At 40.4% G+C, this 71,174-nt stretch overlaps 5 protein-coding genes across 7 annotated transcripts in view; 3 read left to right on the top strand and 2 right to left on the bottom strand.

Moving 5' to 3' along the window:
* The window catches only part of LOC146649847 (G1/S-specific cyclin-D2-like), a 17,881-nt gene extending 8,016 nt beyond the window's left edge, over positions 1 to 9,865 (top strand). The window contains exons 4-5 of the mRNA XM_085385999.1: positions 1,533 to 1,681; positions 7,018 to 9,865. Of these exons, the coding sequence (XP_085242125.1) occupies positions 1,533 to 1,681; positions 7,018 to 7,182 (314 nt within the window). The 3' untranslated portion in view covers positions 7,183 to 9,865. The remainder of the gene's footprint in view (positions 1 to 1,532; positions 1,682 to 7,017) is intronic.
* An 18,691-nt stretch (positions 9,866 to 28,556) lies between these two features.
* tigarb (TP53 induced glycolysis regulatory phosphatase b) lies at positions 28,557 to 34,385 on the top strand. 2 transcript variants are annotated; one of them, XM_085387277.1, is made up of 7 exons: positions 28,569 to 28,635; positions 28,725 to 28,778; positions 28,904 to 28,941; positions 29,037 to 29,158; positions 31,206 to 31,283; positions 31,378 to 31,488; positions 33,384 to 34,385. In XM_085387277.1, the coding sequence occupies exons 1-7, from the start codon at positions 28,604 to 28,606 to the stop codon at positions 33,816 to 33,818; spliced, it is 870 nt and encodes a 289-aa protein (XP_085243403.1). In that variant the 5' UTR covers positions 28,569 to 28,603; the 3' UTR covers positions 33,819 to 34,385. The 2 variants fall into 2 exon arrangements, with proteins under 2 accessions (XP_085243404.1, XP_085243403.1); XM_085387278.1 differs by lacking the exon at positions 28,725 to 28,778 and having other exon boundaries at positions 28,557 to 28,635.
* A 2,097-nt stretch (positions 34,386 to 36,482) lies between these two features.
* On the bottom strand, positions 36,483 to 38,705 carry fgf23 (fibroblast growth factor 23). The gene is made up of 3 exons (XM_085387199.1): positions 38,471 to 38,705; positions 38,285 to 38,388; positions 36,483 to 37,707 (listed from the first exon to the last, which is right to left on the bottom strand). Exons 1-3 carry the CDS (start codon positions 38,703 to 38,705, stop codon positions 37,279 to 37,281), a joined length of 768 nt encoding a protein of 255 aa, XP_085243325.1. The 3' UTR covers positions 36,483 to 37,278.
* A 1,478-nt stretch (positions 38,706 to 40,183) lies between these two features.
* Positions 40,184 to 46,692, bottom strand: LOC146649850 (fibroblast growth factor 6-like). Its single transcript, XM_085387125.1, has 3 exons — positions 45,954 to 46,692; positions 45,364 to 45,467; positions 40,184 to 43,568 (listed from the first exon to the last, which is right to left on the bottom strand). The coding sequence occupies exons 1-3, from the start codon at positions 46,294 to 46,296 to the stop codon at positions 43,392 to 43,394; spliced, it is 624 nt and encodes a 207-aa protein (XP_085243251.1). The 5' UTR covers positions 46,297 to 46,692; the 3' UTR covers positions 40,184 to 43,391.
* Positions 46,693 to 64,741: 18,049 nt separating this feature from the next.
* The window catches only part of rad51ap1 (RAD51 associated protein 1), a 7,223-nt gene continuing 790 nt past the window's right edge, over positions 64,742 to 71,174 (top strand). For both annotated transcript variants that reach the window (XM_085387300.1, XM_085387301.1), the window contains exons 1-7: positions 64,742 to 64,991; positions 65,086 to 65,132; positions 67,124 to 67,253; positions 70,390 to 70,496; positions 70,579 to 70,662; positions 70,748 to 70,882; positions 70,969 to 71,154. In XM_085387300.1, the coding sequence (XP_085243426.1) occupies positions 64,975 to 64,991; positions 65,086 to 65,132; positions 67,124 to 67,253; positions 70,390 to 70,496; positions 70,579 to 70,662; positions 70,748 to 70,882; positions 70,969 to 71,154 (706 nt within the window). In that variant the 5' untranslated portion in view covers positions 64,742 to 64,974. The remainder of the gene's footprint in view (positions 64,992 to 65,085; positions 65,133 to 67,123; positions 67,254 to 70,389; positions 70,497 to 70,578; positions 70,663 to 70,747; positions 70,883 to 70,968; positions 71,155 to 71,174) is intronic.

The raw sequence follows: 71,174 nt of genomic DNA on the forward strand, positions 1-71,174 counted from the left end.
GGGACTGGTTTACATTGGCTTTTCTCTATGGGCCTTAAAGAAAGGGGCTCCCTCCCCCCCCCCCGGAAAAAAAATGGCCACCTTAAAATAAATCAGCAATTGAAAGTCTTGTGAGCAGTTTCAGGTAGGAACTATTTTCTTACCAGCCTGTTGTGTCGCCATCTACCGGTGACTTGCTTATCAACGACTGCTTTTAGGCAGTGAATGGTAGACCTTGGAGAGAAGGTAGTTCCTACATCCAACTTAACTTGACAAACTTCATGGATTTTTTTTTTCCTTTTGAATAACTAGATCATGATTTCACTTTTTAAAAGAGCACCACATATTTTGTTCAAAATTGGTGCCAAACGCCAGTCCAGTAAGTTTCTTTTTAGCATGACATTGCCCATCTTTGCCAGAAATCAGGATGTTTCAGTCAACGACGCAAGAAGACAAAAAGCTGTCGGTTATGTAGAGTAATATCTTGGCACATTTGTGTTTTACTTGGTTGTACCAAAGAAAAGTCCCTTAAACACTTTGTTTAAAAATGGTAAAAAAAAAAAAAGGAGCTCTAAAGCAGCAGTCCCCAACCTTTTTTGTGCCACAGACCAGATAAATACAACAAAATAAAATGATACGACCAAGACAAAAACTAGAGTGTTTTGCAAATATAATAATAAACACAAATTCACTGTGTGATTGTGTAACTTTATTAGCAGCGTCCTCCTGAAATGCGCCAACAACATTGAGAGTAACATCCTCCCCTCTGCACCTTAATCCTCTCTGGTCGCTATGGTAATGCGTAAATATTTCTTTCAAAATAAGACACAACTACAACATGGGAAAAGACAGAGTTAATGATAAAACCTGAAAACCATAAATTTCACACCCAAGCCTCAACTCTCATGGCCCGATACCAAAGAACTCACGGACCGGTCTGGGGGTTGGGGACTGCTGCTCTAAAATCAAAGATAAGAGAAATCTCAGCCAATCACAGGACAAAGAGGGTGTGAAGGAGGGATTATTTGTTTTGGGAAGTTACTGCCCTACGTATAAAAGACAATGAGGTGGGATTGCTGAAGCTCCTTGCCGTTACTTAATCGAATAACCAAGCGGTGGAAAGGACTTCTCACAATCAGCACTTGCTGGTTTTCCTTGTTGTTCTCTCCATGTCCGCCTCCTTTTCTGCCTCCTCCCAGGCCTGTTGTCACTTAAGTCTCTGAGACTTGGATGCAGACCGAAGGGAGTCGTGCCTGGAACTCATTGCTCAGCGAGTAGGAGGATTCCTACTCTGTTTTTCTAATCACAGCTGAAGTTCCTGTGAAGGACGCCACACAGGTTCCACTGTGGAGCTTCGTCTGCTGAAATCCAGACTGTGGGAAAATCAGATTCAGCTGTAAAGCATGTATGATGGAGATGATTCAGACGTTTCACCTCTTTTGCATCTGTGACACTTCCTCTGGGCGGATTTAAGTAATGTTGCTCTATGTGTCACATGAGGATGTAATTTCCATGTGTCACTGTGGCTTAATGCTCTCTCTTTCCCTCACCAGATGACCGCCTTGCTATGAACCCTCCTTCTATGATAGCCTCTGGCAGCATGGGAGCCGCTATCTGTGGCCTGCAGTTGGACCACACTGACCAGAGGCTGAGTCGAGACAACCTGACAGACCTGCTGGCCAAGATCACCAACACGGAGGTGGTGAGTACCACAGCGGGGAAATTTATACTCGACAGCAGGAATTACTCAATACTTTCAGCGCTTCGAAACAATACGCTGTTAATAGCGATCATTGCAACATCTCACGACAGCAGCATAAAAGGCTCTTTAGTAAACAACAGTGATGACTTCAGTGGTGGCAGGCTGAAGCTATTTACTTTTCATGGAGAGAGGGAGAGCAAGCATTTGGCTGCTGGCTGGGGAGCCAGACTGCTGCTATAAAGAGCAGAGGGAATGTCTTCTTAAAACTCAGAGCCCACATTCTTGTGGTACGACACATGCAATTTCTTTGCAGGACTCCTACTTTAGCTGTGTGCCCCTCCTGGTGGAGGAATACGTATGCACTGAAGGCAAGAAGCATCTTTTCCAGTGAAGGATGATGCAGACACAGAGTTACTTGCAACAGACTAACTTCAGTGTTTAGTGTAACTTGCTGAGCTTTAAAATATCAGACAATACTGCACAAATCTCAAAGTGTGTGACATGCATCTGCAACTAGTTTTTATTGTTTTGAGGTTTTACAGACACCTGACCACTAACCACGTGATGCTAACTTGGTGTTCTGGATATGTGACAGTGTAGGGTCAAAGAAGGCCCAGAGACCAGTCGCCAAAAATGTGCGCACTCTGAGTTTTAGTGAAAACTTCCTAACAGCTGCTGGATCTTTGCATGGAAGACTACTCTCTGAGCAGGAGTGAAACTGAAAAGTGAAACTGCGAACGCGGAACGTTTACCTTCAAAGTAAAAGTTCCACTTTAAAAGAAAAAAATAAATAAATAAATTTTTGGGTGTTTAAGCCTTAGACAGAAGCAAGGAATGCCTCTAAACCAGCACAACTTTTTCTCTGAAGGCGAACGTACTTTCACTTCCTCGGCTAGTACAAGTGTTTGTAGACAGGTTGAGCAAACTGCAGTTGACTGCAGAAATCTTCTAGCAACCTCAATCACTCGCCAACTACGTTTTTTTCCACACTATAAGGCGCACTTAAAATCCTTTAATTTTCACAAAAATTGACAGTGCGCCTTATAATCCGATACAACTATTGTATGAATCTGGTTGTGCTTACTGACCTCGAATCGATTTTGTGTGGTACACGGTGCTCAAAAATCTCTCAAATGTTTTAGTGCGACTTTAGTAAGCTACGAAGCCACACCACTTAATGGATTGTGGGAGCATTACAGCTACCGTAGTCAGGTAGCCGTAATGCTCCCACAGTTTTGGGTCCAAAACTCCGTCTGTTTCAGGTCCCAAAGTCAAACTAACACTGCGGCATCACTGACAGTTAAAAACTGTCTAAATTCTTTCATCTTTAATAAAATCATCAGAGTTGCTGCTTTACCAGGTTTCACAATTAAGTTTGACATTTAGGCATCAATGAAAACAGAATTGATGAAATTTAATGGAGTTAGAAATTAGCAGGAAGTTAGCTCCCTATTTTCCACCTAAGCATGACATAGCATGTTCTGACTGGGAGATTTCTGAAAAAATTAAAACGTACAGCTCTGCTATCACTTCCAACAGAAATGAAGACAGAAAATTTAACAGCAGTGGCGTTTGTAGGGTTACTGAAGTTGGACTAGCTGCTATATAATGATGTGCTACGTGATCGCTGGCATCACAGCTATGTTAGCATGACATAAACACAGTGAAGCTGGAGGATGAACACTAACTTTTGAGATAATCCATCCACAGTACGAGATTAGTCATTAATATACTGCAACAACACGGGAGTAGAGCAGCTGCGAGAGAATTCAACATTAATTAATTAATGGTACGGAAGTGGAGGAAGCAAGAAGAATGAGATGAGTAAAGTTTGATTTATCTGACTGTTTTGTTTTGCTTAATTCTGCTTATAATCCGGTGTGCGTTATGTATGAAAACCGACCTGTTCATCGACAGTGTGGCTTATGGTCCGAAAAATACGGTAGTTTGTAAAATCTGCTAATTAAAGTATCAGAAGCCCAGTGGTCTGCTCGGCCTAAGCACTGGGATTTGTTTTTTAATTTTTAAAAGGAGTAGTCTAAGCTAAGCTAACTAGTGTCTTTTATTAGCCCATCATTGGTTTTACACATGAATAAAATTTGAAAAAATAAAGAAGTCTAAAAGCAAGTAAATAAAGAGCAAAATGCTACAAATTAATATTTTTTTCAATCAGTTAGACTGACATCTGTCTAATAACTGTACATTATGGTAGGATAGATGATGGTTTCACGCCTTGGCAAACACAGCTCCATTTTTGCCACATGATTACTGTTAAATGGGATCTGTAGCACTAATAAAATTTATTTTGTGCAACATGAAAGGCCCCTGGGGAGAGAAAAAAAAACACTGCCAAGGGACTCAACTGTTCGCTGACAGCCACGCTTAATCTAAGTCGGAGAATTTCATGCATCATGCCTGTACTGAGTGCTTGGATCGTAAGATAACCAAGTTTTGGATTAGTTTGCACTTTTTTCCTTGAACGTCCAGACGGCTTCAAATAAGACGGGCAAACTTACATGACCTTATAAATGATGGCGTGCACTACCAGGGTAGATGTGCCATCATAATGCCATTTTTACAGTTCATCAGTGTGCACTAGGAGATGTTGTAAACTGTAAAGACATACAACTGTGTGTATCTGTGGGCAAGATGTACAGTGGGGCAAAAAAGTATTTAGTCAGCCACCGATTGTGCAAGTTCCCCCACTTAAAATGATGACAGAGGTCAGTAATTTGCACCAGAGGTACACTTCAACTGTGAGAGACACCTGTCCACAGCTGCAAACAGTCAGACTCCAAACTCCGCCATGGCCAAGACCAAAGAGCTTTCGAAGGACACCAGGAAAAGTATTGTAGACCTGCACCAGACTGGGAAGAGTGAATCTACAATAGGCAAGCAGCTTGGTGTGAAAAAATCAACTGTGGGAGCAATCATCAGAAAATGGAAGACATACAAGACCACTGATAATCTCCCTCGATCTGGGGCTCCACGCAAGATCTCATCCCGTGGGGTCAAAATGATCATGAGAACGGTGAGCAAAGATCCCAGAACCACACGGGGGGACCTGGTGAATGACCTGCAGAGAGCTGGGACCAAAGTAACAAAGGTCACCATCAGTAACACACTACAACGGCAGGGAATCAAATCCCGCAGTGCCAGACGTGTTCCGCTGCTGAAGCCAGTGCATGTCCAGGCCCGTCTGAAGTTTGCCAGAGAGCACATGGATGATACAGCAGAGGATTGGGAGAATGTCATGTGGTCAGATGAAACCAAAGTAGAACTTTTTGGTATAAACTCAACTCGTCGTGTTTGGAGGAAGAAGAATACTGAGTTGCATCCCAAGAACACCATACCTACTGTGAAGCATGGGGGTGGAAACATCATGCTATGGGGCTGTTTTTCTGCCAAGGGGACAGGACGACTGATCCGTGTTAAGGACAGAATGAATGGGGCCATGTATCGTGAGATTTTGAGCCAAAACCTCCTTCCATCAGTGAGAACTTTGAAGATGAAACGAGGCTGGGTCTTCCAACGTGACAATGATCCAAAACACACCGCCCGGGCAACAAAGGAGTGGCTCCGTAAGAAGCATTTGAAAGTCCTGGAGTGGCCTAGCCAGTCTCCAGACCTCAACCCCATAGAAAATCTGTGGCGGGAGTTGAAAGTCCGTGTTGCTCGGCGACAGCCCCAAAACATCACTGCTCTCGAGAAGATTTGCATGGAGGAATGGGCCAAAATACCAGCTACTGTGTGTGCAAACCTGGTAAAGACCTATAGTAAACGTTTGACCTCTGTTATTGCCAACAAAGGTTATGTTACAAAGTATTGAGTTGTATTTTTGTTATTGACCAAATACTTATTTTCCACCCTGATTTACGAATAAATTCTTTACAAATCCTACCATGTGGATTCATGGATTTTTTTTTCACATTCTGTCTCTCACAGTTGAAGTGTACCTCTGGTGCAAATTACTGACCTCTGTCATCATTTTAGGTGGGGGAACTTGCACAATCGGTGGCTGACTAAATACTTTTTTGCCCCACTGTATATAGAGATAGATATATTAGTCATAGTCACTGGTATATCTTTTCTTTAAATATTGATTACTGAGAAAAAGTACTCTCAGAGGGCATCTATACTGGGTAGGTAGTTTTTTGCTGCAGCACAACAGTCACACAGATTTCAGGATAGAAATCCATAACGGCCTTAGAAACGGCACTCTTAGCTTGTGGTTGCGCTGCCATGGTGATGTGGGCCCCGCGACCCAGCCGGCCGTCACAACAGGCACTCCGTCTGCAGCCCATCAGGTTCCAATTATTCGTGCATTTTAAAGGAATGTTGGCCCCTCCGCAAGTTCTGCTCATTCCTTAAGAGTCCTGCAGCCGGCTCAGAGAGGCAGACCTCCCACATCTTTCGCACAGACCTGCAGGGGGGACGGAGACTGAGGGAGACGAAGAGAGGATCCCTTTTAATAAGAAAAGCCGTCCAAAAACATCCGGTCCCACTGTCCTATATTCTGTTTTACACCCTAACTCAGAGGGTTAGGGTGCAGCAGGTCAAAGCCATTTCCTCTAAGACCTCCACATGGGATTGACCGTGAAGTAAACCCAAGGGGGAGGGTGGAGGAAGGGAGTCCAGAGTTCCCTGACACTCCCCAGAGCTCGTGTGGGAGTCCTTCAGCTTGTACCACAGACATGCACATGTCCGGTGCCCGCTGTGCAGCTCGCTGCTCCGTGCCACTGGTATCGGAGTGTGCTGGCACCCATTGTTCTGGTCATGATGCAGACAGGACCACCTACCGCAGCAGAACATAATTCCCCGCTGGTATGCCATGCATGTGACCAAAGCTGTTAAACAACTCGCATGTCAAATGCAGCTGAAATTCCAACATTTTGCACACTAGTGTCTGCTACAGGTGCACAGATTAAGTGAGCAGACTGCCGGGGAATGGGGGGTGTATTTACAGTAACACGGCTATAGTAGAGCAGAGAGAGCCAGTTAAAGGGCATGTGTATGCCGTCAACTTTTGCTGTGGAAGCCATAAAAATAACTTAAATGTAACATTTCTGTACTTTTATTTCTTTTTGCTTTATGTGCATGAATAGTGATACATTTTAAATCCTTGAACAGATTTTGAGTGATAACTCAAAAAAGGATTTTTCCTAAATCAAAGGCTTGACTTCAGTTGCCACACAATATAGTGCTAAACATTGCAAACCTGCAAAAATGAATCTTGGATGGAGGGGATTATGTGTCTTTAAAGCACCCAGACGCTAGCAGAGGTTTGATGGAAGGGTGTGTTTAACCGCTGCTGACCCTTTTTAAAATTGTTCCAGGATTGTTTGAAGGCCTGCCAGGAACAAATAGAGCGTGTGCTGACCACCAGCCTGCAGCAGGGGCAGCAGTACCGGCAGGAGACCAGCGTCCGGGCTGGCAGCAAGGCAAGGGAGCAGCAAGACCAGTCCAGCACCCCGACAGACGTGCGCGACATCAACTTATGAGCTCCCGACGCCACCGGACTCGCACAACACTCATGTTTGCCAGCCAATGAACTGACAGGAGTGAGGGCTTGTGAGCTGCCAGTAAATCTGCATCAAGTCACCACCTACACCCCCACCCCCTGTTGAGTGATGGTGTGACAATCGATGAACTTTTAGAAGTTTCTAGTTTTTCTTTTTCCTTTTTTTTTTCTGTTTTTTTTTTTTTCTTTTTTTTTTTGTTGCCCCATTCACACCTGGTTTGGGTGTACTTTCACCTTTTTTGTACGGGCCACATGTAATCAAACAGCTACTTTTAAAAAAAGGAAAAAAAGAAAGGATTAATTCTTGAAAACTTGATAGTGCCTTAGGTTTCGAGAAAGGAAACCTGAATATATTTTCATACTTGAAAAAAAAACAACATAATTTTATGAAATATACATATTCCTTTTGATAATACCTAGCAAAGTGAATTTAATACTGTATATTTAGTATTTAGTTATGTTACTCTTTAAATATCTCTTAGCAGTTATCAATTAATAGTTTTAATGGGATGTTTCCTTTTCTGGAAATCCATATAGTAGTGATTCAAATGCTGATAATAAATACAAGGCATTTAAACCAAGCTGATATCCAACCAGAGGAGCTCTACTGCAGCTAGCTGCTCTGCCTACCATACTGTGCACCTGTAGTACTGCTTACTATTTATGCAGAAGCGTGCTGGCTAGGAGTGGGCTGGGCCTGCTCAACATAGGGAAGGACATGAAGATGGTTTCAGGCGTGCATTAGATGTGCTGACAGGACCGTATGTTCGTGTATTTGCATTCAGCAAAGATATGCCGTCGTTTGTGTGGTGTTTTTATAGGTGAAGCTTGTACATAGTGGAGGGCGCAGATGATGAAAGAGGAGATCTGGCAAGTGTCTTACCAAGTTTGAGAGAGGACTGGAGTAAGTGAAGGGTGTGTTGGTAGGTTTTTAGAATAAAAGAGAGCATGAGGAAAGTGGGTTAAAATGCAACAAGTGTGGATTGATGATTATTTTAAGCTTTATGATGTTCATGCAGCTGCACGACACTTGAGTGACACGCAGGAGGAGGAATAATAATAATCCCTGGTGATGTCCGGTTGGGTGGGGGTCGGTTCGGTGCACTGCAGTTTCTCGTGTTCAGCAGTTATACCATTTTTATTCTTTTATCCTTATTTTTTGCAGAGAGGGCGATTTGGAACAATATCGATGCACTTTTAAAAACACTCCTTAAGATCGGTAGGGGGGATCGTGGTTGAGGAGAGTTCAGAGAGGGTTTTAGGGGTCTTTTTTTCTTTTTTGGTTTTATTAGTTTTTCTTTTAAGTTATTAGGATTTTTTTTCCTGGGCTGGATTCCCATGGGGGTAACACACGTTTATCTTGAAAGCTCGACCCCTACAGGTGAGTAGTCATAGGATAATAATCGGTGTTATAGTGTAATTGTTTATAAACCAAGAAAAGCCAAGTCATGTTTAGACTTCAGTGCATTTATTTAACTCTTGAACTTGAATTTTTTTTTTTCAAAGCAACTCCAACCCTTTTCCGCTAGTTCTTTAAAATAGTTACAGTCTGTATCCTAAATATTCTTGTTCGTGTTTTGTTTGTCTACACCGCTTTCTGAAGTTTTAAAACTGCCATGTGTGCGAGTTTTACATGTATTGAATTTCTCGTTAGACCAGAAATGTAGTTTCTAAATCGTACTCCTGCATGCTCAGTTTGTACAAAAAAAATCCACAAAAAATAAGCCAAATGCTCCCCCTCTGAAAGAATGCTTTAAGCTGAAAGATGTTTATGCTTTTAAAGGTTTTGTTCATGATTTTTAAAAGCAACAATTCCAAAGTAAGTAAAGATAGATTATACACGTCATTCTCTTGCTGCTACGAAGCTTTTCTTTTCTAGTCTTACACAAAGATGCCTTATTGTCATTCACACGTGTGCTGCTATATTATGAAATATTGTGTATGTAACAAGTCTTTTGCTTATTTTGTGTGTGTGTTTGTGTGTGTATGTATATGTGCGTGTGTGTGTGTGTGTGTCATCGTACATGTACCGGAGGGAACGTAACAGTTTGGTGCGTGACTGGAAGTAATCGTGTTTGCCAATCTCTTTTGATTAGCATGTTTTATTCCTCTATTGATTTGTAACTTTGTAATCTATCATATTCTTGCTGCTTCTGTGTAATGTTTGTGTACCTCAGGTTAATTTGGACGGACAGAGCGAGAACCCATCTCATTACCTCATCACACACACTCACTTCACATCACACACGTCTTTCACTCTTAATTCATCGGACGGGTTTTACTTTTATGGGGGGGTTTCCACCCCCTCTACCTTCCCTCCTTTCCCTCCATTCTGGGTAAGACAAATATCCACCACCAGGTGTCCCTGAGCAGTTACAAGTGCCTATAGCCTACTTTAAAACCATTTCATATATCTGGTGCTAAACTAAGAACAGCCTATACTGTATGTGATGCACGTGCCAGAAAGAGTTTTGATCAGTTCATTGGAATATTTTTGTTTTCCTGAGGTACCCATTTATTCAGAGTTTAAACCATCAGAATGTTTTATCTTTGTTTGGTGTGGTTGTTATTCCCAACTGCTCTCCCACTATCCCCCCTCCCCTCAAGTTCAGCCACACAATGTACCTCAACAATTTGTCCTCAATAAATTGGCTAAAAATCAACCAGCTTTTTTTGTCTTTATTTCCACTTCCACAATCTTAATTATGTGTGATGATACCACTCTTATTGTCAGCAGAGGGCGACAAAACCACAAGCAACATGTAAGTAGGTGAAAATTATGGACAACAGGTAGCAGAATGTTTCTGTGTGGCATTAAAGCTAAACATGGAAACGGGAGTAAAAAATACTGCATGTTATATGAATATCATCATATCCTGCTACCTAAAATAAGATTTTTTTTTTTTATCAAAGCCAAATATAAAATGTGTAATTCACATAAAGAATAAAGTACAATTTGTTTGCTCAGGCAGTATCTTGTTTATATTCCAGAGTTTTCTTCTACCTCATCAGAAAGGTAACACTAAGTCCTGTCACCAGGTAAATTTCAAAATAATATATTCTAGAGGGTTTCGTATGTTCTAACATAGAAACACCACACATGATTTTAAAAACGTACTTAAAAAAATGGTCTCGCTATTATTTTTCTTTGTTTTGTTTTAGCAACAGGGTGGATATGTGTATAGGAAAGGGTTACAAAACGACTTTATAAAATAATCTCGCACAGACACACACTCACAAGCCACTAGGTTTTGGTCAGAAAACAGAAAATATCCAGTGAGTAGCAGTTCTGGAAACTGCACAAGCACAGGAACTGCAGGACCTAGGATTGAGCAGCTCTCTCTGCAGCTGGATCCTTAACTTCCTGTCTGACATTTCACTCACGTGTGCTGGACCAGTGTACCAGCACATGTGATGTGACAATAAAAGTGAATTTATTTGATGTGATTTGACTTCTCTAGTTGAAAATACTTTATTGATGCTAGACGTCAGAGGTGATGGCTTTGAGCTGATAGGAAGGCAACCGCGAGTCTAATAACCACTTGTAGCAACCAAGGTATGCAGAAGAGCATCTCTGAGAACATTGAAACATCTTGAAGCAGATGGGCCACAGCAGTGGAAAACTACTGTGAGCTAACAGGAAATGGAGGCTACAGTTCACTTGCTGAGCCTCGTTCTGCCGGAGGTTTCTTCCTGTTAAAAAGGAGCTTTTTCCTTCCTGCTGTCACCAAGTGCTTGTTGATAGTGCTTGCTCATATATCAATATCAATGAGAAAAAAATAATTAAATATGTATGTGTGTGTACATATGTCCGCACAAATACATGTTACTTATGGAGCGATTGATGATTGTCATATTTCACGAGAGTAATTGATGGTGACTAATTATGTTGAATGTTTTAAAGCACAGGATCACAGTTAGACGGCGAAGGTCAGCTAGTGATACAAGGCTGAACCAGCTCTACCTACACAAGCATCTTCTGAGACTTCCATTCAGCAAAATATGTCCAGGTTTGGATGTTATTTAAAGAATATGCATTTGAGTGGTATAGTTATTCTAACTTGTTAAACTTTGAGATTAATTAAATATTTATACATTACACATTTGGCTTTGTCTGCAAAGGACAAGGAGGAAATTATCAACAGAGATGCTTCATTTCTTCAACTAGTTGTTTGCACTTCTTCTACAGCCTTTTTCTTTTTCCCTTTTCCTCCTCTGGACTATTTAAAAACAGAAACACAGACCTCTCTCATGGTTGTCCAAAATAGGTCAAGCACCAAAACAACACCACTTTAAACCCTCTGAGGAACTAATGGTTTTACGGACAGGTTTGGGAAGGATGACACAATGTTTCGGAGGATGCTGGCCATTAGGCGTTGTGAGACTTGCTATGAAATTTTTCATGAGGTAATAAGTGGGGTTATGTTTAGATATTTTATATTTATTTGCACAAAAGAATAGCAATGCATACAAATATAGTTTGTATGAGATGATGGCAGAATTGAATTTATTCCAGAAATGCTGTGGTTCTTGTTAATCTGATAAATGTTGGTGAATCAAACCTGGACATACTAGTATGATCCATAATTCAATTAAAACTATACAGATCCTTTTTAGATTATTGATCCATCAGGTAAGTCTGTGTACATGTCTATTTTGAATCTCCTGGCAGCTTTTGGACTCCACAAAACAGCTCTTGTAATCACACACTAAGAAAAGAGAAGAATAATCAAAAACAATTCATGGCTAAGTTCTTCCCTCAAAATTGAAGTGTTCAGTCCTAGTTCAGGCTTGCCGCTGAATTGTGGTAATCTGCACTGCAAAAACATTAATTTAAATGAATGATGAAATTCTGCCTTTGTATTATTATTATTCCTCACCTAACGATTTATAACTGGAACTGGTTGTGATAACAATTAACACTGTGTTCTTAATATCTCTGAAGATCGGTAACGATAACACATAAATTCAAGTTGAGTCAACAACTTCCCTATAGGACTTATTGTTGGTGCAACTTAGCTGAATCAACGGGTGATATTGCACTCTTACAATCTTGGAATCTAAATTATGAATGAACACGTAAGTTAAGCCAGCTATTTACTTACAACCAGATGTTTGCCTCAATCATTTTGTCAAGAGGAAAAATGAAGTAATAAAGTGGCCTTTGGTAAGTAAATACTTTAACCCTTTAAAAATAAATAAATAAATAAAAGCAGCACTTTTAGGTGAGTTTAGTCCTTTATTTTTGTAGTCTTTAGTTTTAACTTTGTAGGAAGAAGTACAGAGTCTGTTCTGACTTCTTCAAGATCAAATCCATGGTGAAGAAGAAGAACTTAAATCCTTGGTGAGACAGTTCCTCCTGGCATATTTCAGAGTGAATGGAGTTGGACTTTTGATCCTTCCAAGATGTAAGTCAGTATGTGAAGGCCACAAGTTGTACAAGTTTTAGGTTGTATGGAGAAATGATGATCTGAGAGAACACTAACAATGGGGGGTTTTGGCAGGTGGATGTCTACTCGATTTTACAGAGGTGAACCATCTTAAAACAACACGCACACTTCCTGGGAGTCTGACACTCATTGTATTTGGGAAGTATACACCAAGATACACTGTAAACACTTTTGAGCTAGCAGAACACAGTAAACCCTCTTGTACAATGTAATTAATTGATGTTTTGGTCATCTTAGAACATCGCTGATGGTATTTCCATTTACATAAAATGAGAGAAGTTCTCCAGCTTTTTATTGGAATGCATTTGAGTGCACAGATGTTGCTGGACGTTAGTGTGAATGGCTGTCTGTCTCTGTGTTTGTCCTGGAACCGACTGGCGACCTCTCCAGAGTGTACCCTGCCTCTCGCCCCATGGCAGTTAGGTTAGGCCCCAGCCCCCTGTGACCCTGCACTGGATGATCTGAGGAGGATGGATAAATAGGTATAAGTCCCTGTTCTAAAAACCTCTTCTCTTTTTTTGTTTTGTTTCTTAAATCATAAAAATTTTCCATGATAAACTTCCAAATGCACAGTGAAGTCTGCCTGGCTGCGTATTTAACCTCAAGTACCAGGATGGGACAACATGCACATTAGAGTAGGGCTGGGCGATATGAGAAAAATCTAATATTATATTTTTCTGTTATATCACGATACACAATATATCACACAATATATCATAAAATGTTTAAATAACCTCCAAAAACAAATGTTATTTTCAACCATATAGTGAGTAAAATTGCGCTGGACTCATTCAAATTGGCCATTATATTTTTTAATGTGTGTATATATATGTATGTATATATATATATATATATATATATATATATATATATATATATATATATATATATATATTACATATTACATTGAATAAAAAATCTAAATTAATTGAATATTTTATTTAAACCACCAGTGTCACACAGAACTTTTCACAAATATGAATACTGTCACAGGAAGTCTCTTTTGGTGGTCAATGAGAGATGATAGCTACAAAAAGTACATCTAAAAAGTACATCATCTCACAGGACAAAATTAAACAAGTGAAATAAAACAGCTGCTCTTGTGTGCTTATAACATATAAAAATTGTAAAATGAAAAATGTGATGACCTCAAATTACAGAAACAACAGTCTAGTGACTTTTTATTTTCTTTTAATCAAATTAATAACAAAATATATTTTTTATTTTTATATTACTGTTTAAATCCAGTTTTTAAAAGTATGTAATCCATAGTATGTTACTAAAACCGTTGTTAATACATCTACAAACTCTGTGACATCATGTTGAATTTATAACACAGTGTAACTTAAAAATATGTAGAAGTAATTTCTATTTGATGTAGAGATCTGACAGAACATGTCTGTTCACTCATGAACTTTTTTGAAAACTTGAGTGACACTGATGGAATACACTGTAATTTAGCTTCAAACAATGTTCGAGGACAGGGCTAGTGATGGCCAAATGAAGCATTCTGAAGCACTGAGGCTTGTATTGAAAAAGGGTTGGGGGGGGGGGTGAAAAAATTGTTGTTCATTTGTTTAATAAATAATTTAGATCAATAAACTTTCCTTGTTTAAACATGCACAACGGTTTGGTCTTTCTTTACTTGTGACTTTTTGATGTTGTTAAATACAATAAGTGAAAAATACACATTATATACATATAATGCTGTACAACGCATTATTGAGTATGCTTCTGCTCTGAGGTCCTGTCTCCATGTATTTATGCAATTTATCACTGGACAGCTATGTTTATAAATACCGTAATACTATATTAGGCTGTGACGGAGTTACACCGTCCCGAGCCGCAGACAGCCGATCTGGGCGCATACACGCACCACCATTAGTTTCTACAATCACCGTGGCCGCGCGTCTTTTCGTCGACCGGGCAGATAAACAAAAGGGGTGAGGGGTATATGGTGAGCAGCGCAGAGGGTGGCCAACATATTTTCCCACTTACCTTTTAATAAAGCCGGTCGCAGAGACGCGCTGTGATCGCCGATTATGCGGGGTTATGCAAGCCGATGGCATAGTGTTCCGGGGTTTAAATAATGGGTTCGCGCGCGCTTGGAGGGTCACGTGAACTGCATTATTTTTTGGTTTGTTTTGTGTTATTGTGAAACACTGTAGGCTGCCTGGAAATAAATGTCTGTATATACATATATGTATTGTATGAATACAGCAGGAAATAAGCTGAGGGGGAAAGACTGTTTGATAAAAGAAATAATAAAGAGATGACCATTACGCCTAGTGGGAGGGGCTATGGGGTATAAGAGAAGGCGGTCAGGGCCTACCTGTGTTCTTCTCTCCAGAGAGCTGTTACCGAGAGGGTAACATGCAGACTGTGTTTTATATATAGATGTTTGTTTGTGATGACTTAAGTCAGTTCTATTTTCTTTGTAAATAACTTTTTGTGCACCTGGGAGGCCGGCAGAATAAATTATCCTCACTGAATGCTTTCTGACTACGCCTGGATTTGTTCGGGAGAAGCTTAGGAGAGGACCCCGCGACATAGGCAAATTTTCTTACAGCCACCCGTGACTCTGGCCAAACGGATCAAGCCTCAACACAGTGCTTTTGAAGCAGTGTGGTTTTTTTTTTTTTTTTTTTTTTTTGACACACGCATCGAAACGGGCCATCACTAGACAGGACCAAAAATAATTTTAAAAGAAGTCAATGTCTAAAGTACAGCTTTGAAACACCTTCATAGAGCCCGCAGAGCACTTAAAAAAAGAAAAACCTGGCATCTGTTCTGCAAAATATGGGGAAATTATAAGACCATTACTGAAACCTTTGCACCATATAAGAGTTTAAAGAAATGCAAAGAATAAATTAAAATATTAAGTTGCAACATAAAAGAAAAAAAATGAGGGACGTCCTTATAATTCAAACAATTCTGAAGAAGTCTGAAAAGCCCAGCAAACAATAGGCTAAATGACAAATTAAGTTCTATCAGTCTCGTGGTTTGGGATCCATGAGCAAGCTCATCAGAATCGCGTTTATTGGCCATGTATATGCGCATACACATACAAGGAATTTGGTTCCAGTAGATGGTGACTCTCAAGCACAGCAATGTAAATCTCAACAATGTAAGCAACACAATACACACACACACACACACACACACACACACACACACACACACACACACACACACACACACAAAAGCAGTGTAAGGGGCATGAGCCTTCTCCTGAATTCACTAACTTCCTCTTTAGGAATGACATCATTTCCTATTATACTATACTTACTTTATGGTGGTACCAGTGAGTCGCAATTACATTTACGTCTAAGAAATTTAAGATAGCATTAAACTGACTACTGTTGATATCCGAACAGTGGTTATCTTAAATTACTCTAGTAAATGGTAAATGGCCTGTATTTATATAGCGCTTTACATATCCAGTCATCCACCCATCCACACACTGGTGATGGCCGGACAGGACAGGTTACCGATTAAGAATTGTCAAATGAAAGAGTAGGGGAAAGGAATTGGCCTGATGTCTGTGAAGGTTCTCAGTCATCCAGGTCATCGTAGTCAAAGGAGCTTGCAAAGAAAAGCGTCTGGACTTCTTTAAGTTGCTTGAAGACGTTTCACCTGTCATCCGAGAAGCTTCTTCAGTTCTAAGGTCAAATGGTGGAGAGTCCCAGATATAACCCTAGTGGGAGTAACCCCCCACAGAGGGACAAAAGGACCCCCTGATGATCCTCTAATCGCCTGAGCCAAGGTGTGAAACTGGGTGTGGGTCCCAATCAGATGGTCGCTCACAGTGGACATAGATGAGTGAGCGACCATCTTTGAACAGAGGCGGGGGTTTACGACACCAACTCTCTGCCATCTATAATCCAGTTTTGAGATCCCTTCCCAGACGCCTTAACGCCCATCCTGGGCCATCTGACCTCAGGAATTCGCATGATAAGGTAGGGCCAGGTTTCACAATGAACTCACCCGAAACTCTGGCTGATTGGGACCCACACCCAGTTTCACACCTTGGCTCAGGCGATTAGAGGATCATCAGGGGGTCCTTTTGTCCCTCTGTGGGGGGTTACTCCCACTAGGGTTATATCTGGGACTCTCCACCATTTGACCTTAGAACTGAAGAAGCTTCTCGGATGAGAGGTGAAACGTCTTCAAGCAACTTAAAGAAGTCCAGACGCTTTTCTTTGCAAGCTCAATTGGCCTGATGGTAAAGATGTCAGAGAGAGAACCCTAACAATCAGGTGACCCCCTCTGAGCAAGCACTAGGCGACAGTGGGGAGGAAAAACTCTCTTTTAACGGAGAGAAACCTCCAGCAAAACCAGGCTCAGGAGGGGCAGCCATTTGCCGCGGCTGGTTGGGTTGTCTCTTTCCACAACAGGCACTTACTTGATGGATGTAATTTTTCTAACAAAGCATGTATTTTATTATTTTTTTGTGTTGCATGTTATTCTTTTTATCTTATTTTAGTCCATTCTTTTTCTTAATTTCTGCTGCTTTTTACTTTGCACTGTCCACTTTCTCTTCCGTGACCCAACAAATGTCCTATGTGTGGGACTAATAAAGGTTTATCTTTTCTTAATTGGTGGAAGGACAGTAGTTTTTTTTTTTTTTTTTTTTTTTTTTTTTTGGCCTGTCCCGTTTGGCTCTTTTGCCATCAGAATTGTTGTCTAAAGGCAAAGAAAGATGCCCAACGGATTTACTTTACCAAACTGACCATCCCAGCCTTGCCGTAATGGTCCATTTGATTCACCTTTTATTGTTTATTTTATTTTCACTTACTGAATACGGGACAGACTTGACTGGGGGAAAGAAGGGGAGAAAGAAAGAGGGAAAGAGAAACAGCTGAGAAGAGGGACGGGGGAGAAGGGCAAAAGACAAAAACCAACAGAACGGGCAGAGAGAAAAAAAAATGCATATATCAATCACCTGGATAAGCTGCTGAGAAAGAAAAAAGAAAGCAAGCAGAAGAGAACAAGAGTAATAGAATAAACAACATCACAATGATATATGGCAATATGACAGTAAATACTAAATGTTAAACATTATTGTGCAGCACATAAGATCAACAGAACACAGTGTGCTTTGAGGTAGGAGCCAAAAAGGGTGTAGTTTGTGGGTGTGATCACCCGTGTGTACACCTGTGAGCATGGACGCGCTTGTTTTTTGTTTTTTAAAAGGTTCCTTCATGTAATAATCTGCTAGAGGGTGTGGGGGGGCCACAGCCCCGTCCTCCAGGGCGTGAAGCAGGTGTGGAGGAGATCAAAACTCCAGACATCCAGAGGCCCCCAGAACACAAGAGACCAAGGAAGACCAACAGAGGGGCAGCTGAGCCACTGTCCCGGAAAGAGCTGAGGAGAGTCCCAGATGAGGGCTCACAGCAGCCGCGGAGCAGAAGCCAGGGGGAGTTGCAGTGACGCGCCCGTGAGCTCCGCCGGCAGCCAGCTGCGCCTGAGTGACCGAGCCCCAGGCCGAGAGGCCGGGGGCACCCCACCTCCGAAGTGGCCCGAGCGAGCCCCAGGCTCCAGGCCCCGATAAGCGGCCGCCAAGGAGTGAGCCGGTGTGTACCTGGACGCCCATCCCCGGACACAAAGAACCACCAACGCACCGATGTCTGAGGGGGTCCGCCACTGGCAGGGGAAGTGGTGGTAGGGGGAGATAGGCCTCCAAACCTTGGAGGGCCTGAGATGTCCCCAGAGAGGTGGCGCCTGACACCCAACCTGACATATAGACACAGACATACAGGCACACACAGATACAAACATCCATTCCCACCCTCATGCTCTCATATGCACTTACTCCACACTCAACCAACGTGGAGACAGACATAAAGAGACGTTGTACACACGATCACACTCCCCAAGCGTACTCTACAAACCGGGTCTAGGTGCCCCCGCCCCTGGAGGGGGGAACTGCACCCAGACCCAGGTGGTGTTTCCCTTTTCCCTGCGGTGGGGGGAGGCAGACCGCCCCGACTCCGCAGCAGCAGGAAGGCTCCACACTCCAGACCGCAGTCGGACGGCCAACTCCTCCTCCTAGTCCTAGCCCCCCTGCTCCAGCAGGTCGCAGAGAACGGGGGTGAGAGAAGACTCCAAACCTCCCTCCACCCGCTCATTGTAATGTTGATGCATGTGTGTTCTAAGGTGCATTTAAAACCCAGGAGGGCTTGGAGCTACCTGCCAGAGAGCAGCAGGTAAGCGCATGGTCCCTCCTGCTAGCCCTCAATGTCTACGTGTATTTAAAATTGAGAGGTGGGCAACGATGCCAGGGGTGGGGTGTACACCCTGATGGTACTTTGGACTCCGTGTATCGTGCCCACCCCCAAGATCCTATATGTATGTGTAATGAGAGTGTGAGTAATGTGAATGTCTAAGTTGTGGGATAAAATTGAGGCAGAGGCAGCCAGAAGGGGACAGAGGGGGGCCTCCTCTGCACCCTGGTGACATACCCCTACTCCAAGGCCCTGCATGTGTGGGTGGTTGTGGTGGAGCGGGAAGAGGGAGGCAGCTGGAGATGGGGAGGGAAGGAAGGGAGGGGCAAGTGACCCCTCCCTGGGGCCAGCTCCCCCGCTGACCCCAGTAGGCACCCCCATACTCCGCGACCCGCCAGGGAAAGGGGGCCCAGGCCCATCCAGACCGGGCCCAGTGCAGCAGCGCCGCCCGGCCCCACAGAGCCCGGGACAGTCCACCCAACCCCACCACAGAGAAAACTGCACCCACCCCACCATTCACTCATCTTCCAGACTACATAAGACAATAAACACCCAGGCTGAGATCTTCCTCCACCTCTCCTGTATCTCCCCCTCCTGCAGAGGGAGCTCCTGAGGAGAGGAAAGCTCCTGCAAGATGTGACAATCTCCCCCACCAGTTGAAGAGCCCCCCAGGTGGCTCGACGCACCGGCGGCACCCTGCTCCAGGGCTGGGCCCCCATGCACCCACCCGCCCACAACCCCGGCAACACACCAACCCGGACCCAAGCCCCCGAGGCCCGGTCCGGGTCCCAGCCCAGAGACGGAGCGCCCCCAGAACCTCACGCCCATCCCGGACCCACCCAGGGGCAGCCAGGCTACCAGGTCAGTAACCCACGTCCGTCAGCACAGACCCTCCCCTAGCCCCGCTGCACGCAGCCGCGAGGAAACAGTCACCGGAGAGCCAACAGAGCCCCTAACCGGACATGACCGCTACCCCGGGTTGAGCCCCCCAAGGAAGATGCCTCCAGGGAACCCCCCGATGCCCTAAGCCTGTCCCTACCCCCACACCAATCACAACAGTGAAGGCGGGACCAAACTATGACCCCCCACCCCCACTAGGTGATGGAGCTGATCAAAGGAGCCCAGAGCAATTGATCTGATGTGGTGGCAGAGGCTGTATCAAGACTAATGTAATCTAATAGATAATTTCTATATTGGTTAGAATTAAGATTATTTTTATTTTTCCAGTTCATGAGGACTGTTTTCTTGGCTATGCATAGGGCAGTGAAAACCATATGGGCGATATTCTTTTCTGAAGTGACATTATCTAAGCTGCCCAACAAACACACTAAGGGGGAAGTTGGAATGTTACATTTCAGACACTTCGATAAGTCTTCACATATCTCGCGCCAAAACTTCTGAACTGGTGGACAGAACCAAAGAGCGTGGATATAATTGTCCGGTGAATTGGTTTGGCAGTGTGAGCAGTTGTTGGTAGACGTAAAGCCCATCTTGAACATCCGATGACCTGTATAGTGCACTCTATGTAATATTTTGTATTGAATTAATTGAAGACTGGGATTTCTAATTAGATGAAAGGTTTTTAAGCAAATCTGAGACCAGAAGTTTAGGTCTAAGTTAACTGATAAATCCGCTTCCCATTTTGCAATAGGAAGTGATATTGATTCATCTGTTTTAGAAAGCATTCTGTATATTTTGGATAGTAATTTGGGGGGTTTAAGAGTAAGAAATTGAACCACACTTGGTGGTGTTTGTAGTTCAACTTGACCCGGTTTAAATTTCTTTTTTACTATGGATTTAATTTGTTGATATTCTAAAAATCTTTTCTTGTTGATCCCATATTGTGTAACTAGTCCGTCAAATGAAATAAATTCTGTTCCTTCTAGTATATGTTCTAAATATTTGATTCCTTTATCACTCCAATCTGAAAAGTTTATCATATTATTGTTTTGTAATATGTCAGGGTTGTTCCAGATAGGTGTACGTTTGCATGGGATTAATGAAGACGCTGTCAATTTTAGAAACTCCCACCATGCTGTCAGAGAAGAGCTGATGTTGATGCTTTTAAAGCATTCATGTCGTTGGATGTTTGAGCTGATAAATGGTAGGTCTGAGATCTCTAGATTATTGCAGAGTGCTTGTTCTACATCTAGCCAAGGTTCATCTAAGAGGGTGTGTTTTAGCCATCCTGAGATAAACTGAAGCCTGTTGGCTAAGAAGTAGTGCTGAAAGTTAGGCAGTTCTAGTCCTCCTTTATCCTTGGTCTTTTGTAGTGTTTTTAAGCTTATACGTGGGGGTTTATTTTTCCAAAGGAATTTGGACATACATGAATCTAGAGATCTGAACCAATCTTGTGACGGTTTAGTTGGGATCATTGAGAATAAATAATTTATTTTTGGTAAGACCATCATTTTTATAGCGGCAACCCTTCCCATGAGTGATATGGGTAGACATTTCCATCTAGCCAGATCGCCTTCTACCTTCTTTAAAAGTGGGATATGGTTTAATTTAGTTAGATCTGCAAGCTTGGGAGAAACATTAATACCTAAATATTTTATATTTCCCGATTGCAGTGGTGTAGAAGAGGAATTATGGAAGGAGCAATTAATCGGTAGGACTGTAGATTTTGACCAGTTAATTGAGTAATCTGATATTCTTGCAAAAGAGTTTATCAATTCAATCACCCCAGAGATATTGGTTTGTGAATTTTGGAGAAAGAGTAACACATCATCCGCATAAAGGCTGATTTTATGTTCCACGTTCTTGCATTTTATGCCCTTAATTACTGAATTCTGTCTAATTGCTGCTGCTAGTGGTTCAATAAAAATTGCAAATAGTGAAGGGGAGAGTGGGCATCCCTGCCTGGTGCCCCTCAAGAGACAGAAGCTGGAGGATGTCTGGTCATTTGTTCTAACACAAGCTGTTGGGGAATTATATAATATTTTTAACCAGTTTATGAAAGAGGATCCAAAACCAAATTTGTGTAAAGTTGCAAATAGAAATTTCCAGTTAACTCTGTCAAATGCTTTTTCTGCGTCTAAAGAGAATATTGTAGTTTCTAGGTTTTTACTGTATGAGTAGTCTATCAAATTAAGTAATCTACGTGTATTTGTTGATGAGTGCCTACCTTTTATGAAACCAGTTTGGTCAGGATGAATTAAGAGGGGGGTTATTTTCTCCAGTCTCTTTGAGAGAGCTTTGCAGATTATTTTAAGGTCTACATTTATAAGGGATATTGGACGATAGCTTGAGGGATATACAGGGTCTTTGCCTGGTTTTAGCAGGAGATTAATGTTTGCAGAATTCATATTTGATGGAAGTCTGCCCTTTTCTTTAATTTCCAACAACGTTCTGTAGAAAACTGGTGCTAGAATCGACCAGAATTCTTTGTAGAATTCTGCAGGAAAGCCATCTGGACCTGGAGCCTTATTATTGTGCATACTTATCAGGGCTTCCTGGAGTTCACCTGGTGTCAGTGGTGAATCCAGTGCCATTGCTTGAGTGTCCAATAATTTTGGAAGAGTTATGTTGTCCAAAAACTGATCAATTTCTTTTTTAGATGGGTTTATTTGTGGTGAATACAACGTTTTATAGAAATCCCTGAAAATGTTTTTTATTTGTATCGGTTCATATAATGTGTTCCCAGATGAATCTTGAACAGCACATATAGTTGTTTTTTCTTTATTTATTTTTAGCTGGTTTGCTAGAAATTGACCGGATTTATTACCATGTTCATAATTTTGTAGGCGTAGTCTTTGTACTAAGAATTTTGTTTTTTTTATCAATTATCTCATTTAATTCTAGTTTTGTTTTGCGTATTTTGTTCAATGTTTCCTGATCTTGGTGGGACGCGTAGGCTTCTTCTAGTGATTTGATGTTTTTTTCTAATTCCTGACAGCTATAGGGTGAATCTCAGTGTCTGAAATGTCGTTCAGCAGTGAGCTGCTGACCAAAAAATAATCCAGACGAGAGTAGGAGTGATGGACATGTGAGAAAAAAGTATATTCCTTACTGGTGGGGTGAAGGGAGCGCCATGCATCGCAAAGACCAAAGTCGCTCATATACTGTTTGATTATATTTGTGGACTGCCAATTACGCTGAGTTCCCGCTGTATTGAGCCTATCCATGTCTTCATTTAGTCCAAGGTTGAGGTCACCTCCAAGAACAAGTGTGCCATCTAAGTGTTCAGAGAGTGCACTGAAAAAACCGTGAAAGAATGAGGGATCATCAACATTTGGACCATATACACTTGCAATACATAGCTTTTTATCACGTATAGATAGTTTAATGATTAAGAATCTGCCCTCTGGATCTATAACTGTATCGAGTACTGTGAAATTAATATTTTTATGTATTAAAATTGCTGCTCCCCTTTGTCTAGAATTATAACAAGCTGAGAACACATTAGGAAACTCAGGTGTTTTAAGTTCATTCGAACCTCTAAGAGGTCTGTGGGTCTCTTGTAATAGGACAACATCTGCCTGTAGTTTTTTGAGTTGGTTAAATATTTTTAACCTCTTTTCTCTGGAGCCAGCTCCATTTATATTCCATGTAATGAAGGACAGTAGTTTTAAGCTGGTTAATATTTTTATAAAGAGGTTGTTGATTTTTCAATAGGTGGAAGTGGAGTGATATTGGGAAGTGGTATTTGGTGTCTGTTGGGAGGTACAGGCTTGAATTGAGTGACTATTTAACCAACAAACTCCTTTTGTCTTGTAGTCGGCCCTTGGAGTTTTGTAAGGTAAATATTTTCCATTCCTGCCGGTTTGCTGTCCAGACTGTCAAGCTCTTGCTTTAATTTGATCTGACGAGTCTGTGCAGTCGAGTAGCTGAGGAGCGGTTTTTCCATTTTGTATGGATATTGGGTGTATTCTTCTCCATCTAGGAAGAAGCCACGCCCTCCCAGACTTGTCATTAAAATAGCTGTAGCTGGATGATGTTTTTTATCAATTTTTGGCAGCTCTGCCATAATATACCGCTGAAGCCTTTCCTTTTTCAGCCTCTCGTTTTTTAAAACTTTAAACGCCTCCTCGGTCTCTGCCTGTTTCTTTTGTTCAGCAATTTTTTGGTTTTCCTGAACTAAAGAAAAGTTTTCATTTATGTTTTTAATTGCATCCTCCCTTCTCTTTCGCTGTGCAATTAAAATTTTATTTTCATTCATTTTCCACATCCTTGTCATCAAAATCTTTTTGTCTTTTTTCTTCTAAAAGACTTTGTTTGGCAGACTTTTCTTTGTTAATATCTGCCAGTTTTTTTAATAGCAATTTCTGATAACACCTGCTGTCTGATAACACCACCATTCTGTCTGTGTTTTTCCTCAGCTTGAAGTTTTTCTTCATGCATTTTTCTTTCTTTCTTTTGCGCTTCAAGCTGTTCATTCAGTTCTTTCAAGACTTTACTTTTTGCTTGTGACATTTTTACTGCCTGCTATTGTAAGTCTTGTTTATATTTTTCCTCCTGCTGCTGCCTTAATTCTTGCTCCTGACTTTTGAGTTGTTTTTCTAACTGCCTTCTCTGTTCATTATCTTTTATTTGGTCTCTTTGAGCTTTATTGAAAGCCCTCTTTATTAGAATTTTCTTTTGGGCTTTCTCTTGCTCCCTTTTCTGTGCTTCCTCAAGTCTATCTTCCACCTCGTTATTAATTTTTTTCTCTTGCTCTTTTCTCGCTTGCGCCATTTCTTTTTTTAACTCGATAAGCTTATCGTTTTCATTTGAAACCATACCGCCATAGATAACTTTGTGAAAGTTTTTAACACAGGCATTCCTGTTAAACTGCAACTTATCAGCCTTCTCCAGAATCTGGGCTTGAAGTTCCTTTCTTTTTTGCAGTTTAGCTGCCTTTTCTAATTTCGTTTCCTCTTTCATGTACTTTGTCGTCTTATTTTGCTCCCTTGCCTCCGCTTGAGGATAATTTATCTCGTAAGTTTCCTTAAATCTAACTTTTTTTCTGGGAGCAAATGAGGCTTGATTTTATCCCAATGGTAGTTAACGCTATGTGTTGGGGTCTCTGTATTCTAGACATCATTTTCTTTCTAAAGATATAGCAATGCTAAGACGTTGTGCGTTTGTGAAATTGTTTGTGTCAGTGAAACTGAGTTTATGTCTGTTACAAGCCCTATTTAAGGGTTTTTGTAGCCTTTGATCTGAATTTTTTTTTTAAACTTTATTTAACAAACAATGAGTATACAACATACGAACAGATGCAGTATAGAAAACAACAGAACATGAACACAAAAAGCCAAGGGTAAAAGAAAAAGGTAACAATTATAAGAATACACGCAAAAATTCACATACATATACAACACATATTGTTTTGAGAGCCTTTGTGTTGGTGGAGTCTGATATTGATTGTATGTACATTTCCACATCCTTAAAATAATGACAGAAATATGGTGTTTTGTTAGTAAACTTACATTTATGGTTAAAAAATTTAGCTAAAAGTATTAACAAATTTATCATAAAAAAACATTTATCATACTTCTTGGGGAACTTAAAGAAACAGAATAAAACATTTTCCCATCGTAAAGAAAACTCCCTTAAAATGTGGACAATAACAAACCTGCTAAATTCCTTCCAGAATCTCTGTGTAAAAGAACAGTACCAAAAAAGATGTGTCACAGTTTCTGGATGATCCCCACAGAAAGTACAATTAGTATTTATGTCCCTTTAAAATTTTACCATGTAGTGACTGGCTGGATAACATTTATGTAGAATTTTAAATGAGACTTCTTTCACCTTATTTACAATCAAATATTTATGGGGGACCATCCAGACTGTCTTCCACTTGATATCTGGAACATATCGGTTCCAATAAGATATTATATATGGGAGAGAGACGATATCTTCTTGGAATAAACTACGTATTCTCTTATTGCTGTTACCAAGTTCCTGTGAAAAACAGATTTTCCCTATTGGTGACTCAGCTGGATCAGGGAGAGTGACTGAGGTAGATATTGAGCTGTCAGTGTTTTTATATAACATTAAAGTCCCTGAGGGTATGGCACCAAGCACCATTAAGAATTCCTGAAGACTGATTGGAAATGTTATATTGCTGCCTCTGTTCGGTGGTGTCGAGCCAAACGGACTTTAGCGTTTCTTTGAACAAGCTGACGGTTCACTCGTTAAGCTGAAAGAAAGATGCTTTAATCACTGGAGTCACGTGTCCATTGTACCATCTGGGAACTCTTCTTGTTTAGCACTCTTAATAACACAAACACTATATCCTCTGTCTCTTGTGCTGTTTTGTAGCAGTGTATACTTATTTATCATGTAGCTTGCCATCACCAGTGTGTGAATGTGTGCATGAATGGGTGGATGACTGGATATGTAAAGCGCTTTGGGGTCCTTAGGGACTAGTAAAGCGCTATATAAATACAGGCCAGGCCATTTATACACCTGAGACTGTCACCTGACTGTCTGTCCTGCACTCTCTCTCTCTTTTTCTTTCTCTGATTGTGTAATAAAATATGAGCATGTATTTATAAGTTACACTTGTGTTTGAATCCTGCAGCTTATCACACATGTGATTTCCATATGTGACAACTGCAAGTGTCCAGAGTGAGGACAGACTGAGAGACCCACTGCTGCACATCATCTGTGAGGCTTTGCACCCCTGATGATCCACCAGGACAAACTCAAATAATTTTACCATTCCAGTGTTTTCAGTGTGGGAGAAAGTACTCAGTTCAAGTTAAACACTATGAAAGGCAGTACCAAGTTTAATATTCAGAAACATAAACTATGTATCAGCAGCAGAATGGAGCTAAAATAAATGTCCATGTTTTTTTCAGTTCTATGAAGCTTTGAGTATTTTGGATTAGTAGCACTCCTGTGTTTGTTGCATCATATTGCTGTAATTGTTTATATGCTTTATATATCCTGAGGTAAGTTGATCTATAATGTTACATCATATTCTATAAGGATGTTATGTGTTTGTATATTTTCTGCCCAGTTTGACCCATTTAGCAGAAGTCAGCCTGTTTAAGGCTCTGATATCTATTCTGTATGACTTAAAGCAGTTATGACATGGTCTGATTTTGTCACCCAATAAAGGAATATTTAATATATCGGTCTACTCTTCGTTTTATCAGAAACAGTTATCACAGCTCGTAAATTTTCATTTTACACATATGTAAGCATTGAGCCAAATTTTGTAATGCCAACATAATGAAAGAACAATATTTGTCTCTTATATATGATACATCTATATACATACACTGTCAAAGATACCTGTCTTTGAGTGACGATTTAAGGTGATAGGACATAAATAACTGCAAAAGTTCAAGGGGGCTGAATACTTTTGCAAGCCACTGTATCTCTATCTGACTGACTTGGTTGAGTTGGTTCTTAATGCCATGCAGACACTCTGTGTTGAACCTACTCCTGACATTTGTGAAACCTTTCTTCACCTTTGTATTGATAAGGTCACTTCTAACAGGGCTCAGATCTCAGCTTTAATGACATGTTTGAGCCTTGGACTTTAAAGTAAATTGTTAGTCATTTGAAACCCTCATTATTTCATAAAATAATGATGCTGTCCCTCCTTCTCTACTTAGAGGTTCTTCCCACTGTAGGACCTTCTAATTTAGGAATTGTAGTAGTCTGTCTTCAGTCTCATAGGTTTTAAACATGGAGTAGATGAACCTTGACCACTTGAAATCTGCTTTGGTTCAGTCAGGGGAGGCATTTAGGTGAGGAAGAAGAGTGTTGATCCATAAAGGTCAGTGAGGTCATGTAAATGCTACTTCAGCTGTCAGATACAGAGATTAAAAAAATGTGCATGAATCATGCATGATTTTCATTTACACCCATCATCTTCAACACTGGGTACAACGGGGTTGACTTGGTTTCTTCACGTATCGCCTTCAGTGCAATTAAAGGCCTGTTAGAGGTAGTGTTGGATGCTGCATGACAATTCTGTACGCAAGACCTTCCAGCTCCCTTGGCTCATGTTCACACATCATAAACTAGTTTGAAGCATTTGTGATTAAAGTGGTTAAATTCTAGAAATCATCTTTAGTCAAAACACGGCTAATGCTTTACTGATGTAAAGAAAGGCACTGACAAAATGATTAGCTTAAAGTAAAATCACAGGCCAAAATAAACTGAATAAGTATATCATGAAATAATTAATTAAATATGTGGAAAATTATTAAACTAGGGAACAATTAGTTTGTTTAATATGCAAATAATTATTGCATATCAATTAATTTCATTTAAAACATTTAAGAGATTGTTTATTTTTATTTCAAATTTTATTTAATTAATGACGCATTAACTATTTAATAATATATTTAATCCATTTTGTCACTCGTGGCCCTCCATAGAGCTCATCCTTAATGTCTTGCTAAATTATGTGCTGTGGGGGAAAATTCCGACTGGATAGGGGGTTTATTTTATTTTATTTTATTTTATTTTATTTTATTTTATTTTATTTTATTTGTGTCGCGCTTTTTAGAGGGGAAATACGGTGGCCCTGAAGTGCAAATCACACCAACAAATTGCTAAACACAACAACAAAATTGAGAGGCCCTGAAGTGTTTAGCAATTTGTTGGTGTGATTTGCACTTCAGGGCCACCGTAGAAACGGGGACACCCATGCCCTCGCTGAGATTTTAAAAAAATTATTTACAGTTACGCAGCACTGCAATGCGTCATGACGTCAAACGTTACGCACAACTGCAGCCGAACCAAACAGGAAGTAGTGCGAGAGCGGCTGCTGAAAATGTTTACGTTCAGTTTAACGTTCGTACGACAGTAAGTAGTAATTTAGCGGCTTAATTGTTGTTTCATACTTTCACCTGACTTGAAGATGAGTGATTTGCTGATGTTGGTGTCTCCTATAGAGCCTGCGTGTCCTGTCAGGTGTTGCAGCATGCTGTGTGGCTACATGTGTGCCTGTGCGGCTGACTTTGAGCAATAGGAGACTTAGGCACCTTTAACGTTTGTGCTCTGTTTTAGTTTTTTTTGAGGAGATGTTTATATGAGTCGTCTAACTCGGATTTGTTGTTTTGTATCTACACAGTGGGGAAACGCAGTACAACAGGGAAAAGCTGCTGCAAGGTGATTCACGTTATAACAACAGATGTAATCACGTGTTTACCTTTCACATCTAACTGCACCTGTGTGTTTGGACGGTCTGTAATTTGTGATCTCAGGTCAAGGTGTGGACACGCTGCTGTCAGAGACAGGTGTGCAGCAGGCTGAGGCAGCAGGACAATACCTAAAAGACATCGCGTTTACCAAAGTGTTTGTCAGTAACCTGCAACGAGCTGTACAGGTGAGGCACTCAGGTGCACTTTTTGGGGCACCATGGGAGGAAAATGACTGTGACAGAGGTGGCACATATCTTGCTGTAGAGATGACATCAATGAAAAATAGTCCAACACTTTAGCTCCTTTTACTGATCTATTTACCATTAACTTTTAATCCACTTTGATCATTTTAACATGGCTCACAGTATTTATTTATAGCACTTTTTAAAATATAAGCCTATATTCTTTATGCAAAGAATCAAATGGATAAGAAGCAGATTTTATTACAGCAGCATAATGTTTATAGTTTAATCCATCAGCAGGTTATGGTATGAAATAGAAACTGTTCATTGACATCAATCTGTGACAGGTATGTTGAATTTTTTTTTAAGATGTTTGGATGGTGTGAAATTTTCGATGGAGTTATCATCTTTCCTTTTGTAACGGCTAAAGGAAGCACTGAAGCACCTTTGCTTAGCTTTTATTAAGGTTGCCAAACAGATATATCCAGGTCAGTTCACACACTTACAAACCTTATTAGGCAAATTTTACTATTCCACTACAGCACCTGCTTTCCTGCCACTTGCACTGTACTTTAAAATATTGCTGCTAGAATTATTGCAAAGCAAACAGTCCCACAGCATAGTGATATGCTGTGTTTGTTGTGCTGTTGCATTATGGCCAAAAATCTCCACATTGGTGTCATCTTTGGTTTGTTCCGATGTAACTTTTTATAGAGAGGCGCCTTTTCCCCTCACTTGTTCAGTCTTTTTTCAATTTACCGCCATGAACTTTAACCTTTAACATGCTAAGTGAGGCCCGTAGAGTCTGAGATGTAGCTCCTGGTTTTTTTGGGGGGGGGGGGGGGGGGGGGGGGGTTGCGGTTTCTCTGAGCATTGCATGGTCTGATTTTGGGGTGACTTTGCTGGGACGTCCACTCCTGGGAAGATTAACGCTGAACCAGCAACCTGCCAAAACTTGTGCTTTTGTACAGGAGAAGCATAGAAGCACCTGGCTTCTACTTACCATGTTAATTCATTTGGGACCAGTAAGGTTGTTTTTAGGGTGTATTGTCTTTCTTAAGACTGTAACTGGCACTGCTCAAGATTCAGGGGACACCAATGGATTGATTTCTTGACACAGGCAGCTATTCACGTTCCAAATAACTGGGATCTTTTGCAGATTCTAAGTCCTGCTGTGAAAATGAACCATTGTCTCCATAATGCTTATCAGCAGACACAAGCACGGAGTGCTCTGAAATCTCCTGGTAGACGCTGCATTGACTTTGGATTTGATAAAACGCAGCGGACCAACCACCACAAAGAAAAGCAGACGCCATATAAACCCAAATCATCACAAAGTTCAGAAACTTCACACTGGACTTCAAAAACCTTTGATTCTGAGCCTCTGCTCTGCTTCCTCTAGACTCCAGGATCCTGATTTCCAAATGAAATTTATACATTTACTTAACGTTCATAAAGGTTCCAGTTATCTTTCTCCTTAGCTCAAGTAAGACTCCACTGATGTCATATCTGGTTCAGGAGTGCTTGATACTAGGACTGCGACAGTTGCAGCTCCTATCCTGAAAACATCTGTGCGTGCTCGCTCTCAATGCTCTGACACTAGCCTCAGTCCACTTCTCGTGAAGTCCATAAATGGATGTTTTCTTGACAATCCACTCATGAATGTAGTCTTGTAGTTTGTTGCTTTTGTACCTTTTCCTACCATGCTTTTCTCCTCCACTCAACTTGACATAAACATGCTTCAGTACAGCACTCTGATCAGACAGCAGTGACCTCCATGTGGAGGCTGTCATAGGTTATCATCTGGCCAACTGCCACTTCAGCGGTTTTCCTCACAGTTAAGGTAACTACAAAGCTGTAATAACTGATGTGAACAGTTACATGACTAAGTGATGCCACACGTACTTCCCATCAGCATCAAATGTTTAACTAATGAAATGTCATCTGGTTATGGAGAAATACAACACAGGATCTGTAGAAATGGCTATACTGAGATTCATGTCTTTTTCATTAACAGTGTATGAGTGACTGATTGTGTTTCCTTCTTCAGACAGCAGAGATAATTCTGAGGAACAACAGTCATTGCTCTGGCATGGAAATGGTTTTGGAGCCGCTACTCAGAGAGCGAGTAAGATCTGTTTACGTTCTGCTGCTTCCACATGTTAAAGTGTTACACATAGCTGTACGGGAGCCCTAAACTGGGGCTCTTTGTGTTGGCACAGGGTTTTGGTGTCGCTGAAGGGCGTCACAAAGAGTATTTGAAGAACATGGCGAATGCTGCAGGCCAGTCGTGCCGTGACTACACACCACCGGGAGGAGAGACTTTAGATCAGGTTAGTCCAAACAGCTGGCCTAAAGACCATTACTTGTACAACAGTGCCATGCAGTGGTCATTTTAGGACATTGCAGGTTAAGTAATCCCTTCTGTTTCCAAACTGATCTTTTATAAAGCTTCTTCTTCAGACCAGGGTAATGTAGAAAAGAATGTAGAAAGACTGTTTTGACATTTTACATTCAGAATTTCCATTTAACTCCCTTTGTATAAGCCTCAGTGTTGTGGGTGTTGGGTCAGAGCCTATACTGGGACTCTTACTGGGGTATAAAAGAGACCAGTGTTAAGCAACATCTGTGGTTTTTCTATTGCTGCGTCTTCCTCCACTCAAATTCACACACTACCCTAATTCACTTTTTTGGGTGGTTATTTTACCCCTTTGTTAGTTTAAGTGCTCACAGGATGGGAGGGTAGAGAGTTTAATGAACATCCCTAACTCAACTTAAAATAGTAGACACTTAAATTTTCTCCTACACTTTAAAGGTAAACTTATCAACACACAAATTTATCCTCTAATTTCTCTCAAAGTTGTCCTCTTTTTGGAGGTTTAAATAATTTCTTGATCAATCAGTTGTTATTCATATTGAAATGAATGAAATAAGTGAAATGCTTGTACAGGGTGGGCCATTTATATGTATACACTGTAATAACATGGGAATGGTTGGTGATATTAAAGTCCTGTTTGTGGCGTATTAGTATATGTGAGGGGGCAAACTCCTCAAGATGGGTGGTGACCATGGTGGCTATTTAGAAGTCTGCCATCTTGGATACAACTTTTGTTTTTCCAATAGGAAGAGGGCCATGTGACACATCAAACTTATTGGTGATGTCACAAGGAAAACAATGGTGTGCTTGGTGCTCTAATATCGCCAACCATTCCCACGTTATTACGGTGCATCCATATAAAAGGCCCACCCTGTATTTTCTCTGACCAGCAGTCTAGAGCTTTTCAGGGGCCATTTTCATACATTAACCTAAAATTTATAGAGGACCGAAATGGCAACATCAGTGGTAATAGTAAAGAAATTGAGTTAATGATAACGGAGTTACTATTTTTTTCTGTTCTATTTATCTACCTTTGTCTTAATTTTCTAATTTATTTACTTTTGATTTAATTATTCATCCCCTTCAGTTATTTTTAGCTCATCCAATTGTAGAACTGATGAGCTTATCCCACAACTGTCCTGCTCTCTTACTATAGTATTTGGTCAGATTTTGGTGAAATGAACATGATCACCTAATTGGTCTTCAGCATAACTGTCCTTAAGGTTGAGGTCACATTTGTTGTTTTATGGGCAGTAACCTGTGAATGTGGTGGATGCATTTATTTCTGTTTCTTCATTCTCACTTTTTTCTATTCTTATGCTTTTCTGCTTCAGCATGAAAATGAGGGAGGCATCATTTAAAGTCTGTAATGACTTCTGTTTAAGCGTGGCTGGGTTTATAGAGAATGGCTGAACAAGAAATAAATATGTTTGAGGGCAAACTAGAAAGGATGAATGAATGAATCCATAAAAAAAATGTGAGTTCATGCTTTATACTGAGTTGAATTTAAGAACTTCCACAGACAAAGTTGGACTAGATTGATTGATAAATCAGTAGATAAATATATTATATTTTCTGCATAAACTCAGTTTGAGTTGGATAAATCAAAGTCTGACTTTTTAAACCAAAGATGAAAAAAGCAAATCTCTCCAGTGGAAATGCTGCAGTGATCAAATTTTTTTTTGGCCTTTTGGTTGAAGGTTGTTTTTTTGTTTTTTGTTTTTTTTTGTTTTTTTTTTAAATCTAGTATTCACAGCAGCTCTGATGTTTTAATATACAGTAGGTACGAGGACTGAAAATTACATGGAAAAACGAATGGCTCTCTGAGCTTCCCTGTCATGTTGCTTTCAGGTGAAGCTTCGATTCAAAAAATTCCTCAAAGCTCTTTTCAAGCAAATGCTGGATGAGCACCTCTCATCAGGACCGGCTGCCTCTTCAGGAGCTTCAGCATCTGGAGATGTCGCCCAGGGGACCGCGGCCGTTGCCTCCAACACCCCCCCCTGCTGCTCAGCTGATGACGGCCTTCAGGGCGTGCTTGTCCACACTCTGGTGGTGAGCCACGGCGCTTACATTCGTGTGGCCATCTGGCACCTTGTGGAGGACTTAAATTGCGCTCTACCTGCAGGGGCGAAAATGCAGCAAGTGTTTTCACCCTGTCCGAACACGGGCATCAGCCGCTTCATTCTCACTCTGAGTGAGTCTGAGTCTGGGCCGGTCCTCTCCGCTGCTCGCTGTGTTTTTACCAACAGGAAGGACCACCTGGAGAACCTCGCAGATGGTGAATAGCACAAAAGAAAATAAAGAGGTAGATGTTCTCTGCTTGTGTGTGTATATGTACACACTATCTGATGGATGATGGAACTATTATAAGCACTAATCTAGCACAGGTAACTGAAGGCTACGTTGCACAGGGTAATTCATGTTTTCTCAGTCGCTGTGTTTCACTGTGGATCAACGCTCAGATTCGGTGTACAGTTCTGTTTCATCATGAAACCATGTCTGTCCAGCTGTAGGCCAGTAAGGTGACCTTTCATATTTAAATTGTTTAAAAACTGATCATTAAATTGCCTCTTTTATTGTGTTACACCAAAGTTTGAAGTATTTAATGTATTGTGGCATTTCCTGTGTGGCAGTTGTGCTGCTGCTCATTTTATTGTGTGCAATATTTCGTGAGAGCACTGATACTTTGAGTTTGTGTTTAACATTTCATACAATCACAAGTAATGAGGGGAAAAAACAAGTTGCACAAATCACAGAATGCTGTGAAATTACTTGCAAGACATTTGTGGATGTATTGTCTTTTTTTCTGGGTGCTACATATTCATAAGATCTTTTTATGTTGTCTGACATCATTTTATCTCCAATAAATGGCTGATGCAGCTCATGATGACCTCAATCAATAAACCATGGTCTGATTTATTCCCAATAGCTGTGTATAACTGAAAAACTGATGAAAACCAATTTAACACAAAGGCATGTGTTATGAATAGAGCAGAAGAGCATCTCTTAATGGGCTACAGCAGTAGAAGACCACACTCCAGTTCAGAACAGGATACTGAGGCTACAATTTTCACAGTTCACCAAAATGAGACCAGACAAGATTGGAGTCATCTGGTCTGATGAGTCCATTTCTGCTGCCACATTCAGATGGTGGGATCAGAATTTGATGAGAACGGCATGAAAGCATTGATCCATCTTGGCTTCTATCAACATTCAGGCTGGTGTAGGGTTAATAGTCACCCTACATGAGTATTTTTGCTGATCATCCGTTTATGAACACGGCATCTACTGATGGCTGCTTCCAGCAGGAAAACAAAGCATGTTTAGAGATATCATTCAATCTAATGCTAATGCTAAAAGTTAGTGCACTGGATTTTATAATGTTAGAATAATGAATAGGGGGAGTGTTATGTTTTTGGGAAACTTGTCGTATTTGAGGGCAGACACAAACGGCTGTTGTTGTTTGCATTGAAGGATTTGTTGGCATTACTGGTGCTACATCCTCTGCTACGGTTACGGTGCTAAGTCAGCATTTTCAATTTCTTTTGAATCCATGTTGGATGTCTTTAAGTGCTGATGGGAGATCAGTTTTGCTGCTTCCACCTATTTTTAATATCCTGTTGTGAGTCTCTCGGTAGGTCAAAGTAACAGATATCCTTAAAAAAAACAACAACTTGCAAACTCTGACAGGGCGTCATGGATACCACTCTCATGCAGTTTCAGTTTATTCACAAATATATTAAAATACAAATTCCAGCATAATGATATATAAAATAGGTATTTGTGAAATGGAACTCCCCCAAAACTGTTTACGGCTTTTAAAAAGAAGTCCAAATGTCACATTATACACACCAAATACAACATGGAAATTCTTAACATACGTGATCATACTAACCTAAATCACTACAGGGATCCTAACATATAAATTACATCCAATACATCTACAGTATGAACCTCATATAGAGAGCTATTACAGTTTTTAAAAGCTCATTGCCACTCAGCATTCAAAATCAAGCATAATTTAGTAGCAACTGTTGGATTAGAGTCTGTGTGAAGGAAGAAAAAGACATGTTTAAAGTGCTTTGAAGCTCCCCCCAAAATTCTGGACCTCTTGAGGTCACACTAACACATCTACATTTAAGTTTTCTTTCCCCTGAGAAGTTTTTTTTTCTTGGTAGAGCTCACAAAGTCTTATGTTGACTCTAAATGTACAAGCATCATGAAAAATGTCACATTCAGTTAACTTCAGAAGCCTGAAAAGAAGATCTATAATCTCTCAAGATATGTGGGATAAGCATTGCACCATCTAACATTGCTTTACCTTAAGTGAGGTACAAACAAAGACTGGTCGATGGTCAGTAGTGCTTCACATGAAAGAAAATGGCTAGTTTTATAAATAAGCTAACATATTTGGATAATTTCTTCTTGATTAGATCATCAGTCTTGCATATTACATTTGCAGCTTTGCTTCAAAGATTATAAAAGAGTTAAACTGTTGTTTGCTGTTATCTAAAGTAACTGAACTTAATCAACACATATGGTATGAAAAATACCTTTAAAGTAAAACATTAACAGATTTACCAAAAAGAGAGCGCACAAAAACAACTCACAAACACAGAACGTATTTTCTTTTATTACTTTATTTTGTCCCAAATTCAAGCAACACTCCATCCAAGACCCCAGCTCATACATTCAAAGACAAACCAATTTCCCTTTATGTACATTTGAACTGTCTCACAAATAAATAAAACGAAGGAATGGATTTAAATAAATAAATACTCTTTGGGACTGTTTTTTGTGTTTGCTGGTGGCGCCCAGCACCTGTAAAAGTCACATAACTGGAGTTAGGAGTTGACATCTGTAAAGGTTATTTACCCTGTACATATATTCCTTCAAGTCATGTATTAAAGACTGGTGGAGGATACACAAATGAGTGATGGCAGTGAAAAGTTGTGGGATTTCCCTGTTTAATTCCAATTTAAGAAGTTAAAAACCGCACAGGACTTTCAAATATTTAATCTTAACCTACCAAATAAAAACTTTATAGTATGTTCGTCATATATATATCGCTTTCTTTTTGTTTTAAACCATTAAATGGTGCCTTCAGTATTCTAGATGCAGGCTAAGTTGAGCTTCTATCATGGGAAAAAACATCAGTGTCACTTTTGAAATGTGGGTTTCTCAGATCAGCTGTAAAAACCTCATTGAGAAGAAACCACAAAATCAAAGATTGCGCACACATGTACACTGATTTGGGGGTAATTAATTTGAAGGGCTCTGGTGATTTTGTGAGAGAAACCAAATAATATTCCGAAAGAAATCCTGATCAATGCTCAGCGTGAGAGCATGCCAGCTGGAACATCTGGACACCTAAGATATTATTTTAAAAGTGAATACAGGTTAAAACACACGTCCCTCGACTTAAAATCTATATTTACAACTGCGTGAAAACTAAATTAAAAGGAAAGAGAAGGCTGCAGGCGCAGGTGAATTTAAAGACAATATAAATTGTGCAAAAAGAGTTGCAAGTCAAGTTTGTACATTCAGTGTATAAACACACTGCATTGCTGAAGGATTCGTGACTAAAAAAGTTTTTAAGTCAGTGTGAAAAAGAGGGAACGACCTTATTGTTCTGCTTTCATTTTTCCATGAAGTCTCATGTTAATATTTTTTCTCTTGTATGATCTAAACTAAAATGTTAAACTATAGACTCACATAGACTAACTGAAGGCTACCGTGGTCTTTCTCAGCCAACTGTCCCGGCGCTCCGGGGGCTGGCCGGGTTGGAGAAGTGCACGTTCCAGGGGTCTTGGCTGGATGGAGCCGCGAGTTTCTCCCGGGACACGTTGCGTCCGTCATCCCCGACCTCTGTTTCTATTTCCGTCTCAATTTCCACCTCCCTTTCCTCCAGCTCCTCGGGCACGGCCTGGGAGTCCGAACCCTCTTCTGTCTGCCCTCGGTTTCTCTTCTCCCTGTGCAGCAGGAGGCGCTCCAGTGGTACGGTGTTTTTCCTGGGCAAGAAGAGGGAGGTCTGCGGCAGGTTCTGACCCGCCGAGTACACCTGTCGGGAGCCCTCCAGGTTGAACAAGATGCCGGTCCGGCTGGAGTAGTACACGTCCCGGTTGTTCTCCAGGAGCTTGTGGTTGAACAGACAGTCATCCCGAAGGCAGACAGGCTGGAAAAGAGAGAGGTGAGAGGGGCAAAATGAAACAAACGGAAATAACCAACCAAATCTTTCTTTGATGCATGCCATGAAATAAATATTTTTTTGTTTTTAAAAAACTGTTTAAATTAAAAATAAATAAATAAATAAATAAATAAATAAATAAATAAAAATCCCCGTTTAGAAATAAATCGGATCGCATGGAAAACAAAAGTGTTTTGCGGGATTATTAAATATAAAATACACGAAAACCAAACCACACACACAAAAAAACCTCTCACATTAATTACTTCATAGCTCAGAGAAATACAAATAACTCGCTGTTTAGTCAAAGAAACGGTGAAAAACAAATGTGGACTATTGTTTGCATTATTTTGTGCAGAAAAACGTCATAAAAACCATAAATGTAATAAAAGTAACTGAAGGTTTGAGGTCTGAGTTTATTGACAGTGACCTTTATCGATGAATGAATATTTATTTTAGACACACTGTGCGTAAAAACTAAGTAGCACAAGGTTCCGACGAAATGCGTGGGGTCGATTAAATCACAAATAAACACTGAGTGAATTCAAATTAATTATTTGCTTACAGAGCTGAACGGGTTGCCCTCCAGGTCCATGCACAGGTAACGGCTGCTTTTGACGCCGAGGATGGCGATACGATCTCTTGCTTCAGATTTCAGTAGAATCACACCTGCAGGAGGAGAAAGGAATAATAATCATACGAGAATACAGACTTTCATTATACTACAGCATAAATATTAGAGTTATCTTACTATAGGTGCTCCTGGACGTAGTTTTGCGCACACTCCCATCTAATCTGATCTCCAAGTAGAAGTTATTGAGGTCTGTGGATGTCTGCAGGTGGACGTATCTCCTTGGGTTCCCCCAGGTGGATCCAACCAGAGGTGATGGGTTCGGGACCGTATCCCCGAGAGGAAATCCCTGCAAGACAGCGAGAAAGAGCGCCAGCACGGTGTCTCTCATCCCCATTCGCCTGTTGACCTCCATTCTGGTTCAAACTTCGAGCTCCTGGAAGTTTTCAGATGCTCTGTTGTCGCAAAGTTTGGAGACAGTTCCTATTTAAAGCCCCCCGAGCGCCACTCCTGCTCACATCCTTTGGGTAAAAAAAAGGAAAAAAAAAAAAAAAAACCGAAACTCGCCCCCAAAGCAGATGTGCGGGTTTGCTGCAGCGGAAGGGCCACTTCCACCTCTGTCTGTTTACACCGATGCTGCTGGTCAAACAACAGAACTCTTATTTTTGGTTAGTCTTGACTCATCCACCTTAAATTAGACCTGTTACCAAATAATTCCTGCTTTAGTTTGGTGTAAAACGATGTACAGGGTAAATTAAAAGGAAAAAAACCCCGGAACTTACATTTTATTTTTAATCAAACCAGACACGGGTCATAGTATAATTTAACTGATTATAATTAAGACGTACATTTTAAATTAAATAGCTTATTATATATATTTAACAGAACCGGTTAACCACGGTGGACTAGACTTGTGTGCTGGTTCAGTTTGCCTTTGCGCACCTGCAGAGCTCAACAGTCCCTGTGTTTGACCAGCAGAGGGAGACACTTCCTTATATAGAGCAGAGAAACGAAAGTCTGATAGCAAGACTGTGACAGAATAGTTTCCCCAGAACATCACTCTAAAGTAAACTCACGCTTCAGTTTTGTGAAAATCAGGACCATTAAGTGCAGCCAAATAGTTAAAAAAAAATTAACAGAAATGTTAAATACCAGTGGTGGAAAGTAAGCTTATTCATTCTGTACAGCCAACAAGCCTTTAGATTTAACATGTGGCCTTCAGAGGAGGCCTGACTCCTACACTTGGACCTGCTGTATGAATTACTACACTCTAAGGCAGATGTTTGTCTGGGGTTGAAAAGTGTATTATAGTTGAATTGCCTCAATTGTGCATTGTTTCCAATGGCCAGCAGGGGGCGACTCTTTAGACTGCAAAAAGGTGTGGAAGTCATCTAGAAAATACTGCTCACTTGCAGGGAAGAGGATTAGCGCATTTTTATAGTAGTATTTTTAATGAACTTTTTGTGATTATTATAGAAAAGTAAGAATTCTGGAAGAAATTTTTACAACTAATTCTGGCAACAATAACGTCTGAATTCTGATTAAATCAGAATACTGAGGAAAAAGGTCTATGCGAAAATATTGTTTCCCTTACAACCAACAGGCATGCTATATATATATATATTTCACTTCTGTTCACTTCACTTTCAAGTTTTGTTTTGCTGAATTCACTATGATTTTTTTATGGTTCAACTTAGAGTAACAAAGGAGGATTAGGGAGAGTTTGCTCTACCTTGTGAAAAGTGAGCAGTGACAGTTGATTTTCTTAGTCAGATTCACCTCCAGTTTGTCAGGTAAAAGAGTTTAAAGAGATAAAGAGTTTAACCAGTGCTACACAAAGAATCACACCTTTTCAAGCAGTTTTAAAAAAACCAAAACAAACTTTTATTGGTATCTCAGGAATACAGTAGACTGCTGTGCACAGCACATACGTACAAAAATAAAAGGAAAAAACTTTAATATCCTTACTTAGCATTGTCTGTTTTCAGAAACAAATAACTGAAGTTTGTTTCTTTTCATTTACAGTCATCAGCAAACCAAAACTAAGGCAGAAGGTGAGGTATATGAGAACAGAGGAGAGGAATAGAGAAGGATTTAAAAACAAAACAAAAAAAACAGAGAAAAAGCACACACCCTTAATCAGATTCAGAGCTCAGGCATGCTAAAGTATGTTAATCATTATTTTTTTTAAAAGAAATTCCTCACCTTGACTTAATTAAATTTGACCTATGATAAGAAAATGGAAGAAAAGAAAACAGATAAATCTGGATACATTTCTTTCTTTCTTTTTTTGGTCAAAGCTGATAGGTGAGTGTTTTGCTTTAGACACAAACTTTCCCTCTTTTAGAGATTGTTTTTCATGACCGATATTGTTTGAAAAGTTGCTTCCTTACACTTGTTTCTAATCAAGATGTCCTTGATAAGGGGCTGCCAGAGACTTTGGACATCTTGATTAGGGTGCTGGCTGAGAGAAGTGCTCTTTGCTTTCATGTCTTGCTCAGCTGAAAATACAGATTCACAACGGTTTACTCCCGAGGAGATCAGTGATATGACACGCAGCCTCATCAATGACAACAATGAGCCTTTTTTTCCCCTTTGTTTGTTTTGCTGACATTTTGAGCTACATTTGCTTTGCTGTATATAGCCTTGGCATTTGCAAAAAATGCCCTCAGAGCAGAAACAAGCCATTTAAGATTGGGGAAGAACACTGTTATGATTAAATGAGCAGCGTGGCGTGTTCAAATCTTGGGGTGCAGATGGAGCTCAGCAGCAGCAGCAGCAACAGCAGCAGAGGGCACGCCCTGAGGATGGCTGGGGAGCTGTCCTAAAGGACTGGAGTGCAGCAGGAGAGGTGAGGTGAGGCTTTGCGTGACTCTGCTCCCCACATACTGCATTAACTCTGCAGATGTCCCCTCCACAGAAATATCCCTACATGACTATTTAGAAAGGGGAGTTGACAGCAAGTTGCAGGGCTGTATTTTAAAGAGGTGGTGCTCTAGTTTCATAGGATGTAGTGCTGTTTCAGAAAATACTGCAGGTAAAAGGAACTATTAGAAATATGTTTTTGAGGGCTTAAGACAGTCCGACCCATATAGAAGACCACCCTGGTCATTGGGGTCGGGGTCCGTAACTCTGACCTTGAACTAAAAAAGGCTGAAAGGAGAGGAGGAAGCTCCTGGGTTACAGCTGGAATCCCAAGGTCTCTTGCTATAGCAAGTAAGCTGTGGGGTGAGGGACAGGCAGAGGTGGGAGGGTGGGATAGAGCTCAGGTATGTGGAAAGCTGCCTGTCATCCTGGCAGATCTGCATTCCTGCAGCAGGTTTGAAGAACAACAAAGACAGCAGGCCAGCTCTGTCACATACGTCTTTCCTGGATTTAAATAGTCCTGTTTCCTCTGTCACAGGCACAGACAGAGGCAGATGATCAAGCGTTCGTCAGTTCTGTTTTGTTTGTTTTTTTGTTTTTTTAAAGTAAACAGCTGCAGAAAGTACAGGGGTGAATGTACTTGGGAAGACTCTCAGGAATTCTCAGAATGAGGCAAGAGAAACATCTTTGGAATATATAACAAGATATTTGTGCACACTAACAGCGGGTCTGCAAAGCTTAATACACCTCTAATAAACTTTTCTTATTAAATAATCAGTTTTTGACTAGCTCAGCCATTCAGCTATAGCAAACTAAGATCAAAATCAACAGAAATACAGATGCAGAGTTAAGAAATCTAAGAATGTGGATCCAGTCCTCGAGCTGAACCGCGCTTTAGTCCTTAAAGTCATCTAGAATTGCATTTCAAAACATTTACCTCCAACACCTCACTGCCACTGCAGTGCTGCTGCTGCAGAAAGCAGATTCAAGCAGGGGAATTGCCCCAGGGCATGCACATCCTCTACCAAACTCACTGATGTCAGAAAAAAAAACAAATGTGGAAGCAAAGAGAACATTGAGGCACCATCATCGATGGTCGACTGTGCAGCCTGAACTCTTAACGCCTCATCCAGGCAACTGTAACAAAGCAGCATTGTATGGTTTTTTTTGTTTTTAAAAAAAGAAGAAAGAAAAAAAAGCTCCTGAATTCTTCTTCTTTTACATTTGCCAACTATTTACAAAGTTTTTTTTCATTGGTTTCATGGACAGTAGACATCGTTTTCAATAGCAGCTATATCTTTGCCATTCAGAAAAAAAATGAAAATAAATAAATAAAAACCGCATCCCAGTTTACTGTGGGAGCCCTGTCCAAGACTATGTGCTGTAACATTTCTACTGTGCGCTCTATCTGCTCAAATAAAAATTTTCTCCATGCTGGGATAAATACATATTCCACCCTGTTTATATTTCGGCAATCCCACAAAGTCAAGCTCGTGGCCTTGTGCCAGTCTACATGGCTGACGGCTCTCTGGTCTCAACCACAGATTGTTTATTACTTAATCGATCTAATTACAGAAAATAAAATAAACCAGAGATAGTCAACCCCCTCCCCCTCCCCCTTCTGAGGCCCTGTTCGGTGTGTCAGCCCTATTTCTGACTCCAGCGGGTGTCTCTTACATGCAACTTTAAGGGGGCCACAAGTGGGAACACCAAGGCACCTTTAAATCGTGCAGCAAAGGTAGTGAATTTAACCACTGCCAGCTATCGATAATCAAGCGCTTAAAGGTTTGCGGAAAAAATAAATAACAAAGTTAGCAGATATTTGAGCAGAACTCCATGCATCCCTTAATCGAGTAAAGCGGTTCTTTGAGGTAACAAAAAGTATTCATTTCACTCTCCAAAAGCACAGAATACAGCTCATCCTCCATCTCAACAAAAAACAAAAGGAAGTGACATTTAGTTTAGTTGCAGCAAGCACCAAGGTAAAGTGGGACAGGCAAAGTCTTCAACTTTCCCCTGTCCATAAAAACAATAAGCAGCACAGTATGGCATACATATACAAAGATAACTATCCAAATATACATATATATATATCTATATATATATATCTATATATCAGAATAAATATTTGTCTTTTCTTTTGCAGTCCATGGGTGTGTATATCATTACTATGCATTTCTATATTACCTGGAGGAACATCCACATGTGCAAATTGTTAAGTTATTGCCAGTTTGTCTCATAGTCGTGGGAGGAAATGTGTGACAGTCATGGCGGTGGTGGCCTTGTTGCCTCTCTTTACACGGCCATGCTTGCTGAGGGCGATGTAGAAGCCCTTGTAAACAAAAGACTCATAGGCGTTGTAGTTGTTGGGCAGCAAAGTCTCCTTGAACTTGCACTCGTCCTTGAAGACTCTCTAGAAAAAGAGAGAAGGACAGAGGGGTGGGAGCAGGGAGGGGGTGAGGGGTGTCAGTAAATCTCATGACAGACGCAGTACGAACATCACAACATATGCATGGTTTCCACATGACCTCTGCTTTGGAAAACAGCCTGCCTTAGACAGCATGCTTTGAGGGAAACAGGAGGAGCAGGCATGCTGTTGCAAAAGAAATGCCCTTTTCAAATGCAGACACCGGCCTCCTGCTTTTACTGCTAAACTCATAAAAAAAGTCTCCCGACTGGGTTCACATCCTAACACTAATCAAAAGGAGAAGTGAACGAGCTGCAATCAAAGGCTGAATAACACAGGAACACATTACAGTGTTTACTAGGACACATTGTATTAGCATAAAAAAACCCTCTTTTGCTACAAGTGCAGATCTGTTGTACATATATATGTGTAGAAAACTCTGTTACATGTAGATATCCTGCTTGGTTAAAGAATTAACATTAAAGCACAGTCAAAGTACGGCAAGTAGAAGCAGTGGTGCTAATTCTGACTTTAATATTGTAATTTTCATCAACTAGTAGTTAGAAGCTGTCATACCATGGAGCAAAAAAGGCTAATACAATATTTTTACTGGCTTTGGCAATTACAGACATATTTTTATATATTATTAATTTCTTTTAAATTAACAAAAGAAACCAAACTTGTCAAAAACCTTGAATACGGACTTAACAATCTAAACAGGGCAAAATTATGACCACAAGTGATAAGTTTGATTTTCATATTCAGCCCAAAGCCCAACACAGCAAACTGTAAATTAAAAATCGAACTATCGTTTCCATTTTCCCTGTGAGATACACGCCAGTCTGAGCTTGCAGAGTCATTGCAGATACACACTATTAGGCATCAGCACTAAGTTGTAAGGTTGGATGGGACTCAGATTTATAAAATGTCCATGCTTCAAGGATTTTTATGAGACATAAACAGCTCAGAACAATATTGTAGAATCAAATTTTAGTGTAAGAAGAGAGACCTGCTGTGATATTTGACATCAACTGTAGCTAAAAATACAGAAATTACACACACACACACACACACACACACACACACACACACACACACACACACACACACACACACACACACACACACACACACACACACACACACTTGCCTTTTATTTGGCACCTAAGGCATTAAACAGCATGTCATAACTGACCTACTTTTACAGACTGGCTATAATTTCCCTGTCATGATTTCACTGAAGATCGTTTGATTGTGCATAGCAGCTTCAGGAAAAATGAGAAAGAGACTCTTACACCAGGAATGTAACTAAGTACATTTACTCAAGTACTGGGGCACTTTAAATGGAAATAATGCACCTTTAGCTCTAGCTGCTTTGCAGGTTAAGCTGAAATATTATCACTGAGTGGGCCGTTCTGCTGCACAGCAACTTCATAAATCACTGTTTCCGATAACAGTTACTTTTGCTGAAATACAACTGTGAGTGTGGCATTTTTACTTGTAATGGAGTACTCTACGTGGCACCACTGCTTCTTTTACTTGAGAACAGGATACTTAAACCACTGACAGATTCTGACACAGCAAAAGATTTGAACATTGAAGCTTTCTTGGACCCTGCTGGGAAGCCCCCCTATCATCGCGGCATATTAATAACACAACAGCGCTCATAAAGTCGTGGATGCAGCAGCTATATGAACTCGTCTTACACTGAACAGGATATGTGTGTATGTGTGTGTGACAAGGAGAGAGAGAGAGAGAAAAAAGGGGGTGGGGGAGCCTCTGAAGTTGCGCACAAACGTACCGTTCCGTATAACCTTCCCCTGCTGTTCATTGCGACAAACAGCCCACTCCTCACTCCGAACAGGCTGATCACTCCTCGGTCCACGGTGGAGATCTCTATCAGACCTGAACGAAACATACTGTTAGGGAAGCAAAGACACAAGTCACACTGCGACTGGGGGTAAAGTCGAGTAACTGGCCTATGCAGCAGGGATGGGTGTAACCTTGCAGGTGCATTGCGACTGGATGATGCTCTCCCTGCTCAATTAGCCCCTTTGCAGTTATCAGCTATTTGCATGTTCGATGCGAGTGTAGTCGAGAGCGTGCTGAGAGGGACGGGAGGGTGCCCTGCTGTAGGGGACGGAGGGTAAAAATAAGTTAGCGTCTAAACTGGCTCAAGCATTCATGTCATGTTTTTGGTTTGGGAGGATATTTCGCACTGCACGGATGCAAAGCTCAGTACACTGGTTTTGCTTTCGGGAACTTTCAACCATGCCGACACCTCTTATTAAACATCATGCAAGATAAGTGAGCGGTTCTAACTTTTGCACAGCCCTGCGCATAGGGTTACACTCTTTTTCTGGGTCCAGTGCTTTGCCGGATGCAACTCACTGTATTGGTTCTCATTGTGTTCACCGCTTATCCTGCCATCCGGGAGCACCTGCAGGTGAAACCCAATGCCCACGTTGCAGTACAGTCGTCGCACTCTTTTGATGCCCTGCAAATAGTCACTCTCCCAGTTCAGCTCCGATTTCCCCCCAGTTATACCCAAGTAGGAGCGGGAGAAGAGGGTCTCCCACTTCTTTTCCAGTAAAGTCGCATTAGTCCTGCTCGGAATCGGATAAGATGAAACGATTCCCCAGAGAGAAGTCCACAGTACAATAACTGCCAGTAGCGTCCAGTGCGTCCGGGCCCCGCTGGACATACTGTAGTGGCACCTTTGCGCAATGGCCATCCAGTTTACCTTTGGGGCACGTGGTCAAAGTTACCTGCCCTAAAAATGCAACTCTTCTTGATTTCTGTCCTTTGGCATGGTGGTGGTAAAGGTTTATTTTGGGATCAAGATAGATCAAGGCCCCATAGCCCGAGATCTGAGCAGGAGGATTGGGACAGAGCGCGTCGGAGCTTGAATTGGTGCCGGTGGCGATGATCATCTTTCGCCGCTCCGCGCCTCTGATCAGGCAACGCTGGCCGTGGAGGGGGACACCACTCACCGCAAAACCAGCTCACCTTGCCCCCGACTCTCACATCCTAAAATGACATCACTGTGACTTCACCGCTGCACCCCCCATCAAAAAGTAGGAGATGGGAGGAGGAGGAGAAGAGTTACAGGACCCTGGCAGGAGCGGCAGCTCTGATAGGAGTAATGGGGGGTGCTGCACCTTCAAATCAGCGTCAAATAAGCGAGACAGATTGAGAAGAAGAGCATCCTGTGGTGCATTTCAAAATAATAATTAAAAAAACTTCCCTGCATCAGCTTCTCTCCCTGGTTAAAAAAAAAAAGCTGCACAGTTATATGCTGTGGCCTTTACAAAAACGCAGTCTAGCTGAATACACAGGATATTTTTTATTACTAAAGTCAAACTTTGAGAAGCTAAAATTATTTCTAATTATCACTAAAATAAGTTTTATAATGCATCGCAGCGAAAATACAAGGTCACAAAAACAGGGGTGGATTCGCCATGTTTGTCATCATCTCGTCTTTATTGTGTTTAAGGTGACAGACGCTTGATAAAAGGCAGTGACAGCAAAAAAAAAACCCCACAATCAATGCATTAATCTTGAGTTCATGCATTTAGGCATTATGAATGAAAAAGACATTTTTCCTCTTGGTGTTTTTCTTTAAATTGTCACCCGTAAAAAATGGAGTTGAAAGAAATATGTGAACAGAGGTACTCAGGTTTACTTCTGTTTTTGGATGACTCTGGATATGATTTCAAACACAGAATTGTACTTAAAAGTTCAGTGATTGAGTTTTTAAACGTATGAAGACAGCTTTGATTTATAAGTTGATCATTTTTCAACTAACTGAATACTTGTTTACATTAAGGATCACCAGAAAATGGTAAATAAATAAATAAACATTTCCTAGAACTTATTTTGGTCGTTTATTGTGGTACAAACAACATGCAGTGGGATGTTCATACATTCTTTTCTTATTTTATTATGTCACATAATTTGTGTACATGAAATACTTATAATGACATTCTCAGTAAATACAAGTGAAAATGTTTTGACATTAAAAAACAAAACAAAAACATGCTTTAACTGCAGCAAGCACAAACACTTATGATAGTGTAAATGTTATTAGCAGTTATTTTGTGTTTAGATTTTTTGCTTGATGTGGATCTTTAATGTAGTTTACTGTTTGTGTGGCCCTTTACTGTGCAATGCAAGGGTTATGGGCATTGTTGCAATAGTAATGCTGAGTGATTCTGGCTATTGTATTGAAGACATACTTTTATAGTAATAAACTACTTATAGTACTTAAAGTATGAATACTAAAATTGAAGAACAATGGCAACCAAACAGCTGACAGTATTATACTTTACTGTACACTGTAAAATAACAATTTAATAGTTGTAAATCTAGATGACAGTGCTTACTGTACAGTACAACCCCCCCCCCCCCCCAAAAAAAAATACATAAATAAAATTAAATTAAAATAAAAGGTTTATATGGAAAATTACAGTAGGATCTTCAAATGTATAACAGCATAAATGACAGTATTATACTTAAAAATGTACATGTCATATAGCAGGGAAATGTAATACTTTTTACAGTCGAATACTACTGTTATACTTTACATGAGGAGTTATAATGGTATAATGGGAAACATACATGTGGCCATATTACAGTGTAAATGCAGGACATTACTATTTGTTTTTACAGCAAATAACTGTTCTACATTACAGTATAAAATTTAAACAGTTAATAGTTAAATGCTGGCAAAATCATTTAAGTACTTTTTGATAGTTTCCAAGCAGCGACATTGTCTGATTTTATTTTGAAGGCAAGCTAACCTATTTTTCAGCCTTCCTCTAAATAATGGAGCTGACTTAACCCCGCTCTTGCTCACATGGGAGACATGTGGGAGGGGAGGGTGTGTGTGTGTGTGTGTGTGTGTGTGTGTTTGACTTTCATTGGCTTTAAGCAACCATGGGATGGATGGATGGATACTGTGTCCAGGGCCCAAATCGGGACAGTGGTCATATGTCCTGACAGCCTGCTGCCTTATTTAGAAGGAAGGTGTAAAAACAGTCGCAGCCAGTCACAGCAGAGCAAATGGCAATCATGTCTGACACTTCCTTAGCTGTTTGTCCAGGAAGTTTACACAACCAAATATTCTGCCTGGTCAGATTGCGCGTTATTATTGTAAGTAACACACCCTGCAACTAACATAAAAATATAACTGGCATATATCAAATACTTGGCATTGTTTTGGGTAACCCATTAAATTCAGACCCAGAAAGTTGTACTGCTGATGGAAATAATTAGGCAAAAATAATCATTTTACTTTGGATAAATATCCACATTTTGTTCTATCATCATTTAAAAGACTTCATTTCAACAAATTGACATGGTTTGTTCAACGGAAACTATTTTCACAATGAAATAATTCTTATTTACTGCTTCTTAGCAGTACATAAAATCATTCTAGTGAATGATTTAGAGCATACTATAACGCCATTCTAAGCATTTACAACATTTACTACAATTTCCCTTGTGGGTGAATGTATGTAATAAAAAAGCAAACACTGTCCCTGAATTATTCACAATCAATAAAAAGGTTTGGTTATAACATTGTGAAAATAAAAATAATTCTGAGTGCACTGGGTTCACCCCCTCCGCCTCGCTTTACATCCATGTTTGCATCCTGCTCTGCAGGGTGCTGGTAGGAGATGAAGGCTCAGGGGAATTCCCAGATTGCCACAGACCTCTGAGGCCCCGAGGTGGTATCTGCTGCCAGGGAGCCTCAGACCCACCTTAGCAACTGTGGAGGCCTCAGTGCAGATAAACAGCACTACCAAGAGACTCCACGATGGAAAAAAAAGACAACAAATAAACAAACCGTTTTAATTTAGATTCTAAACTGGGAGGATACGTTTGAAAATGGCCCACAGCCAAGCTGCATTTAGACACACCAACACACTTAAAAAAACAATCAAAGCTAAGCAGGAAATGCTTGTATGTTATGAACACAACTGCACAAAAATAGTCTACATTTTCATAGTTTAAGATCCAAACATGCGATATCATATATAGTCAAAGCAGATGCTGGGAGACATTTTCTGTGGAGCTCTAGAAATACATTTACTTTTGGTACTAGTTAAACCAGCTTATTGGTCACCTGGGAGACAGTGAAAAGAACTTCTGTCTCTATCTGCATCTCTTCTTCTTCAATTGTTGCATTGGTTGCATAGTGTGAATCTTTATAGACTCTAAAAGACAAGAACTGGGTGCACAAGTTTGACTTTATTTAGGATTGTCTCTAATCCACAAGGGGGCAAAAGTAAACATACAGGCATATATACATGAACCCCAAGTAATATTTGGTCAACTGTGCCTTAGCAAGTTGCACCTTGACCAGATGCTTCTGGCAGCCATCAACATGCTTCTGGGATAATTCTGGATATTTAAACACTCTTGGCAGAACTGATAGAGTTCATTTAAGCATAGTCCTGAAATTTCTAGTTGGTTTGAACTGAAAGATTTGGGAAGGCCATTCCAGAAGCTGTTATCCTGCTTCATCCATTTCAAAACCAGTTTTGATGGTGATGTTTGGGATCATTGCCTTGTTGGAACACACGACTTTGTCCAGGTTTCAATCATCTAGCAGTCTATTTGAGCTGAAGTTGAAGAATTTCGAGGTAGTCCTCCTCTGCCATTATTCCATTCACTTGCAATGTACCAGTACCACTGGCAACAAAACAGCCCCAGAGCATGATACCACCACCACCATGCTTGACAGCTAGTACAGTGTTCTTAGTCAAGTCATCTTTATTTATATAGCACATTTAAAAGACATCAAGTGTCGGCCAAAGTGCTGAACAGAGGGATAATATAATAAAATAATTAAAATAGAAAGAAAACATTTAAAAACTTTAGGCATTTGTCACTCAAGCCTGTCACGCCTGCAACTTGTTCAAAATGCAGCCGCAAGGCTCCTGACGGGTACTAGAAAGAGAGAGAATATTACTCTACATTGGCTGCCAGTTAAACATAGAATCGATTTTAAGGTTTTATTATTTGTTTTTAAAGCTCTCCATGGTTTGGCTCTAGGTTACATTTCAGATCTTCTTAGCCTGCACTTACCCACTTGATCTCTGCGCTCCTCCAGTCAGATGGTTTTATCAGTTCCACGCTCCCAGCTCAAATCTAGAGGTGACAGGGCTTTCTCCATTGCCGCCCTGAGACTCTGGAATAGTCTTCCCCCCTTCATAAAATTCTCTTCATCCTTGGAAGTCTTTAAATCGAATCTCAAGACCTACTTATTTTCCAAGGTTTTCGGATCTCTTTGATATCTTTTTTTATTCTGTCTATTTGGTCTTTTATCTTATTGGATGGTGTTGTATGTGTATAGTACAGTGTTCTTAGGCTTGAAAGCCTCAGTTTTACTCCTCCAAATATTCCCTTTGTCATTGTGGTCAAATTGCTCAATCTCTGTCTCATCTGGCCATAAAACCTTGGTCAAGCTTTTGGCTTTGGACAGCTGCAAATGTCTATCAGGATTGAAGGTGATGCTTTTAGACCAGGGGCTTCTTTCTTCTTTCTCAGTCCATAGAGACGTAAAGCTGTCTTTACTGTGAACAAGAATGTTCCAGCAGTTTCTAATTCATGGCAGGCTTGAGCCTTTGTGGTTCCTGGGTTGTTCCTGAACATCCTAAAAAATCTTCTCTAATCAGACGGTGACAGTTTGGGTCTTCTTCCAAAGAAGACCCAAAGTGGTGATACATCTGAATAACAGTATTCAGACGCATTTGTTTGAACTGATGATCTTGGAATCTACAGATATTTAGAAATGTTTATTTAATGAATTAAATTAAATGTATTTAATATTTATTTAGGTCACTCATGATCAATAACTAGAAGTGAGTGGGCCTTGTCAAGTCAAAAAACGCTTATTAAAAGATTTAAGAGCACATATGTGTATATTTGACCTTATATTTACACTTTTGACCTTGTGTGGATTAGAAAAAAACATACATTGAAATTTGCGCACCTAATTCTTATTTTTAAAGCGTTTAAAGATGCATGCATGTGTGAATTGTTTCATCACAGAATAAGAACACTTCAAAGAAATCTTTAAAAGCCCCAAACTTATCATGATCATGGTAATTCTAGGGAGCAATAAAAACACAATCATATTATCAGAATAAAATAACAAGAAACTGCACTTGAAAATATCCCAGAGGGTTTTTGGATATACTTAATTCGCTGAGTAAATTAACGCTGTGGGCAGAAAATTTGGAACCAGGATAACCTTCCATGAAAACCCCCTTGATGAATTGAAGTAAAGCAGAGAATTAGGATTTTTTTTAGTCCCAGTGGGACAGAAATACTGGATCAGGCTGAATAACAAATTAATGACACAGGCTCTTGATTTGCTTTGTAAGCACACGACTATGCAAACCAAGGCAACCAATACCCTGAATAGACAAAACTATTGACAGGGTGGAACTTTAATCAATGGAGAGTGGCCACCTTTAATGAGACGGTGCTGAGCTCCTGAGATTAATTCAGCTAATGCTGTTAAACTGGTGTGACGCTGAGCCTGCTCTTTAGTAAAGGCACCTCTCTGAAATCCTGAAAACTTACAAACAGATGCAGTTTTGAGCAAATTATGCTTTATACCATGTTTTTGCACAGCGGAAGATTACAGCAGACAGAGTGGGTAAGGGTAGTAAACATGTTTTAATCCTACCTACTTCACAGTCACTTAACATTAAGAGTGTAAATGCAGGAAAAGAGAAAAAAATGATATTTTTATCAAGAAAAGTAGCTGATTATCATCTTTAAAAAGCACTTATTCATCAATAATGTAAAGTCATGCTGCAGTGATTTGTTATTGGAGTTTTGGGCCGCTAAAACGAAAAAATGACATCAAGCCGTGTAAGACGAGTGACACGTGCAGCAGCCTTAATTTCCTCTAACGCATACACACTGATTACTTTCGTTTAGTTCACGCTGTCTTTAAGGTTATTATTCTTAAGTTTGGAAACTACCTCCAGGGCCATAAGAGACATGAAGATGCCTTTGTTGTTACAAGCATGTTGTCTACTATGTTGGCTGGCTAGTGAGAGAGTTGAATAATACTCACCAAACTGTGGGGCAACAGGAAGGCAGAAACTTGCACACATATTGGAGCAAATTGATTTCTCCTGTAGACTCGGCTTGACTGAATAAATTAGAGCTGAAGTAGATGACAAAGAAACTGGAGACTCACACAAACAAAAGTATCTGCATTTTACCGTCGTCATGTCAGCTGTCTTTTCTGCAATTATAGGATCTATTTAGTGCTCACACCCACACACACACACATGGATACACAGAGCTTAGTCGGAAAACCAGAAAGGAGCATAGGAAAGAGCTTTCCAAACAGGTTTTGTTCATATTACCAAAGTGTAAGTAACTGGATACAGGAGGACGCAAAGCTCTTTCAATCACTTTTTTATTAACAGGGGGTTTAAATGATGATATTGAAACAACAGCTGGGAGACCCTGAGACGGAGAGGGGATTTCTCTAGCATGACATCAGAGTCACTGGCAGGGATGGGAAATAATACTCAGTCCAACTGTGTGAGGACTGACAAAGCTGAAGAGGCCTTCACAGGAGTAAAACGTCACAATTGCAGCAGTTAATGTCACTAGATTTACAGGTATTTACTCATAAACCAAGGACATATTAAAACAGTGAGTGGATGATAGCGCATGGTGGAAAGTCACTGAGGAAAAAACAAAGTCATTAGGATCCTGAATGCTGGCGAAAACCTTTGTGCCAGTGCATGTTGCAGTATTTTGTCTGGTTAAATATGAGCCTTAAACTGTTGGTGGGACTATATAAACGAGTTACGGGTAAACTGTCATTGAAATCCATAAGTCTCCAACTCTACACTTAAAAGTTATAATTTACTTTGCTCGGGGAAGAAAAGCAAACTGGTGATCAATCTAAAACTACTGGCTACAATGGTAGCACCCTAAAGGAGCAAACGGGTTCAGCTTTTTGCTGAACCAGCTAATGTATAATTCAGTAGCTGGGTCACGCTTTTGTCTTTTGCAGCTTTGCCTATTTATGACACAGAGAGAAAGTGGAAATACTGTGAAAACCTTGCTAACTGACATAAAACGTATGCAGTGGCTTTAAACTATGGAATAAATCTGGTTCTTTCACTATTACTTTGTCAAGCTTAAAGCTCCACAGGGGACACAAAGAGCAGCCTGTCAGGATGGAGGGTTCCCAGTAAAAATATCTTTTCAAGGGTACAGCTTGTGCACCTTGCAGAGAAAGATGTGCCTGCTGCTAAATTAGGCGTACAGTGACTAAGGGAAAAAGAAGCCAGGCAGTGGTGACTTTTCAGGCGGTTTAAATCCCAAAGAAATGACACAGCAATTTTTATTTTCATGCCAGGAAGACATACACAGCACACAGTTGTTAAGTACATGTGTTCAACTATGCTTATTAATACAAATATCTAATTAGCCATCCACAGCGACTGGGTGTAGACAGGGTCAAGACGACCTGCTCAAGTTTAAACTCAGCATCAGAATGAGGAGGAAAGATGATTTCAGTGACTTTGAATGTGACATGGTTGCTGTTCTGAGTATTTCAGAAACTGCTGATCAGCTGAGGTTTTCCCACACAACCATCTCTTGGGTTTGCAGAGAATCGTCAGAAAAAGATAAAATTCCCAGTAAGCAGCAGTTCCCGGGTAGAAAATGCCTTGCTGATGTCAGAGGTCAGTGGAATATGGCTTCCAAGTGATGGTGAAGCAACAGTCACTTGTTACAGGTATGTAGAAGAGTAACACAGTGCATCAATCCTTGAAGGAGATGGGCTACAGCAGGAGAAGACCACGCCAGATGCCATTCCTTTCAGATAAGAATAGGAAATTGAGACCGCAATTGACACAGTGTCACCAAAACTGGAGAACATGATTGGAAAAATGTTGCCTGGGCTGATGAGTCTCAATTTCTACTTTGAGATTTAGATAGTAAGAGCAGAATTTGGCGTAAACAGCATGAAAGCACGGAACGAACAGAAGATTTATCTCCACCAAATGTGTGATGCTACCATGTCAATGTGGACCAAAACCTCTGGGGAATGTTTCCAGCACCTTGTTGAATGTATGACATGAAGAACTACGGCAATTCTAAAGAAAAGGGTGGCCCAATCTGGCACTAATATGATGTACCCATTGCAGTGGCTGGTGAGTACAGTTTTCACACCCTTTGTAACATTAAAACTTTGCACTGTTTAACAGTTATTTCTGTAAACGTTCAAAGCAAAAATCTAACTTTTTACTGCCTCCAACTTCATAAAGGTGAGGATTTGTTGTTGTCCTTTGTTACATGTAAGGATAAATTTAATATAGTAGGATTTTTCACTGTGTTACACATCCATTGTGGGACAGGTGAATTTTAATTGGAGTATTTCATCAAGCAAAAACTGTGAGAACTGCATCTTATCGACAAAGGCCCCAGGATACCGTAGAACTGCTTGTGCACTGGGAAGAGTGATTGGCTCACATCATGATCATTGATCTCCCTTTAAGCTCAGTAATTGCGATCTTATCCCACGGAGCTCAAAGATGTGTAAAAATCCGCCCAACAAGCGTGCTATGTTCAGACAGTTTTGCAAGCATTACACTGGAGTAGTGTTAACCTGAAAAGTGCAAGCTCAGCAGGGCTGTCGACTCATAAAGCCTTTAGCATGTAGCACTAAGAATGTTTTACAGAGCAGTTAATATGGCATGTATCTCAATTTCTGTCATTCAATACCTACTGACTACATTTTAAATATGATAACACCTGCTGAAAAAGACAATATATCAAATAAAAGTGCAAGGATAAGTTGAGCAAAAAGTGTAATTTTTACTGGCATGACTGAGTACCTGATCCATTAAAGGATCAATCTATCTGTGGTGGTTTCTTTTAACCTCAACATTAATCTTGTCTCTTCTCAGCTCTGTACAAAATACCTGAGGTTGAAATTTGGTCACTGCCAAATCTTCGGCGTAATCAACTGATCCTTCGATGCAAAAGCTGGCAGTCTTAAAGAAGACCACGAGGAAGGCTATGTTTACGTGGCTACCATGCTGAAAAGTCAGACAGTTTGGTTTATGGCTGTAGGAAGAGATAGAGATCAGAGGAGGTGTCAGCTGCTGAGTCGGCTGCCGATTCCCCTGGCTCCTCTTCCCTCTCTCCCAGGAACCCAACACCAAACCAGGCCACCGGGACCGAGCAGGAGAATGCGAGGAATTCTCTCAGCACATTTGCTCACTGCTTTGCACGTTCTCACCCTTGCGGGATGAAAACCATGCCGCCAGCCCCGTGGATGCGACCGCCTTGCCCCTTTGTGAGCGAACTCGAGGGTGGGCAACAGGGCGGCAACGAGCGGAGGATCAAGGCAATTTTGCTGATGGGTAGAGGAGAGCGTCAGGAATGGCACACTGCTGAGAGAGTGAGTCATCCTGGATGGAGCTGCTGTCATCCTGCCAGCACAACAAAGATCAGATCATTTATTTTTGTCACGGCCCCCGCTGGATGAAATCTAAACCCATAAGGAATGGATCAAAGCTTCTGGCATGCTGCCAGTCCTGGAGAGCAACTAATAACAAATGGCACTTGAGAAAGATCCAGAAAAATAAGTAGCCAACCAGTTTTTATTTCTTTTTAAAACAAAACCAAATCACAAACAAATTTAAGTCATTGAGTAAAACTTGGAAGCAAAGTAGCAGACCACTGATTACTAGTCTTTTCTAGTTCCAAAGATAAGTTGCTGGCAATTAAAAGCAGCGATCAGAAAAGAATGAGGAGGTAAAACACCACAGATGACCTCACGCAGAGGGAAAAGGAGCAACTGTATAAGCAGGTGAGGAGGTCAGGTGGTAATGGTGATGTCTGGTGGGCAGGTGTGGAATAATAAGCACAACAAGGAAGTCCTGAGAGGAAAAAATGGGTGTAAAATTTCATAGCGTATCTTTAGAATGATTTATTTCTCTCCTGTAAATGTTTATTAAGTAAATACTTTAACTATTTTAACTGTAGATTAATGTAAATAAAGACATTTCTGACAGAGCTGCCACAGCAGGTAGTGCTGCATATTCAATCTTACACCAGATACCCTTCCTGATGCAAAACCCAAGGAATTTGTGTCTCCCACAAATTCCACTTATGAATCACTTATGTGTTTAGGATGACCAATTAACCCAACCTCATGCAAGTCTTTGGACTGTGGAAGGAAGCAGGAGTACCAGAGAGAACATGCACCCTCCACACAGAAAGGTCCAAACCTGGATTTGAATCCCCAGCATAAGTTAAAAAAAAAAAAAAAGTATACAATAAAACCTGAATTATGGGGAACCAAAACTGCCCAAAGACAAATAAATACATACATTTTAAAACACATACAAATACAATACTATTTCTAATAAAAATAATAAATGTAAAATTTGTAATGAGAAAAAAAAAGATTTATCCCGTGACACATTTATAATAACAGCTTCTTCATTTGCTTAGTAAGGCATAAAAATATGCAGATGCAAAGATGCAGAAATAAACAACAGGGACAAATTTAAATATGGAAATAAATGGAAAAGCAAAATAAATAAATAAATAAAACCTGAGGATAATTAACACAGAAGCCAATAAATATAAAACTATTACTTTATGTGGCATTTATCAATGCCAACAATCATATTTCATTTTATTATATTATGGCTATTTAATACCCTATTAATCAGAGTCATTCATTTTTATTTTTTTATTTTGGCTTTTTTGGTCCTCCATAGATGACACCGCCTCAGAGTAAAGCCCAACAAAGACACATTAAAGAATGATATATAGTTAATAAAACATTGTGTGCTAATGAATAGAGGTACAACCTCTTAACAATTTCCTTTCTGTGTGGAAAAAATGCTCCGGCTGCACCCTCCACGTGTGCACATGTGGACATCGCCCTCTGGTGTCCGACAGATCTCTGAATGCACGGGGGTGGGGGGTGGAAGAACCTCCTCCCCCTGTCAGGCATGATAACTCTCTGCATTGCAGCATTGGGTCGCTGGCAAGAGGTCTGACTGGGATCACTGACACTTGAATAAACTTCTGTGAGCTTAACCGTTTGCAATATTAATTCTCTGCATTTCATGTAAGCACAGATCGACAGAGTGGGTGTTCACAAAAAGAAAATGAGTATCTCAAAATGCATAATGTGCACTTCAGGTGCTCAGCTAAACATAGTAAAAAGGAAACTGTGCCATCCCCTGCATTGCAGGTTGTGTACCTCAGTGGGATAATCAAAATAGAGTCAGGCTATAAACTACAGAGTCCAGTGAAGTTTTTTCCACTGTGTTTCAGGTCATAATTGATCACTAAAAAGTTTTAAAAAATTCCTTGTGAGCAAGCCAGTGTTCCTTTCCAGAGGCAGCCGGCTGCTTCCAGAAGTTTGTGGACACTTGCTGGCTCTTAAAGATAGCCGTGTGTTTTGGTTGGCACACAAGGAGCAGTGCACTTTGTAGGAAATGCATAACAGCGAATCTGAGATAGTCTTTCAACAATGAGACGGGAGTGAGAGCGCTGCATCCCAGGCACGACGACACATAAGTCACTGAGATCTCATGTGCTTGTCTCCTTTTGCCTGTGACCCACCTGCTGAAAGGTCGCCCTAATGAGACTGCTCCCCGGGTGCCCTTCAAGTGCCACGCCAGAGTGCAGGAAACAATGCTGTGTTACAGATGCTATTTTGAATGCTGTCACGGTGTAAAACTGGCAGCGTTGAATTATTGCCGGCCCTTTGATGCTGTTTTTATCCCCACCATCAATCATACTGCAGATTCCTCCTCTGGGGCCTGATATCGTCAGTAACACTGCCCCAAAAACACAAGTGAAAACGTCTTGTCACAATGATTCAGCACATAAGAACTTGTAAAAAACTTTTTTTTTTTTAAAAAAAGAAAAAGAAATCCGCTTTTGCTCTTCTCTCATGCAAGCACCCAGTGATTCGATACTCAGTATTAACAGAGCTGGACTCATGACATGAGCTTTTTAAAAGGTGAAAAATAAAGCGGGCTGGACAGGGATGTTTCTAGGAGTTTTTAAATGGGGTGGGACCAGGAGAAAGGGGGAGGGGGGCACAAATAAATACCAAAACACTTGTAAATAGGTTAAAGCGAGATAATGTAGCTAAGAAAATGTAGTCGATTTATAGTCATTAAAATGATTTATTGTCTTAAGTGGTGGAAGTAAAGAACAATGTCTCACACATCTTTTAAGTTAACCTTTCCAAAGTAAATTAGTTGGAGGCATGTGAAAAGGAGTTTGTTTTTCAAAACTTAAAAATTGCTTTACATCTGCAATGATTACAAGAATTTTCAGTTCATGTTATGAGATTATTTAACATTATATTACTCACTGGACACTTTATTAGGTACACATTGGTGGTAGCTGGAACGGGAAGAAGCTGGAACCATTCCTCAGAGATTTTGTTCCATATTGACATGACAGCATTATACACTGACCCGGTACCACCCTAAGGAAAACGCCCGTGGAAGTCAATTTATCTTACGCATTTCATAAGTTCAACTTCCTTGCAATAACCTGGAATCTGAATAAACCATGACTACCCATGGGTTGGAGATTTGAGCAGTAGTAGTAATGGCTAATGAGCAGAAATAAGAAAAAGCCCGGTTTGCTTTTCTTTCTCTAAGCTCATTTCTTTCTGCTACAGTCAGCTACATCCGTCAAGTCACCGATCTTTCAAAAATATTTCACCATTTTCTAACCCTCAAGTAGACAAATCTAAAAAAACAAAAGCCACACTGTCTGCGATTATGTCATCTCAGCGTAATTACCAGTTTCTAAACTGTCCAACTTATAATAAGTGTTCCCGTCAATATCCAAGTCATAATTACCACTATAAGTAGTTTTCCAAGAAGAGCCCAAAGAACAGACTCACATGCATGTTAGGTTAATTGGTGATTCCAAACTGGACATATAGGTGTGGATGTGAGTGTGACCAGTTTCTTTCTTGGCCTGTGCTGGACTAGTGACCATTCCAGAGTAATGAGAAATAGTCTCACAAGCATAGATGCACTGAAATATAAAAGATATGGTGTCAATTTGTGACCGGATAGTATGAAAATAAAGCTTCATAAAAGCCATAACCTTTGTGTAGATTACAAAGGATTTATGTTGGCTTTATTTCTTTAAAGGTTTGCAAGCCTTTAACATCCTCTAACCAACACTGCCTGATCCTTTAATCCTGCAATGCTTTAAACAATCATAACTTTTAACTGGACACACTGACATGTCAGTTTGCCGTGTCAGTGTGCGCAGCCTACATGTCCTAAAATCTCTTCACGATTGTACCTCGGCGGCCTCTCATCTCCCTTGCAATTAGCTTTGTGGCCGCCGCATGTGTACACCAAAAAAAGTGAAAATTCCCGTGAAAGCATGCAGTTCAGAAGACGAGGTCTAAGACAACAAACTCCGGAAGCCACTGATTGACAGATCTGTCTGCCCACTCTGATTCCCTGGCTAAAGCTGTGGCTGCTGTGGCAGTGCTGTGGTCGCCGCCGCTCCACGTCTGAAGATGCAAGGCCATTTCTAGGTTACAATAACAAACAGCACTCTGACACAACTGCAACGCCGGATATCCGAAACACTAAGAGCCCATCAAGACAAATTTAGTTTGAGGCTTGTAACTAATTGGTGCCCCCGACCTATGAATGTTCTCTCAGACAGAGCATTTTGTCCCCACGAGCAGCTAAAAATATGCCTGGTTTGCAGCATAATAACACAGCTTGGAAGGACAAATAACCTCCTATGGAGTACTTCTGTTACATTAACAGCAGTACTCAATCATATTCATGCGCAACACTATATTTTTTCAACGTTCCTAAAATATCTTAATAGTGCAGAAGCAGTCTAGTTTCTCGTTGCCCTGTGAGGAATGTAAATAACAACACTGCAGTCTCCACCTGCGGAACAACCATACAGGGGCATGGGTGCAGGGCTCAGAGAGCCCCACACAAACTACCACTCTGAGATGCTATAGAGCGCATAATGATGGCATTCACATCAGTGGTTGAGGGGGGAGGGGGAAACTGCCTCCTGACCACTTCCAACAAACAAGCTGAAATTAAGACCACTGATGACCTCACGGATGCCAACTAGGCTAGTAAACCCAACTGGATGCCTTGGTCCAAAATAGCCTAGTAATGCTGCCTAGTGTTGCCAGAGAAAGAAAAAAAACAATCTTTATGAATTTTTAAATATGTTACATAATCCACAAATTAAATCTAACAAGGATTAATTTGCATAAGTAAATTAGAGAAACAGTTACCCCAAATTTCCCTTGTCCCTCTGGACCTCGTTACTCATGTCTTTCATGCATAGAGCCAACTGCTGTAAAATAGTTACTCAGTTTGGGCTTTGTTACAGGGTTTGTTATGAATTAGAGCGACTATAACTGCAGTCTAAAATGCAAAATAATTATCTTTATGTTTTACATTTTTGACATTTTAACCTTGAGATTAATTCACAGACTGTACACCACTAAAACATGCACAAATGTGCAGTATTACCTTTTTTAAAGACAAATTATCATCACATAGCTTAACAATATAAACCCATATAACTGCCACTAAACTCACTAACAGGATATTTCTACTTTTACTTTAGTTTATGTAACAGTCTTTCCCTCTTTAGCGGTCATGTGACTTTGTTTGGGAACATATAGGATTTAGACGTGGTAATTTTAACTGTAGCAGCATATATTCTAAACATTTCCTACAGTTATAAACGGATGTATACGTGTAGATGTGCCAGAGAAACGTGACTGTCGTTTCAGGATTAACTTCGGCATTTTAAGAGAATGCAGGGGTGTGCTCAACCTGTCATTAGTAGCACCGGAATAAATATAATATAAGCATGTATATATGTGTGAATGGAAGCGTTATGTTGTGACCGCAGTGTTTGCATGACTGGATCTGATATTTTAGTCGTGGCTGTAGGCAGTGCTGGAGGAGTTTAGGAATGCGTGACCACAGGGCCTTTTGGCCCCGTGGATGCATGTTCTCCTCCCTTGTCTGGGTCCAAAGGAGTGGACCATCACATCCCTGGTTGTTCCTCAAGGTCCACTGTGTGACAAACCGCAGCCGACAGCCACCCACTCACAAACTAGAAAATGACAACCCTCGGGACAGCTGCCCTTCTCTTGAATGTGCAGTAAAAATGGAGGGATTTTACTTTCATTGCACTTTAGAGGGAGCCGTGATTGCTTCCGCCCTAAGTGTGGGCGACTGAGTAGCAGAGGACATGTCAGGTTCATGTCAATCAGCCAGTCAGAGTCTGTACCTCTGTGAACCAAGACCAGAAGGCATTATGCTGCCATCTGCTGGTAACTTGTCTGACACGACTGATACTGTCACTGCTTGCAAATGAAGAAGCAGAAATGACTCCTCAAAGTTAACTTTCATACAAGATGATGGCTAAGATGCAATCCAGAAACCACAAGTTTCCAGAGAGATGTATTTGATCTGAAATATATTTAGCACAGATGACAGTTTAAAAACACTTTTTTAGACCATTTAAAAGATATTAGTCACATATATTTTTAAGTAAGTGATGTTTATTTCTTCATTCTAGTCCCCCACACACACCTACATCTGCACTTGTGCAAACTTAGGCTTGGCAGCCTGGTACTGTAGGTGTGGAATGAATAACTACTTTAGACTAATTTGGCATATTAAGGGAAGCAAGACACAAGGTGGCAGGTAGCATATGTTACACCAAAGTCTCAAAAGCTAAAGTTTCAGATCCTAAAGTTTTTGCTTAATTAAGCGCTGATCTTCTGCATTAATCCCGGACTAGACTGAACCAGTTTCTTGTCTAAATGATTTATTTTAAAAAAAAGACGTTTGTCAGCTCTCTGTAGCAGAATTCTTCAAATTGTTGCAAGTGCACTGAAAAAGAAAAACGTTAACCTAAGACTTCCTTTTCAGGGTAAAAATATGGCTTTTGTTTGCCTGTCTGTCTACTGGATTATAAAATTCACACAAACTGATGGAAAAGTCCAGGTCACTATATTTACTGTAAACCTGGGTCATTTAGTCTTGGGCTTAGAGGGGCGATCGTGGCTCAAGAGTTGGGTGTTTGTCTTGTAATTGGAAGGTTGCCGGTTCGAGCCCCGGCTCAGACAGTCTCGGTCATTGTGTCCTTGGGCAAGACACTTCGCCTACTGGTGATGGCCAGAGGGGCCGATGGCACGATATGGCAGCCTCGCCTCTGTCAGTCTGCCCCAGGGCAGCTGTGGCTACAACTGTAGCTTGCCTTCACCAGTGAATGAATAGTGGTATTGTAAAGCGCTTTGAGGGGTCCCAAAAAGCGCTATATAAATGCAATCCATTATTAACTGCAATCTTTGATTAGTTCTCGCATATCGAATTTTGGCTTAACTACACAATAGAACCACAACTGCAGTCTCTGAGTTCCTTTCTATTAATCATTCCTAAAGACATAACTAGATTCCTTATTTACTCTGTGTAGAAAGTAATTTGTTATATTACTTACTTGCTGTAGTTTGAGTTACACCCCAGTATCAGCTGTCATGTACATGCAAGAGCAAAGATCCACCTTGTAAAAAGAAGGAAATACAAAAAATCCTTCTTTTATCATTTATATTTCTTTCATACATTCTTATATAGTTCTATACTGTGTATTGTGTATTTTGTTGTACAGTTATTTTATTCTCAACTTTAATTTATATATTTTATCTTATTCTTTCCCAGTTAAATTTACCCTTCATTCTAATTTGTGTTGCACAGTTATTTCATTTTTAACTTTAATTTTTTATATTTTATTCCTTCCTAGTTAAATATACCCTTTTTAATTTTTCATATTTATTTCCTATCTTATTCATAGCCTTTTCCTTTTTTTTCTTTAGATCACGAGCAGTTGTCTAAGCATTTCACTGCATATCGTACTGTGTATGACTGTGTACGTGACAAATAAAATTTGAATTTGAATTTGACATGATTCTTCTGATTCATTTAACTGGAGACAAACTGGTTGCATTTCAACCTGTATCTGAAAGTCTCGTACTTACAAAACAAGAAAAAAATCCAGCAAAGATGAGATACGCATCTGGCCCCTCATTTGATCCACCTACTGTTCACCGAAGCCTCATCAGAAATGGTCTCAGTGAAAGGGCAGCTGTATAAGGCTATTTTAAGGAAAGATGGAGAAAAGGCTGAGGTATGCCAAATTACAAATAAACTGCACTAAAAATCAGTGACAACAGGCCTGATTGAGTGATGAATGCAAATGTGAAATTTTTGTCTCAAATTTTTGGAACTGTTGTCAGGAGGTTAAGACTGAGGTTCAACAGTGAGTCTACAGCCATCTGTAAAACAGTGGAGGCTGTAATGGTTTAGGGCTGCATTTCAACCTGTTGGGGATCTTGTCAAAATTGATGGACTTATAATTGCAGAAAAATACTGTCAGATTTTGCAATATCATCTGGAAAGCATCTGATTGGCAACAGCTTAATGTTTCAGTATGGCAATAATCCCAATCTTACCTAGATAGAAAGGTCATGGATTCCCAGAGCCCGGGCTAAAACATTACTGAAACAGAGTGGGACCAACGAAAGATAGCCAACATCCAAAGAAGAGGTTTGAATGGCCTTCACAAAGCCTGGAGAACTATTCCCGAAGAATGAACAAGAAAGATTGTCTAAGAGAGTTCAGGCTGTGTTGAATAAAGGTGCTCATACCAAATATTGATTTTCAAACTCTGTTTTGCCTTATATACGGCATTTGCACGTGTGTTTGCACATGTTTTAATAAACTGATGTATCTATTCACATTTCACATCAAACTATAGAGAAAAATGAGGTGGCACAAGATTTTTGCACAGTACCAAGCCATTTATAAGCGTTAGACGGGCGAACTTAGCAAAGCTGCGCCAAGCTATTTGAGTGAAGCAGATTCGACACCTTAAAAAAAACGAGTTAAAAAGAAAAACAGAAAATTGTCTATTGCTTTCTGATTATTTCTGATTTTAAAGATTAAAACAGGTTGCCGCAAACTGACTCTTCTTCTGTATTCTTTTGTTTTGTTTAGAAATAAACGAATCTGCTTCCGGTTTCCGGTAGATTGGTAAACAATTGACGTCACTTCTGGTCCGTTCAGGCGGGCTGTTTGAGAGCTCGGGGACCGACGTACCTCACGTTAAGCTTGTGTAACTAAAGTTTTATAGTTTACGGATAGTCCAGTTTACAGATAGTTCACGAAAAGTGACACTTTAACTTTGTTACTGTGTGGAGATCGAAAGCCTTCACGCAGCTGGAGGGAGTAGTAGTGTTGATTAGCCGTATCAATGCGGTTATTGTTAGCTGACTAAAAAGCGAGCTATGGACCGACCATCTAGGTAAGCTACTGCTTTTGTCGATGCCTGGGTAACCTAGATCTGGTGATGCTAAAAACTGTTTGTTTGTTGTTGTTTTTTAATTGTTGACACACAGGAAGACAAAGACTGTGAATTACTGTGAGACCAAGGACTTCGATGATGGTGAGTAAAATTGAAAATCTGTTATCCTGGCCCATTTGATCCACAGTGTGATAAAGAAATAGCAAAGCATAGCATATCATGTCATCATTTTATAATCTTACATAAAGCATTTACACAAGGACGTGTAGGTTCGTTCAAAAACGAAATTACACCGCTTTGAAATTAGTCTTTAGTATCAAAATGTGTGTAATATACTAAAGATATGACTGCTATTCTATATCAACAGAAAAATCGAGGCAAATTTACACAAGACAATTTAAAGTGCTTTACAGAGGATAGAAACAGAGAAACTGAATGTGAGGGTAGACGAGTTTAAATACCTGGGGTCAGTTTTCTAAAGCAAAGAGAGGTGAAGAAGAGAGTGCAGGTAGGGTGGAGTGGGTGGAGACGAGTGGCTGAAGGGTAGCAGCAAGAGTGAAAGGGAAGGTTTGCGAGATGCAAGTATGGTTTTGACAGGAGTTGGAGTTGATGATGCTCAGATTTTTGTTGGAGTTACAAGGATGGATACAATTAGAAATGAGTACATTGGAGGGACAGCTCAGGTTGAGGGTATGGAGACAAGATTGAGATGGTTTAGAAATGTGAAGGGAGGGGGAGGGGGTGGGGGCCACAGAGACGATTCGTGGATGTAGTGAAGGCAGACATGCAAGAGGGTTGGTGTGACAGAGGAGGATGCTGGGAATAGTGTGAGATGGGTCGGATCTGCTGTGGAGACCCTTAAAGGGAGCGACTGAAAGTAGAACTGCATACAAATTTAGATAAATAAATTAAAACTTTATGCAAGTTTTAATGACTTGCTTTATGATATATATTATTGATAAGCACAGAAATATTAACATCTTTATGACGGATCTGTTGGACGTTTTACTGTGATCTTTACATTTTGTTTACTATACATTGTATAAACTATAACAGCTATGCAGATGACACACAAATATATATCACAATGTCACCAGGAGACCGAGGCCCTGTACAGGCTCTTGGAAATGCATTGAGGAAATCAATGACTGGTTGTGCCACAATTTTCTCCAGCTAAACAAAAACAAAACTGAAGTAATAGTCTTTGGCGCCAAAGAAAAACGATTACAGGTCACCAGAGAACTTCAATCTATACACCTAAAAACCACCAACCAGAGAGAAATTTGGGTGTAGTGATGGATGCAGACCTAATCTTAAAAAAACACATTAAGACATAACAAAGTCAGCTTACTATCACCTCAAGAATATATCAAGGATAAAAGATCTGATGTCTCAACAGGACCTGGAAAAACTAGTCCATGCATTCATCTTTAGTAGGCTTGATTACTGTAACAGCATCTTTACAGGTCTACCTAAAAAATCAGTCAGACAACTACAGCTCATTCAGAACTCTGACCAAAAAAGTGGACCACATCAGTCCAGCTCTGAGGTCTTTACACTGGCTGCCTGTCCGTCAGAGGATAGACTTTAAAGTTCTGATGCTGGTCTATAAAGCTCTGAATGGTTTATCACCAAAATACATCAGTGACCTCCTGACCCAGTATGAACCTAAATCCAGGTTGAAGACTCACCTGTTCTCAGCTGCATTTGAATAAAGCACCAAATCCGCACTATTTTACTTTTAAGCTTAAATTTCAAAACTTACATTTTAACTACTGATTTTATCTACTGTTCCCTTCTTCTTCTTCTTTTCCATTTTAAATCATCCTTTTTATTTGTTTTTTAATGTCTCTGTAAAGCACTTTGAATCACCTTGCTGTTGAATTGTGCTATATAAATAAACTTGCCTTGCCTTGCCTAGATGTCTCGTGTTAACTTGATAAATCGCAGTCACTGCAGTGGTGTGATCAGGAAAAAGACATTGCAACAAAAAACGTGTTATTAGATACTGTTGCTTTGCAGAAGACTCTTAAATTCCAGGAAACCTGTAGTACAGTAGGGTGCACATGTGTAATCCAAAGGACTCCCTTTCCAGTCTTAAAAATGGTATCTTTGTCCTCATTTTGTGATAGATGAGGATTTTGCCTGTGTGAAGGCCCCACCCAGCAAAAAGGTCAGGGAGGATGTGAAACAAGAACAGAAGAAATCATTAAGCAAGTCCTCCAGTCAAGAGGCCACCTCACAATTAAGCCAGAAGAACAGGTAGGTGGCGAGTTAATCTGACACTGGCTGTGACAATCAGGTAAGAGGGCTCATGAAACCTGCTGTGAATAAATGTTACCAGTTTTACTGCTGTTTAGTTTGTTTCCAGCAGAGGGCGCGCCACTTGTGTATATCCTGCAATATTGGGAAGTTTTGCTTCAGTCCGTTAGGCAGCTACAGGTTACCTATCTACCTGCAGGGGGCGGTGGTGCCACCACTCTGTGGGTTACTCTTGCTTGTGCTGCCCTTGGTTAATCCGCTATCTGCTAAGAATGAAGTTCTAAAGCACAAAAGAGCTGAAGTGAAGCTGAGCATTAAAAATAATCAAGTGTCCACTGCAGCCACTGTCTTTGCTTTTCATCTTGTACCTTTGCTTTTCTTTTTTTGCGTTCCTTTGTCGCTCCTTTCCCTGTTTTGGCCCACTTCTCAGCTCGTCAGCATTTGGTTGATACACACCTTGAGAAGCATGAAGTGGGCATGTATAGGAGTGCGTTTGCATTGGTTACTGTCAGTAGGCAAATATCTTTACAAACAGACACAAGCACAGTACCGTAAATGTATGATAATGGCTGAACAGGGAGAGTCTGTATTAATGTATTCGCGTATAAGAACTTTTTTTTTCATACCGGAGAGAGTTTAAAGATAGAGTTACAGGCAGCAATGTTGAGAACAGCATTTAAAGAGGATAGGTTTATGTAACGTTTTCATCGTAATCTGAGAGTGCTTCTGTGCTGCAAACAGCCTGTTTCAAACTAACCTGCACACCGACCCAATTCATAGTTTAACATAATTCATTTTGTGCGTCATTGTCTAATGCAGCCATTCCCAAGCTTACGATGGCCGCGGTCCATTTTGAAGCCCAAAAATGTTAAGCGGCCCACCCAAGCCTATGGTCATCACATGGCCCTGTGCAGTGTTTCCTTTTAGCTGATCCTCTGAAATTACAGCTGGTAACACTAGTATAGTTTTTGCTCACTAACAATGAACTATAAGATGCATTCAAGATCCAAAATGGGCCCAACATTTAAGAATAACGTAGTATTTAGGTCAGATTCTTGGCTTACCTGCACTACCTTCAAGGCCCACCAGGGGGCTGCAGGACACACTTTGAGAAACACTGGTCTTATGGTTTGAAATTCAATTCAATTCAGTTTTATTTATATAGCGCCAAATCACAACAACAGTCACCTCAAGGCGATTTATATTGTAAGGTAAAATACTAACAAGCTAATGTCCACATTTGCTTATTTTAATCTCAGTCATTGTGGCCCTAGCAATGACAATATTGCACCACATGATGATTAAAAGGATTAAACTCACAGATTTTTGGTCTTTTGTTGTAGGTGTAGATATGATATGTAAAGAAATACCAGTCCAAAAGTAAAGCTACTCGGGTCTAGCGCCAATGCATTAATAGATTTTCAAAATGGGTTCATATTTTGTTGAGATGAGTAGCTAAGCGCTGGAGATAAGCAGTGGAAATTATAACTTTGTTCAAAATTATGTGTTCATGTTGAGTTCATCACTGTTAGTTTAGATTGAGTAGGGGTGGGCGGTATAAATGGTATACGGTAGAAACGATATAAATTTGGCCAACAGTAGAGATTTTGACTATACCGCTCTACCGCGATAGCGCATGTTGATGGTGTCATCAAGCTGCGCCTTTTTTGGTCGAAAGCATTGCAGCGGCTGCAAACAATATCATCTGCAAATTATGCCGAGCGACAGTAATAGCAAAGAGACGAAGCACTTTTGGAATATGGGGAAAGCCAAAAACTGCGCTTCCTCCACTTCCGTACCATTGATTCATTAATGCTGAATTCTCTCGCAGCTGCTCTGTTCCCATGTTGTTGCAGTATATGAATGACTAACTTCGTATTGTGGATGGATTATCTCAGTTGTTCTCCTGACTGAAGATTGCCGTGGGCACCTCACCCGTGCCAAAGCGCTCACAGGCGGAGGATAGTCCTCCCCCCGCTGCTATCAGGGCAGGAGATGTTCACACCTATGCGTCCAAACTGCAAATGAATCGCGCATGAGCGAAGCCGCTGCTCCCGCACTGACTGTAACGCAGTCAGTTCTTCTTTTACTGTTATGCAGTTTTGTGGATCACAAGGTTTAAAACTACTAATAAACACACACCCACACACACAAAGTAACTCCACCAGAGTGCCAATTTCGGGTCACTTTTGCTGGTCCAAGCCCGGATAAAGGAGCAGGGTTGGAATTGTGACATTAAAAAACAATAATTCCTAAAAGAAATTTAATTTGTAGTTAATAAATTCTAAATGCATTTAGGACATTTTTTACTCACTTTCTCTTCCACAATGTTATTTCTCTCTCCAACAGCGTAGGTTGCAATTACATTAGCATGACCTATTATGCAAATTAGGCGATGACGTCATTTAGCGACTTCTAGCGACTTTTCGGTCAGCCAATAGTGATTTTCCTTACTGAGGAGTTGGCAAAACTGCGTGAGGCTCCTGACTACGGCAGCCGTAATGCTCCAGCAATCCATCAAGCCATGTGCCTTCATACCTTACCAAAGTCGTACTAAAACATTTTTTGACAGATTTCTATGTGCCGTGTACTACATAAAATCGGTTCGAGGTCAGAATTCATACATAAGGCACACTGTCGATCTTTGAGAAAATTAAAGGATTTTAAGTGTGCCTTATAGTGTGTAAAATACGTTACACAGAAGAAAAGAATATATCGCGATATATATCGTTACCGCACATGCTTCAAATTATACCGTGATATGGATTTTAGGCCATATCGCCCAGCCCTAATTGAGAGGTGCACTGGGTGTGCAGTCAGCTTGGAAGTAAGCAGTCACTTTTAAAGAATATACTGCAGACTGCGTATAAATGTTTGGGTTGAAGCCTCGCTGTGATGCTTTAACTCATTAAGGTGGTTGAATAGTAAAGCCATTCAAAGTCACTGATAAAATGATGACTGGCTTATCAGTGGGGATAATCGCTAAATTAAAACAAAATGTTGATTATGCTGAGTTAAATAAAAAAATGTCACCAAAAAGTAGTCTTTTCTTTTACATTTTTATCAGTTGTATTCATTAGAAATGCTCAGAGGTGAAAATCTCTAACATGGCTTGAATCTTGATTCATTTGTGCAGAAAGCCACTGGACGAAAAGCTGTATGAGAGGGATCTCGAAGCAGCCATCACGCTCTCCATGCTCAATAATGCAGGTGAAGTGAAGGACCAGTCTCATGTCAGTAGAGGTATGATTTGTTCTTTAAAATGATCAATACATTTCATGTGATCAAAAGGATGTTGGCTTAATTTCTTGATAAATTTATCCAGGAGATGTCAAATTTCCAGTAGATGAAAACACAGATCCAGCTTCTCTGCTCCTGTCCAACTGCAGTGTGGATGGTGCAGTTATGGGTAAAGTCTAGCAGCTTTATTTATTTATGTAGTTGAAGATTTGATTTCCTTCCCTCTGTTTAATATCATTATGGGTTTTCTTCAGGTTTGGACAAAATCACATCAGAGAAAGGGTCGCCTGCCCCTGCCAGGCAGAGAAAGGCTGCCTACAAAGCTACTGAGGAGCTGAAAAACAAGGATGGTGATGATGATGATGACTATCAACCCAAACTGACACCAGGTTACTTTGCCATAACTTTTTAAGTAGTTGTATCCATTTTTCGTCTTTCTTTTTGTGTCTTTAAAGTAACAATAATGCTTTTGCAGATTCAGAAAGCGATGAAGATTTCAGTGAACCATCTGAGAGCGAAGATGACGAGTTCAAAGTAAAGAAAGCAAGCAAGACTAAAAAGAAAGAAAAAGCAACAAAGAGTGAAAAAAACAAACAGATTCTTGCTTCTAAAAAAGAAAAGCAACCATCAAAACCATCAAAGCCTAAATCGCAAGCAGCAGGTAAGCCCATGAGGATCATC

This window comes from Rhamphochromis longiceps, linkage group LG17 (assembly GCF_057381845.1).
Source record: "Rhamphochromis longiceps isolate RC_006_pf linkage group LG17, R_longiceps_female_GT1.1, whole genome shotgun sequence".
In the NCBI taxonomy this organism is placed as follows: Eukaryota; Metazoa; Chordata; class Actinopteri; order Cichliformes; family Cichlidae; genus Rhamphochromis; species Rhamphochromis longiceps.

Coding starts and splice junctions, on each gene's coding strand:
- tigarb (XM_085387277.1), top strand. CDS start 28,604: ATGTTTACGTTCAGTTTAACGTTCGTACGACA. Junction 28,942..29,036: donor CAGGGAAAAGCTGCTGCAAG/GTGATTCACGTT, acceptor TTGTGATCTCAG/GTCAAGGTGTGGACACGCTG. Junction 29,159..31,205: donor ACCTGCAACGAGCTGTACAG/GTGAGGCACTCA, acceptor TTCCTTCTTCAG/ACAGCAGAGATAATTCTGAG.
- fgf23 (XM_085387199.1), bottom strand. CDS start 38,705: ATGGAGGTCAACAGGCGAATGGGGATGAGAGACACCGTGCTGGCGCTC. Junction 38,389..38,470: donor TACGTCCAGGAGCACCTATA/GTAAGATAACTC, acceptor CTCCTCCTGCAG/GTGTGATTCTACTGAAATCT. Junction 37,708..38,284: donor AGGGCAACCCGTTCAGCTCT/GTAAGCAAATAA, acceptor TCTCTTTTCCAG/CCTGTCTGCCTTCGGGATGA.
- LOC146649850 (XM_085387125.1), bottom strand. CDS start 46,296: ATGGCCATTGCGCAAAGGTGCCACTACAGTATGTCCAGCGGGGCCCGG. Junction 45,468..45,953: donor ACACAATGAGAACCAATACA/GTGAGTTGCATC, acceptor TGTTTCGTTCAG/GTCTGATAGAGATCTCCACC. Junction 43,569..45,363: donor GGGGAAGGTTATACGGAACG/GTACGTTTGTGC, acceptor CTCTTTTTCTAG/AGAGTCTTCAAGGACGAGTG.